Source organism: Vigna unguiculata, chromosome 9 (assembly GCF_004118075.2).
Source record: "Vigna unguiculata cultivar IT97K-499-35 chromosome 9, ASM411807v1, whole genome shotgun sequence".
Classification (NCBI taxonomy): domain Eukaryota; kingdom Viridiplantae; phylum Streptophyta; class Magnoliopsida; order Fabales; family Fabaceae; genus Vigna; species Vigna unguiculata.
This window is the reverse complement of record NC_040287.1, coordinates 13,882,576-13,954,664: the sequence shown is the minus strand read 5'-3', so window position 1 is coordinate 13,954,664 and position 72,089 is coordinate 13,882,576. Positions and strand designations below refer to the sequence as shown.

Sequence of the window (72,089 nt, the reverse complement as noted above, 5' to 3'; positions counted from 1 at the left end):
GGGTTTCCGAACCTAGTGAGAAACGATAATTCCCCACTAGAACGAGAGAGATTCACTTTTGAATCGTGATTTGCGAGTCTTCCACTGCATTTCAATGGTGTTCCGCGTGGATTAATCGGTGGAACACCGATTGGAGAGGACGTTAGGCAAATTCCGCGACATAGCGCCTTTATCAAATGGTATTTAGAGCTACTCATTTCCATCATCTAAAAAATTATGGGTACTTCCACCGTCGATGAGTATAGGCAAGGGTTTTTTTTCTTTAAGTAGCCCGTCACTCTCATGGTTGTATAGCTAGCTATACCCCTTTAAGCATTGACTGATATTTGAAGGTGCAATGAAACACTCTCCTCTTCTTGAGTGTCATCAATTTCATCCACCGGTTCCACCTTCGTATCATTCATGTCCACCACATGAATCTCAAGCTTCTTAGGTGTCAATGCATGTATAGGTGTGTATGGTTCATCACAAAAATAACAAAGTCCTTTAGATTTTCTCTTACTCATAAAGGTTGTGGTATTTTTTTTTTGTGGTTGTTTTTGGTTTGTGTTTAGGTGATAATGGGAATCAGGAGGTTTGTATATAGGTTTAGGTGTAGGTAAAATGGCTTTTGTAGGACTTTGTGGTTTTGGGAGTGTAAGAAAGGTTTTGGTAGGCATGTTTGTAGTAGAATTTGATTTATGCACTTTAGCCAATTAAAATTCCTTCCTTACATCTTCAGGTCGAAACATTCTAACAATCATTTGGATGTCCCATTTCAAACCTCTTAAAAAACAACTTAACAAGTGGGTCTCACTGAGGTTTAGTTTAGTAGTTATGGCATAAAGTGGGTCTGACATTGGATCATCACATATTTCCCCAAAACAATCTATTAAATTTTTTGTAAATTTAGTCCAAGTAGGAAGATTACCTCCTGGAAGATTTTGAACAAATGCGGCTTGTCATTGAAGTAGTGCTTGTAACGTCCCATTTAATAAATAACCTTAATTAAATGAGACATCACGGAGAATAATATAAAGAGCAAAGTCATGAGTATATGTGTCACTCCTTATAGTTATCCAAAAGTTACTAGTAAAGAAACCAAGGTACACCACGATGCCATAAACGGAAGAACAAGATTAAAATAGTTTACAGTTATTCAAAATACATGCTCAAAGAGCAAAGTAGTACATAGGCCACAATGCCTTAAAAGTGTACTCGGAGCAAGGGAATCCAACCCAAGAGTTAGCTATGTCGTGGAGTTTCCATTACCCTGATGACCACGAGGAGTTCCCACATTTTCACATTAATAAATTGATGATCATTGCAAAAGGAGAAAACCACACACAAAACACACGAACAAACAGAAAGGGTAAGCTAGAGTAAAAAGATTTTTATCATACAACTAAAACATGCAATTCAAAGTCAAGAATACATATTAGTCATCCAAACATGTAAAGCAGACAATGCAAGACTCTAAGACTCAAGTATCCGGATACATATAATCAATCGGATTCATTGGATGCTTGCACTTGTGGTGGCCTCTACTACTTTGCAGAGCCATTGCCAATGGGTTTCACCCTACCACACACAAGGTTAGCCTTCAAACATCTAAGGCCATTATCCTACCAAAGACTAGGGCCTCATGCTACTCTCACCACTTAAGTCAGTACGTTCTACATGAGACTAACTGACTCTTTAGAGTTTCAAGATGCAATCCTTACTTGAATCCTTACTTAATTATATCATGAGACACCACCACGAAATCTTACCAAGAGAGTCATGAAATTATGTCCTAACCATGAGTCATCACCATGAGATCTCACCAAGAGATTCATGGAATTACGTCCTAAACCATACCATAATCATGTCTCACCAACCAAACATAGGATTATCATGCATACCAATCTAATGCCAATATACAACCAACCATCCAACCATGTTTCATATGCATATCATGCCAAGCTCATCAATTTCAATCCCATTGTGTCATATAGAATACTTACTATGCAGCATACGTAACTATTTAAAGTAACCAACCAATCAATCATTTGAAACACACACTTATCAAGTCACCACTATCAATCTCGCTCAGGCTAAGAAACTCTCGCTCAAGCGAGGAGAACCTCTCGCTAAAGCTACCAGATCTCGCCTGGGTGAGATTGTAAACAGTGGGCACGTCGAGGTCTCGTTCAAGCTAGCCCATCTCGCTCAGGCGAGACTACTCTCGCTGAAGCGAGTGGTCTTCGCTTAGGCGAGCCCTCGAAACAGAGAGAGTGATGGGTTGCAGCTGTTCTCACTCAGGCGGGAGCTCCTCGCTTAAGCGAGAGTTTTATGTTTTAAGCAATCACCCAGCTTGCCTGGGCGAGTTCAGCAGAACCCACCTGCTCTCTTGCGTGCAAAACCTGATTTGAACCATAATAGCAGTATATACAACATGTTATCACACAATCAACAACATATATCAAGCACCCAAACGTGAAACAAACCAAACAGACAGCTTAATAAAAAAAACAGTAAAGCCCTAGCTTCCCTTACCTTATCAAAAGCTACTGTGAGGGATTTGGCATAAGCAAAAAAGACACCCCAGCTCCTAGAACAGATTTGTGAGGTGGAAGAGAAATGGGTTTGAGCTAGCTTCACCAAGGTTGGGACCAAACTCTAGCAGAGTTCGTTGTTGCAGCTCTAAGAGGGGGAGGAGAAGCGTTTTCTAAAAAGTAGAAAAATGAGAGTGTTAGGGCTGGTTTAGGGGTTTAGGGCACCCTATGGGCTAACCTTAGGCCCAAGAGATGAGGCTAGGTGTCAACACCCAATTTCGTCCAAGTAAATGCATTTGTTTGATTAAAATAATAATAATAATAATAATAATAATGTATAATATAATAATAATAAAATAAAATAAAAAATATTTTTTGATTGATGTTAGGTTTTTTTAACTTTAATTCTACCATAGGAGAAAAGAAAAAAAGAAACAAACCAAGAGAAGGAGAATCTAATTTATTTTTAATTATCACACTCTTTTCATGAGTCCAAATGCTTTACAAATTTTTCAACCCACTATTTGCTATTTACACTCTCCACATGACATGTCAGAAATGGACGTTTCATAATTTCTATTTTTAGAGAAGGGTATAATATTAGGAGCAATATTTTTTTATAATAATTTGAATAAATATCTTGCATTTATACTTATGTGTCTCTTTGTGTTGTCAGTCTGGGAAGGTATTATTTTATATAGAAGCAAATATTCCCGATAATAATGCTTTTAGAGAATGATACGATTTTAATATTTAGAAGAAAATATTCATGGTAATAATTAGAATCAATTATATGAATAATATGTTATGATTTGATCACGATCTTTATGTGACAGAAAATATGATTCTAGTAATTACATGCAATATTTCGTTAACAATTATAATCAATACTGTGGATATTATGCAACAATTTAATTGCTATAATATGTTTCATCAAGACCAATTCCTTTCTCGTATATTTTATTATAATTAAAGACTAGGATCTCAGTGGTATCTCAAGGTGCCTATATAAGCACAAGAACTTCTCCAATGCAGTGGACAAAAAAAAATCGAAAAACTCCTCTCTTTTTTATTATAGAGCACACACAAAAGGGGGTCACTTAAGGTAAATTTTCTTTGCTCCTAATGCTTTTCATGATTCTTTTATAACATCAAATATATGATCGTTTGAATTATTGTATGATTAAATATGTTTGGGGTTCTCATGTTAGATGATTTTGGGTTTGTCATTGATGTGCTCAACCTTTCTCTTTTGCTTTATTTTTATCTTGGTAATTAAAAAGGTTTTTTTTTGTAGGCTTTAATTCTCTAAAACAAATAATAAATAAATAAAATTAAAAATTTATGTTTTCTTTATATAAGTTTTGAATGTCATGTCAAGTCTCGGACTTGCTTGATAATCAAAACACTCTTTCATAGGCTTTTCATTCTTTTTTTTTTAAATTAGTAATAATAAAAAATAAAAGAAATTATAAAATCACTTTAAATATCATGTCAAATCTCGAGTTCTCTTGATATTAATAATGTATAAATAAATAAATAAATAAATATATATATATATATATATCTAAAATTTAATAATAATATCAAACAACGTTTTTCGAAAGAACTACGTTATCCCTGATTTTACAAATGAAAATACGTAAGAGCGAGGTACAATCCTTATGGGGCCAAAAAAAATAAAAAAATAAATTTATTTTTAATCTTTATTATTTTATATGTGTTTTTATTTTGTTTGATTTTTGGGGAACAACAATATTTTAAACATCAAATTCTATCTTGCACACTTAAATAAATAAGGAACCATCTTAAGACGGGCATTGTGGGGTGCTAATACCTTCCCCACATGTAACCGACTCTCAAACCAAAATTTCGTTTCGAAGACCATTTTTTTAAGGTTTTTCTATAGTTTCCCATAATAAACTATGGTGGCGACTCCTCTATTTTTTTTTTAATTATTTTCGTCGTCTCGTCGCGATCTCGGTTGCGACAGATGGCGACTCCACTGGGGACATGTTTGAGAGTCAATCCTATTAGTTGAGTGTGCAAAAGGTATGTTGTTCTAATATATTTGTTTTCCCTTTGTTTTTGTTTTACTTGATGTATATTTATCTATCTTTATTTTTGTTGATGTCATCTTTTCTTGCTTTGATGTCCTCATATGACTATATTGTTGAAACTATTGAACCATGGGGTAGAAGACAATTGTTATATCTGTTTGGGAATTTTCTGGTTATTATGCAGTTGTGGGTTTGGGTAGTCTTAGGTTGCTCCCTTCACAAACTACACATGGTAGGCTAGTACATTCAGTTTAATTTGAGGTCCTATACCCGGACCTGAGTTAGCTATAAGAAGTGGAGGTCCAACGATTGTTATGATAGATCTCGGATCTACTTGATTATTGGAAACACTTCATCAAGAGTTTGCTTCATCCTGACATGCCACATCTATTAGGTCGCCTATTGTTGTGGATTATGTCTTGAGGTTGACTTCAGCTCTAGAGGCCTGTGAGAATATTTAGAACTATCCTTGGAATTATCATGTTAAAGCCCATAGACCAGAAAATAGGTTTTCTCTACACCTTCTAGGACACAAAGGGAGAGTGCATTATTTCTTTATTTTTTTTAATCTTTTCATTTTTATAGAATTAAGTAGTTAATTTCCAACTGTGTCATATTTGCATCATCGTATAAATAAGGGTCTCTCGAGACGCATACATGCATTACATTCACATCTTGTCTTCATTCATGCATGATACTATGCACATAGTTTTAAGGTAAATAACATCTTTACATTCACTTGAAACGTAGCATGGATCCACTTTGGATTCATGTCACAATGTATGATGCATAATATTCATCCCTTTGTTTTTTCATGCCACCTTGCAAAGCACATACCATACATACACTCACATGCATGTGAATAGGTAGTTTCCAAATTTGTAGCATCTTGCATATTCATAACACGTTGCATAACACATAACATGCATCAACACCACATCTTAAAAATATTTTTAGTATAACAAATTCAAAATTAATTGTTCACCATTTTTTTGTTAATAAATTCATGGAATCTTGCGGAAGGTGTAAAAAAATAAGAGTAGAAAATAAATTATTCTTTGGTCAAATCAGTTAGTTGAATAAATAGATTTTTTTATGAAAAGTGGCATGCTTTTGAAACATTGCTCTAATATGTGTACATGGAATTGCTCAAATTCATTTCCTTTCCCATCCCATTTCCCATCACCTTGCCCTAATAAATCTTTCTTTTGTATTTCATGGAGATCATCATAAAGGGGATGTGCTCTAGAATGAATTGAAGGGAGTCTTTGAACCAAAAAAAAAATAAGGAAAACAAAAAAAAATGAAGAAAAGTCTGCTAGACTGAAAACCCAAGAGGGCGATCTAGGCAAAAATTAAGACAAAAAAAAGAGAAGAAAATAATACAGAAAAAATTAAGGGCAAACAAGAGGCAATCTCTAATGTGATTGAATTTTTTTCCCCTTTGGATTAAAGCTTTTGAAAGTAAATCAATCATGAGTTGAAATGATGTGTGGCCATGTTTCTTTATCAAGAAAAAAAATTATATTCCTTTGTTACCCATTTTGAGCCTATAAAAAATCAAAATTTCTTTCTAATTACCCTGAACAAGGGTCAGCTTCCCACTGAAGTTAACATAATGTTTGCATCTATTTCATTTGACTTGTAATTCACCAATAATAAAAAAAAAGTTGGAAAGACAAAAAATAAAATTGGTTGTGCAAAAAAAAAAAGGAGAAATAAGAGTTTGAAAGTAAAAAAAAATGGTGAACAAAGGTAGTCAAATATAAATTTTAGGTGCAACGTTAGATAAAGACCCTTGTTTTAAATAACCTTTATACCATTTATTTTGAGCCTTCATTATCCATATTTTTTATATCCCTTAACCTTGGCCACAATACAAGCCTAATAAAGTCTACACAAATCAATTATTGGTTGTTGTTTTTTGAAAACTTTAATTTAGAGGAAAATATTTTGTCATGTTAAGAGGTTTGTCCAAAAAAAAAGATTGTAAAAGTGTTCAAAGTTTTGCTTTCAAACACTAGGGCATTTTATTTTTTGTTGACATGTTTCCATAGAGATAAAAAATATCACGAGTAGTCAAGTTAAATCAGGATCGTGCCCTCTTATTCTTTCATTCTTCATGTGTTTCCTATCATATTTCCTACTTTGAGCCTAAACTTTGATCTATATTTCTCTTACCATTACTCATTATTCTCACCTTGAAATTAATTGTGGAGACGTTTCACTTGTTGTTCCTACGTTATAGTCAAATATCTTGAATTTAGGCAATTATTGATTTTGATTGTGAGACTTACATTGGGGCAACTAGTATGAAGTCTCCAATGATTTTCAACATTCTCATGCTATCAACAACTAGGGAAAGCTCAAACACATTTTGCACCCTGAGACCAATCTATACCCTCAAAATGGGGCAAATTTTGAAGTCTCCATCTTTTTTTTATCAATAACTGGACAAGCCCAAACACACCTCATGTCTTGAAGTTAACTCTTAACTATCAAATTGGGGCAACTCCTTAGTCAATTACCTCATCTAATCCCTTCCAAGACCTTTCGCAATTTCATGTATATCACTAAAATAATGTCCAAAAAGCAATGATACATGAAAGAGTTTCTCAATAAAGTGATTAGACCAAAGAATATTTTTTAAAGAAAAAATCAAAACAGAAGGATTCCATACACTACAACAATTTATAGTTTAGACCACACTAAAATAGACAACGGCTAAATAAATGTAGCCTAAACATATAATAAACAACATTTTTATAAATGATGTATAAATATCATGAAAGTCCATGATTATATAATTGTTGCTTTAAACTATGTGGGCAAAACTAGTAAAAATATGGTCTAAAAACATAGGTAAGGTATAAAATCAACATGTAAAATTGTTGTTTATTGTGAGAATTTTAAGCAACGGTTTTAAAAATATTGTCATACTAAAAACCGTTGTCTATTACCTATAGCTACACTCACCTATACCACGCCTAAAAAATTGTGGTCTAATCTTTAGACCACGGTTTTTATAATTTATATCATAATTTTATGTTGTTGTCTAAAGTGATTTTTGTTGTAGTGATAAATTTAAAAATAGCAACAAATTGGGGATCAATTGAAATAAGTTTCATACAATGTAAAAGGTGAAAAAATACACAAGGGCATGCTTCATGCAGAGATTCATATCTAATCATACATACATCATTCATTTTTGTGAAAAGAAAAAATTTAACAAACAAAGGAACTTTCATCATGCATTCATACATTAATTCATGTAAAAAAAATATCACAACATATGCATCATACACTAATATTATAATAGTGTTCAAAAAGAAAATCCATTAATCATGTCAACATTATCATTCACTATGCATGATCGAAATAAACATAACAACATTATCACACATCATAATCAATGTTAAAAAAAATACATAGCATGCGTCAACATTTTTATGCATATATCATGTAAAAAAAAGTCATAACAAGCGTTAACATATTCATGCACTCATAAAAAGAAAATTCATAACATGTGTTAGCATCTGTATGCATTCATACACATATCACATCAATCATCAAACAGAAAATATCCAAACACATGTGAGCAAAAATAGGCTCTATGTAGTATTTGGTTCAAAAAGAAAACAAAGCATATACATGCGAACATATTCATGCACATTTCATGTTAGCATAGTCATGTACATTTCATGTTAGCATATTCATGCATATATCATAGCATATTCATGCATGCACACTCATATAAATGCTCAAAAAGAAAAATTCATAACATGTCTTAATCATCATGCATCATATACATGCATCATAGTTCTTTTTATGAAATGAAATTTTTTTCTTTCACTTTTGGGATCAAAACCCTCTTCATTCACATGAACGGTTGTCGAATCCTTCTGTTTCAAAACGAAGAAAATAAGAAAGATACAAAATTTTGCTTCTTTAATATTTCTCGGATTGATGATCTTCTTCATTCATATATCCTCAAGCCCAGATTTATCCCTCAAGCCTAGTTTAGTCTGGCCCTTCAAGCCCAGTTTATCTGGCCACCTCAAGCCTACCTTTGTCTAGCCCTCAAGCCTAGTTTCGCACTGGCCCCTAAGCCTAGCTTTGTCTAGCCCATAAGCCCAGTTTTCACACTGACCACTCAATACCATATTAGTCTAGCCCAAGCCCAGTTTCGCACTGGCCCCTAAAGCCCAGGTTAGTCTGGCAAAAGCCTAGTTTCGTCTAGCCCCTAAGCCCAGTTTCGCACCGGCCCCTAGGCCTAGCTTTGTCTAACCCTCAAGCCAAGTTTTATTTGGCCCCTCAAGCCCAATTTAGTCTGGCCCAAGCCCAGTTTCGCATTGGCCCCTCAATTCCAGTTTTATCTGGCCACCTCAAGCCTAGCTTTTTCTAGCCCTCAAGCCCATATTTATCTGGCCTCTCAAGCACAGTTTAGTTTGGCCCAAGCCTAGTTTCGCATTGGCCCCTCAAATCCAATTTTATCTAGCCCTTCAAGCGAAGTTTAGTCTAGGCCAATCCCAATTTCGCATTGGCCCCTAAGCCTAGCTTTGTCTAGCCCATAACCCAGTTTTCACACTCACCACTCAAGCCCATATTAGTCTAGCCCAAGCCCAGTTTCGCACTGGCCCCTAAAGCCCAGGTTAGTCTGGTCAAAGCCTAGTTTCGTCTAGCCCCTAAGCCCAGTTTCGCACCGGCCCCTAAGCCTAGCTTTGTCTAACCCTCAAGCCTAGTTTTATTTAGCCCTTCAAGCCTAGTTTAGTCTGGCCCAAACCTAGTTTCGCATTGGCCCCTCAAGTTCAGTTTTATCTGGCCACCTCAAGCCTAGCATTGTCTAGCCCTCAAGCCCATATTTATCTGGCCCAAGCCTAGTTTCGCACTGGCCCCTCAAGTCCAATTTTATCTGGCCCTTCAAGCCAAGTTTAGTCTGGCCCAAGCCCAGTTTCGTACTGGCCCCTAAGCCTAGCTTTGTCTAGCCCATAACCCTGTTTTCACACTGACCACTTAAGACCATATTAGTCTAGCCCAAGCCCAGTTTCGCATTGGCCCCTAAAGCCCAAGTTAGTCTGGCCAAAGCCTAGTTTCGTCTAGCCCCTAAACCCAGTTTTGCACCGGCCCCTAAGCCCAGTTTCGCACCGGCCCCTAAGCCTAGCTTTGTCTAACCCTCAAACCCAATTTTATTTGGTCCCTCAAGCCCAGTTTAGTCTAGCCCAAGCCCAGTTTCACATTTGCTCCTCAAGTCCAGTTTTATCTGGCCACCTCAAGCCTAGCTTTGTCTAGTCCTCAAGCCCATATTTATTTGGCCCCTCAAGCCCAATTTAGTCTGGCCCAAGCCTAGTTTCACACTGGCCCCTCAAGTCCAATTTTATCTGGCCCTTCAAGCCAAGTTTAGTCTGGCCCAAGCCCAGTTTCGCACTGGCCCCTTAAGCTCAATTTTATCTGGCCACCTAAAGCCCAGTTTCGCAATGGCCCCCTAAAGCCCAGTTTCACATTGGCCCTTTAAAGCCCAGTTTCATCTGGCCACCTCAAGCCTAGCTTTGTCTAGCCCCTAAGCCCAGTTTCACATTGGCCCCTCAAGCCCAGTTTAGTTTGGCCTAAGCCTAGTTTCGCACTGGCCCCTAAACCTAGCTTTGTCTAGCCCCCAAGCCTAGCTTTGTTTAGCACACAAGCCCAGATTATCTGGCCCAAGCCCAGTTTTGAATTGGCCCCTAAGCCTAGCTTTGTCTAGCCCTTAAGCCCAATTTCGCATTGGCCCCTCAAGCCTAGTTTCATCTAGCCCCCTCAAGCCTAGATTTATCTGGCCCCTTTAAGCCCAGTTTAGTCTGGCCCAAGCCTAGTTTTATATGGCCACCTGAAGGCCAGTTTTATTTGGCCACCTGAAGCCTAGCTTTGTCTAGCCCTCAAGCCCAGATTTATCTGGCCCCTCAAGCCCAGTTCACACTGGCCCCTCAAGCCTAGTTTTATCTGGCCCCCTCAAGTCTAACTTTGTCTAGCCCCCAAGCCTAGTGTCGCACTGGCCCATTCAAGCCCAGTTTAGTTTGGCCCAAGCCCAGTTTCGCATTGGCCCCTTTAGCCAAGTTTCATCTGGCCACCCCAAGCCTACCTTTGTCTAGCCCGCAAGCCCAGCTTTGTCTTGCCCAAGCCTAGTTTATCTGGCCACCAAGCTTAGTTTTGTATAACTCTCAAGTCTAGTTTTGTCTAGCCCTCAAGCCCAACATTATCTTGTTTTTGGTATTAGTCAAGGTTTCTAAGCCTTTCTATGTTGTCAAGGTTTCCACACCTTGTTTTTGTGTTAGTCAAGGTTTCTACACCTTGTCAAGGTTTCCACGCCATGTTTCTGTATTGGTAAGGTTTTTTCACTTTGTTGATGTGTTAATCATGGTTCCCACACAAATCCATTTGAGTCATATCTTGTTCTTCATGTTTCTAACCTGGGGCAACTTTTTGGGTTTCATTTTTGTCCCATCTAGAGTTTTAGCATACAGTGTTCACATAATCTATCAAGAACCAAATGATTCTCTTTCCTTCATGCGTTTTGTTTCTCACAAAATTCAATTCGACTTTCATATGTTGATTTCATATTAGAACCATCTTCATAGAGTGGTAACAAACTATTGTTTCTATATCGACCCTCTGCGAGGCAATGGTTGAACCCAGGTTTTCTTTTGTTATATCGGCCCTCTGCGAGGCAATGGTCTAATTCAGTTTCTTTTGGTATCTCAACCCTCTACGAGGCAATGGTCGAGCCCAGGTTTTCTTTTGTTATATCGGTCCTTTGCGAGGCAATGGTCGAGTTTAGGTTTTCTTTTGGCATATCAGCTCTCTACGAGGCAATGGTCGAGGTCAGGTTTTCTTTTGTTATATCGGCCCTCTGCGAGGCAATGGTCGAGTTTGGGTTTCTTTTGGTATCTTGTCCCGCTGCGAGGCAATGGTCGAGCCCAGGTTTTCTTTTGTTATATCGGCCCTCTGCGAGGCAATGGTCGAGTTTAGGTTTTCTTTTGGCATATTAGTCTTCTGCGAGGCAATGGTCGAGGTCAGGTTTTCTTTTGATATATCGGCCCTCTGCGAGGCAATGGTCGAGTTCAGGTTTTCTGTTTGTATCTCGGCCCTCTTCGAGGCAATTGTCGAGTGCAGGTTTTCTTTTGATATATCTGTAAGACCCGTGAAAATTAAATAATTAATAAATAAATGCGGGTAGTGGGAGCTTTTAAAGCATTAATTATTGATTTATATGATGTGGAAAAGTACTAGCTCATATGGTTAAGAGGTTGTGTGAGAGGACTTGGGTTTGAGTCCTAAGTATGTCATTTGTGTGTTATTTAATTTATTGTTATTTTTAATAATATGTTTGATCATGTTGGGTGATAATATAATCATAAAATTATATTAAATATCACGAAACATGAATTGGTTGAATGCTTATGCATGGAATTAACATTGGTGTGGGTATGGGTTTGAACCTTGATAGATACAAATTTAATTTCTTTTTGCTAAAATTAGTTTAGCATGAAGGTGAAAGGGTAGAGAAACCCTAGTTGACAATGGAGGTTGGAAAACAGCCACTAAATGGACCTTGAATGGTAATTAAACTCTAGTTAATGGCAATTTTCGTTTTAGTGCATTAATCTACCATTAAGGTGTCATTAAAAGACAAATTTTGGGTGAGAAGAAGGGTTTTTGTGCTTGTCTTTGTGTCATACTCAAAGGAATACGAAATTGGAGAGTGATCAAAGAGGAACTCCCAAGAATCTCTTTCTTTTAGCTAAGGAATCCAGGTTATAGGAGCTTTACGCGTTAACTTTATTTTAAATTTGAATGGCATGCTAAATAGGGTATTTTTATGCGTTGATTAATTTAATTCTAATTGGTATGCTGAATTTGGTATAATCATGATTGATATGTTATTTCCTTTTAATTTATTGTTTCTGGAAATTTCCAGAAATAATCTGGTCGGCGATGAACAGCCGCTAGACGATACTTTCTAGTTTAGGCCTTTTAGGGTTCCTACAGAGGAACCACCTGCCAGATATAGCGTAAAATAGACAACTTGACCACTGTTGAATGCCCTTGTTCAGAGTTGACTGGTTGACTAGTCTTGACTTTTGACAGCCCATTGAGAGACTGCCACTTGTCAGGGAAGTCTCTCTCCATTAGGGTTTCCCCATGAGTTCTTCCATGGTTGATGGTTTTGGCGATGGTGGCGGCTGCCGTAGGTGGTTTGTGATAACTCCGAACTGCACTTCCGAGGAGGCTCACACACAGTGGTGATTCAGTCTGAATCGAAAGGTTCAGATGCGCGAAAATGATGCCAGCTCCATGGTTAATAGCGGCTGCTGCAAGACGGTAGTCACTGGATCGTACTGCTGTAATTGTGTTGCTGCTTGAAGGTTTCGCATTTTCCTCGCTATTCGTGGTCGCGTAGATGCGTCTCAGGTACACGAATCGCAGGTTTGAACTGGTGTAGATCAGTGAAGATCAAAACTCGCGTGCGCAATAGCAGCGCGAAAGTGAGGAGAAAAATAAATGGTGGTTGCGACGAGAGGTACTGCGATGGCAGATGCTGGCAGCGGGACGACGCGGAGAGGAGTCGAGATGCAACAGAGACGGTGGTTGGAGGTGGTAGGCGCGGTGGTTCTATGAATCATGAAGATTGGTTCGCACGATGGAGGCACGATGGAGGTGCGATAAAGGCACGACGGAGGCCAGTGGAGGCGCGCGAGTTGTAGAAGATGGTGGTCGTCGTCCATGCCAATGTAGTCACGGCGCGATGGTGGCTGCGGGACGCGCGAGAAGACGATGCAGTCGTGGACCACCGGTGCAGCAGCGGTGACGGTGTTTTCCGGGGATAGCGCGTCACAGTGGCTGCGTTCTGGTGTGAGCAGCAGTGGCCAGACTGGTTCATGGCGGCGATGGGGGATGCCAGCGGCGGAAGAGTGATGGAGAGGGAGAAGGAGATTAGGGTTAGGGTTTTGGTTATGTGAAGGAGAGAGAGATTGATGAGGTGGCATGTTTTGATTAGTGATTTGAGTTAGTGGAGGACTGATGATGTGGCAAACTGTGAGTGGTTATTTTAGTGAGTGGGGGATTGAAGACGTGACAAGCTTTAATTGGTTAATTTAGTAAGTGGAGGATTGCCATGTGGCGCAATCTGGTGGTGGATGGGAGTTTATGTGATATTAGGGGTGTAAATTAGTAAAAAGAAGGGGTGCAGAAAAGAAATAGAAAGTCCAATTGCAGAAGGGGGTGTAAACCTGAAAACAGGGGGTGCAGTTAGCTCCAGAAATGTCTTTTTTTTTCAGAAATAGATAATCCAATTGGAAAAAGGGGGTGTAAACATGAGAATGGGGGGTGCATTTAGTACCAGAATTATTCCTCTCCAAAATTCTTATTTTGGGACTTAATTTATGAATTAAAATATTCATTATTTACACTCTTAAGGACCTAAATTAAATTACAGTTGCATTATTAAACTCAAGAATATTCAATAATATAGTATGCAACTAAATACAATTTTTAAGCGCAAAAATAATATTAAATTTCTAAAATTTAATTATTGAATGTGAACCAAGGTTTGACTTATCATACCTTCCAGGCGGTTTGGAAGCGGGTAGAGCCTAGCGGTACGTGTCCCCCGCCAGGCGATTTTACTGCAGCAATATTGGTGTTCCTGATTCTGTGGGTGTGATCTACAAGGCTTATGGTGATGCTTCAAAGGTGGGATTGTTGGTGTTCCTTGAGTTGTGGCTCGAAACGTATCCCTTGAGTTGTGGCTCGGGATAGGGGTTAAAGCACATGGTATTCCTTGAGTTGTGGCTCGGAATAGCATCTCTTAAGTTGTGGCTCGGGATGGCGGATGAACACGAGGAACTCTTGAGTTGTTGCTCGGGTTGGCGAGTGTTGCCGATGTGAGTGTGCTGGTTGTGGCCAGTACGAATGGGTCCAAATAGATTGCCCTCCTCAGTAGTTGATTGATGAGTTTGGTAGTCTTGGGACGTTGCGAACTATGTTCGTTTTTGGGAACTTCACCTGGTGTTACGGTGTATGATCCGTAACATGGTTTCCAGCACGTGCTTTATCGGTTGTGGCCGATAGGTATGGCAGCAAGCCACCTCGAAGTTAAGCTCACCCTATCTGCTTGTGTTTGGCGATGATCGTGTACGCGGTACACGTGAGCAGATGATGTTGATGCAGGTGGTCCTGGTGAGACTTAGCTACGGAGTGAGGATAGCATGGGAGCTATAGATATATTTTATGTTTGGAAATAAATTGTAAACTCTTATGAGAGGTCTTTGTATCATTTTCAGTTTTATAGACTATGGATTTTGGAATTTTATTTGGAAGTAATAAAGTTTTAAATTTCTCGCGCTTTATGGGAAATGAAGTATTATTAATTGCGATGTAATTATTGTTTTATCTATTTTATTTAATTAAATCTATAATATCCTGACGGGATGTTACAATATCCGCCCTTTTCTAGGCCATGGTCGAGTGTAAGTTTTCTTTTGTTATTTTGGCCCTCCGCGAGGCAATGGTCGAATTCTCTTTTTTTTTTCATATTTGAAACCCGGACGAAATTAGTGTTTTTATCTCTACTTGTCTTTTACTATGATAATATGAAAAATTCTCTTTCATATTATCTAGTCAAATCGAAGTAAAGAGGGGCAGCTATCAACACCCAATTTCGTCCGGGTAAATGCATTTGTTTGGTTAAAATAATAATAATAATAATATATAATAGGGTTAATTATGTTTTTCGTCCCTCAAGTATTATGCGATTTTGTTTTTAGTCCCCCAACTAACGTTTGCTCCAATTTGGTCCCTCATATTTTGAAACGATTGGAAATAGTCCTCCTTTTTGGACGCCGTTAGTTTTATTTGACACCTGGCAAACGGACTGCCACGTATGGATCCCGTTTTAAGCTGTGTAAGTGGAGTGTGTTTCTGCACGTGCTAATTAAAGAGAAGCTTTAATTAAATAAGACGAAAATGTTATTTCTTCAATGGAAGAGTTATTTTGTCTGAATTAAGTGGGTTGTGTTATTTAATGAAGTTCTCCGAATTAAATGAGAATGTCGCATCTTGAGTGGGAGAGTTATTTTGAGTGGGAGAGTTATTTTGTCTGAACGAAAGCGTTGCACAGACCAATCCAGGGCTTGAGGGAAAGGATTAAACCCTTACACAGCAATCAGGAGGTTGAGGATAGGGATTAAAGCATGGAATAGTAGAATCGGGAGTAGAATCAGGAGGTTGATGTAAGGGATTCAAGTATTGAAGAGTAGAATCGCGACCTAAGGTAAGTTCGGTCCTTCATGTTTTTTTTTTTATACTTGGTCTGGTTTGGTTTCATATTTTGGTTCGTGTATGGTTGTGTATTGATTAGAGTAAGGTTTTTTACGATAAATCGCGACCTAAGTAAGTTCGTTCCTTGTATGGTTGTCTATTGTAGGGCTGGAAATGGGGTTTGCAGTTGCTTTTCATCATATGGGACGATTCGAAAGGAATAAGGGATTAAAATACGTTGGGGGTGAGATTCATGTAGTTAAAGGGATCGACCCCGATTTTTAGTCTTATTTTGAAGCATTGGGCATCCTAAAAGAGTTTAAATACGGGGGTGATGTTAAACTATGGTGGAAGGGTTCAAAAGAGAAGCTATTAAACAATCTACGCACGTTGAATGATGACAAGGACGCAATGGCTTTGGCTTTCTTTGCAGAGGAGACTAAGCAAGAGGTTGATATATACGTTCAACATGTACCTAGTCAACCTGAAGTCGTACACTTTATTTGTGATGGTGTAGCAGAGGAGGTAGTGGGTGAAGAGAATGTTATACACCAAGAGGAAGTACTGGTTGAAGAAAGTGTGGTAGGAGAAGAGGAAGAACTGGCTGCAGCTAATGTGGTAATTGAAGAGGAGGGAGTGGCTGCAGCTAATGTGGTAATTGAAGAGGAGGGAGTGGTTGCAGCTAATGTGGTAATTGAAGAGGAGGGAATGGGTGTACATAATGTGGTTGTAGAAGAAGAACAAGTGGCTGTAGATAATGTGGTAGTTCAAGAGGAAGGAGTGGCTGTAGAAAATGTGACTCAACAGAATGTGGTAGCAGAAGAGGAAGTAGTGGCTAAAGATGTAAATTGTGAAGATAAAGAAGGTTTAGGTGGAGAGAAATTAGATGACAGTGAAGAAGAGAGGGTGGCAGACGATGATGATGGGTTTGGGATGGATATTGATCCACCTGGGAGGAAGTTTGGGCCTGTTTTAGATAGGTGGAAATCATTCAAACGGAATTCAAGCAGAGTGAAGAGGAAAAGAGATATTGGTGAAGGGGCATTTGTGACAAATGAAGATGTTGGAGTGCATGACATTAATGAGGACTACGAATCAGATGAATTAGATTCTGATGTTGACAGTGATGAGGGTGCTGCCACAGTTGGTCCCAAATTTAGTAAGTTCAGACATGAAGATATGAATAAAGACTTCAAATTTAAATTGGGAATGGAGTTTGGATCTTTGAAGGACTTTAAACAAGCTTTAATGGAGCATAGTGTTCTTAATGGAAAAGAAGTAAAGTTTGTTAAAAATGATCAGAAGCGAGTGAGGGCAATTTGCAAGAAGAAATGTGGTTTTCTAATCATGGCTAGCAGGGTTGGAGGAAGGGAAACCTACAGAGTCAAGACACTTATTGGGCGTCATAAATGTGGAAGGGTATTTGGAAATAAAAATGCAAATAAGGACTGGATTGCTCAGGTCCTTATAGACAGGTTTATGAATGTTGGTATTATGACTGTGGCTCAAATTATTGATGAGGTGAAGAAGACATATACTGTAGGTATAACACCATGGAGGGCTGGGAAAGCAAAACAGATTGCCATGGACTGTTTGGTTGGGGATGGTCAGCAACAATATGCTCGTTTATATGACTATGTGGCTGAATTATTGAGAGTGAAAGCTGGAACTTTCAAGATTAAGATAAATCACCCTCAACCAACTCTACCACCTAGGTTTGGCTGTTTTTACATGTGTTTAGATGGATGTAAGCAAGGGTTTTTGGCTGGATGCAGATCCTTTATAGGTGTGGATGGTTGCCACTTGAAGACAGCATATGGTGGTCAATTGTTGGTTGTAGTGGGTAGGGACCCGAATGATCAATATTATCCGCTGGCTTTTGCAGTAGTAGAAAACGAGTGCAAGGACACTTGGAGGTGGTTCTTGACATTGCTGTTAGAAGATATTGGGGACATTGGAAATCATAGATGGGTATTTATTTCAGATCAACAAAAGGTAACTATCATAGTGGAATGTAAACTCTGATTTAAATTAATCTGGAATGTCAAATTGATATCTAATTCTACCTCTGAATTAAATTTGTGCAGGGCCTAATGACGATCTTTGAGGAAATCTTGAATGGAGTGGAGCATCGTTTCTGTTTGGTGGTGGTGTTGTGATCAGGGACTTGATGATGGGAGCAGCAAAGGCAACATACTATGCAGGATGGGAAAAAAAGATGGGTGAGTTGAGAAACATCAACCCTGATGCTTTTAATTGGTTAGTTGCCATTCCTAGGGAGTCTTGGTGTAAACATGCATTCAGCATGTATCCAAGATGTGATGTCTTGATGAATAATCTGTCAGAGTCATTTAATAATACTATTTTACTGGCTGGGGATAAACCTATAATTCCTATGATGGAATGGATTAGATCATATATAATGAGTAGGTTTGCAACCCTTAGAGAGAAAGTGAATGCATATACAGGAACTGTGATGCCTAAACCACAGAAAAGGCTGGACAGGGAAATAGAAAAAAGTGGGAATTGGCTTCCTGTATGGGCAGGGGATTCTAAGTTTGAAGTGACGCAGGGGTTCACTATGGAAAAATTTGTTGTTGATTTAAGTAACCATAGCTGTAGTTGTTATTTTTGGAATTTAGTTGGTATACCTTGTAGGCATGTTGTGGCAACCATTAATTACAAGGTTGAAAACCCAGAGGATTATGTTCATGCTTATTACAAAAGGGATGCCTACCAGGCTTCGTATGGCCCTCAAATTACCCCAATCAATGGACAACAACTTTGGCCAAAAACTAATGAACCTGAACTACTGCCACCTATTTACAAGACTCCACCTGGGAGACCAAAAAAGCTAAGAAGAAGGGAAGCTGATGAACATGTCAGCCATTCCAAACTATCAAAGAAGAATACCATCATCAAATGTAGCAAGTGCAAACAGTTAGGCCATAATATAAGAAGCTGTAGAAGGGGAATCAGAAACAGAAAGGTAAACACAAATCTGTACTACTTACAATTTCTTTCATTCCTAAATACAACTTCTGAATCTTTAATTCAAACCAAATTGGCAGGGACAGATGCAAACAACTGGTAGTGCAGCAAGCAACACTGCAGGAACATCAAACCTTAGCTCCACCAGTAGAACCAAGGAGAAAGACCAAATCACGGGTTGCAGCATCCACCAACCAAGGAGAAAGACCTCGAACCACCATAAGGAGAAGAAGAATGGGAACAAGGGTTTTAGGGTCTCAAGCAAGTACTACAACTTCAGCATGGCCCACGTGAATGTGAAAAAATGAAGTTTTTTTGTTGATTTTTTTGTATGGTGGACCACTTTTCTGTAATGTAGTGCATTATAATAGTGGACCACTATTTTAGAATATTGGGCATAGTGAAAGTTACCCACTTTTTTGATTGCAGAACTATTGCATTATTGTATTAACAATTTGGGACCACTTGTCTGCTAGACTTAATTGACAGCTACTGTTTGTTGGATTACGTTTTATTGTTTATGAATGAAAACTATTTATCAGTAAATCATGATGTAATTATTTCATTGCAGTGAGTTTTGTTTCAATTCCCTGAATGTGGTATTAAGGAAAATTTTCAGAATCTGAGATTGATGATAACAGTAAACGCATAATAATCACAGCTACAAGTTCCATTTTCATTGCAAATACTAAGACATAACAGTAACCAAAAGTTTGAAATTCCATTACAATTCCAATAATATCATAATCACAACTACAAAAAACTTCCCACTACAGTAATCTCAAACATTGCAATTAACTTTGAACAACAGCATGAACACCATTACAATTGTTGAGACCCACGATATCACAAATAAAAAAAATAGGAATGTCCCAATTTTTTTCTCTTGTTGCAATTTCATCTTCAACTTCTTATTTTTCTTCATCAAATCAAGCATAATTTTCTCCCTTTTCAAAGAAACTTCATCTTCTTCACCTTTTTTCCCACCATCAACTCTTTTTCCACCACTGGCTCCACTTTCTTTTTCTTTCCCTTGAAAATCAGATTCCTCGTCGTCAACCCATTCAAAGTAATTACAATGTGAATTGGTCTGCGAAAGAAAAAGATGAAACCATTACCACAAATACAAAAGCAACATCCAATAAGTCACGGGATTTGAAACTTACAGCCCAATTTCGACATCTCCAAAATAATCTCCCTTTGTTTTTCACAGTAGATGCCTTTAGGAGCAACAATCTTTCCCCACACCCACTGACTTTGGATGACATTTCAGCAGATGACGCACAACTTTGCGACATTTTCGAACCTGTATTTCGCGGCGTACATGGAAACCCTTTGCTACTACTCTTCATCAGTCAAGAACGCAATAACTATGCCAAACTTTGCCTGCCCAGTGACGATATGCATCAATTCCTCACTATCTCGAAGCCCCAATTCACAAATTTCAATTTTAGGGTTTCTAAATTTCCCAACCCCTCTTTTATTTGGATGAGCTTCTCTTTAATTAGCACGTGCAGAAACACACTCTACTAACACAGCTTAAAATGGGATCCATACGTGGCAGTCCGTTTGCCAGGTGTCAAATAAAACTAACGGCGTCCAAAAAGGAGGACTATTTCCAATCGTTTCAAAACATGAGGGACCAAATTGGAGCAAACGTTAGTTGGGGGACTAAAAACAAAATCGCATAATACTTGAGGGATGAAAAACATAATTAACCCTATATAATATAATAATAATAATAATAATAAATAATAAAATAAAATAAAATAAAAAATATGTTTTGATTGATGGTAGGTTTTTTTAACTTTAATTCTACCATGGGAGAAAAGAAAAAGAAAAAAACCAAGAGAAGGAGAATCTAATTTATTTTTAATTATCACACTCTTTTCATGAGTCCAAATGCTTTACATATTTTTCACCCCACTGTTTGCTATTTACACTCTCCACATGACATGTCAGAAACGGACATTTCATAATTTCTGTTTTTAGAGAAGAGTATAATATTAGGAGCAATATTTTTTTATAATAATTTGAATAAATATCTTGCATTTACACTTATGTGTCTCTTTGCATTGTGAGTCTGGGAATGTATTATTTTAATTAGAAGCAAATATTCCGATAATAATTCTTTTAGAGAATGGTACGCTTTTAATATTTAGAAGAAAATATTCCTGGTAATAATTAGAATCAATTATATGAATAATATGTTATGATTTGATCACGATCTTTATGTGACAGAAAATATGATTCTAGTAATTACATGCAATATTTCGTTAATAATTATAATCAATACCGTGGATATTATGCAACAATTTAATTGCTATAATATGTTTCATCCAGACCAATTCCTTCCCCGTATAGTTTCTTATAATTAAAGACTAGGATCTTAGTGGTACCCCCAAGTGCCTATATAAGCACAAGAACTTCTCCAATGCAGGGGACAGAAAAAAAATTAGAAAAACTCCTCTCTCTTTTTTATTACAGAGCACACACACAAAAGGGGGTCACTTAAGGTAAATTTTCTTTACTCCTAATGCTTTTCATGATTCTCTTATAACATCAAATATAAGATCGTTTGAATTGTTGTATGATTAAATATGTTCGGGGTTCTCATGTAATATGATTTTGTGTTTGTCATTGATGTGCTCAACCTTTCTCTTTTGCTTTATTTTTATCTTGGTAATTAAAAAGGTATTTTTTTTGTAGGCTTTAATTCTCTAAAAATAATAATAAATAAATAAAATAAAAAATTTATATTTTCTTTCTATAAGTTTTGAATGTCATGTCAAGTCTCGAACTTGCTTAATAATCAAAACACTCTTTCATAGGCTTTTAATTCTTTTTTTAAAAAAAAATAGTAATAATAATAAAAATTATAAAATCATTTTAAATATTATGTCAAATCTCATATTTGTTTGATAACTTAAATATTTATCATGTAGAATCTCAAGTTCTCTTCATATTAATAATGTATGTATATATATATATATATATATATATATATATATATATAAATCTAAAACTTAAAAAAAAAATAATAATATCAAACATCATTTTTTGAAAGAAGTACGTTATCCCTGATTTTACAAATGGAAATACGTAGGATCAAGGGTCCAATCCTTGTTGGGCAAAAAAAATAAAAAAATTAATTTTGTTTTTAATCTTTATTATTTTATATGTGTTTTTATTTTGTTTGATTTTTGGGGAACAACAATATTTTAAATATCAAATTCTATCTTGCACACTTAATTAAATAAGGAATTATGTTAAGACGGGTGTTGTGGGGTGCTAATACCTTCCCCACACGTAATCGACTCCCGAACCCAAATTTGGTTTCGAAGACCATTTTTTTTAAGGTTTTTCTATAGTTTCCCATAATAAACTATGGTGGCGACTCCTTTATTTTTTTTTTAAATTATTTTTGCCGTCCCGCTGCGATCTCGGTTGCGACACTAAGCCCATTAACAAAATTTTTCGACCTCGAAAATTAAGACTTACCAGGAAACAGGTGTGGTTGTGACTTCCTTATATCCTCCTCTAGTTTCCAAGTAGAGTCACCTGTCCTCTGATCCTAGTTGACTTTGACAAGACTAACTGGTTTTCCCCAGCGTTCCTTAACTCGACTATCCTCCAGAGCAATGGGTGGTACCTCCATCGTAAGATCTTCCCTGATCTGTACATCCTCGACTTCCAATACATGAGATGGGTCAAACACATACTTCCTCAACTGTGAGACATGAAATATCGGACGAAGATTGGCCAACTGAGGTGGCAAAGAAATCTCATAAGCCATAGGCCCAATTCTCCTTGAGATCTGATAAAGGCCAAGGAACTTAGAAGAAAGCTTCCATGAGCGGAGAGCCCTTCCCACACCAGTGGTTCGGGTCACCATCAAGAACACATGATCTTCAGTCGCAAATTCCAAGGGTCTCCTTCTTCGGTCCACATAGGCCTTTTGTCTACTTTGAGAGGTTTGTAACCTATCCCTCACCATTCTCAACTTCTTTGTAGTCTGTTCCAATAACTTTGACCCAACTAGCACTACTTCCCCATCTTGGTACCAACATAGAGGGGTCTTACACTTCTTGCCATAAAGAGCTTCATATGGCGTCATGTCAATGCTTGTTGTATGTGAACTCTATCAAAGGTAAGACTTCATCCCATGCACCCAAATGATCCAGCACGCATGTCCTCAATAGATCCTCAAGCGATTGAATCGTTCTCTCTGTTTAGCCATTAGTCTGGGGATGATAGATTGAACTCATAGTCAACTTGCTACTCAAAGCACTCTGCAAAGTCTGTCAAAAACGAGAAGTAAATCGCGGATCTCTATCTAAAACTATACTTGATGGTACCCCATGCAATCTTACTATTTCCTTAATGTACAGCTGGGCCAACTTGGCCATAGGTATCCTCAGGTTCATTGCTAAGAAATGGGCACTCTTGGTCAATCGGTCCACTATAACCCAAATCGTATCGTGACCCCTAAAGGTTTGTGGCAAATGGGTCACAAAGTTCATAGCTATGCTATCCCATTTCCACATCGGTATATCCAAAGGTTGTAGAATTCCACTGGGCCTATGATGCTCTACCTTTGCCTTTTGACATGTCAAACAGGCTTATACAAACTGAGCTACATCCTTCTTCATACCTTGCCATCAGAAGGTCTCCTTGAGATCTTGATACAATCTTAGTCATGCCAGGATGCAAACTAAGAAGACTCTTATATCCTTCCTCAAGGATCAACCTTTTTACCTCAAAATTATCAGGTACACACACCCTACCTTGGAATCTCTGTACACCATCACTACCCAAGGCAAATTCCTTTGCTTCATGTATTCCAAGCAATTCTCTCACTCCTACCAGACTAGTATCCGCCAACTGCCTTTCCTTGACTAAGTTCAAGAAGTCACTAGATATAGTCAGAGTACTACACCTAATGAACTCGAATCTCAATTCCACCTACATCTTCATATCTCTGAATCTCTTTAGCAACTCCATCTCCTTGATCATTAGATGCGCCGAATGTACCGTCTTCCTACTCAAAGCATTTGCCACCATATTCTCCTTCCCCGGATGATATAACATTTGAAATCATAATCCTTCCAGAACTTCATCCACCTTCTATGCCTTATGTTCAGCTCGTTCTGATCAAACAAATACTTGAGGCGCTCTTGTGATCACTGAACACACAAAATTGTGCACCATATAGATAGTGCCTCCAGATCTTCAAGGCAAATACTACAACCGCCAACTCCAAGTCATGAGTGGAGTAGGTTTTCTCATGCACCTTAAGTTGCCTCGAAGCATATGCCACCGCCTTCTTCTCTTGCATCAACACACAACCAAGAGCTAGATGCGAGGCATCACAGTGTAAACCTCAAAGGGTTTACCAACATCAGGGATGACTAACACTGAAGCACTCGTCAACTTCTACTTAAGCTCTTGGAAGCTTTCCTCACACCTATATGTCCGAGAAAAATGTTGGTCTTTCCTGGTAAGCTGTGTCAGAGGCGCCACTATTTTGGAGAATCCTTTTATGAATCTCCTGTAGTAGCCAGTTAAACCCACGAAGCTTCTGATCTCTGTTGCTGACTTGGGACTTTACCATTTTACCACTACCTCAACTTTTGTTGGATCCATCGCTATGCCCTGTGCAGATATTACATGCCCCAAGAATTGTACTTCTCCCATCCAAAACTCACACTTGGACAACTTAGCATACAATTGCTTCTCCCTCAAGAAACTAAGCAGTAACCTTAAGTGCTCTGCATTTTCCTCCTAAGTCTTGGAGTAGATGAGTATGTTGTCTATGAAGACTACAACAAACTTATCTAAGAATTGCCTGAAGATCCTGTTCATGTAGTCCATAAATACAGCTGGAGCATTGATCACACCAAAAGGCATCACCACGTACTCGTAATGCCCATATCTGGATCTAAAGGCTATCTTCTGTACATCATCCACATTCACCAAGATCTGGTGATACCCTGATCGCATATCTATCTTGGAGAACATTGATGCCCCATGCAACTGATCCATCAGATTATCTATCCTCAGAAGGGGGTATTTATTCTTAATGGTCATCTTATTCAACTGCTAGTGGTCCACACACAAGCGTGAGCTCCCATCTTTCTTCTTCGCCAACAAAATCGGTGCTCCAAATGGTGACATACTGGGTCGTATAAATTGTTTCCCCAATAATTCTTCAATCTGACTCTTGAGTTCTACCAACTCAGCCAGAGCCATACGATAAGGAGCCATTAATATTAGACTGATTTCTGGTAACCAGATCAATATAGAACTCAACTTCTCTACTGGGAGGCAACCCTGGTACTTCCTCCGGGAACACATCCTCAAATTCATGCACCACCGGTATAACAAACATCCCTTCCTCTTTCTCCACCTCTAGATGCATGAAGATTATGAAGCATTGTGCACCACCTTGGATCTCCTTAATAACTCCTTGAGAAGATAACAACTCAGGCTCCATTGAGTTGGAGAACAACAACTTTTTCTCTCGACAATCTATAAGAACGCGATTGGCAGAGAGCCAATCCATCCCCAAGATCACCTCCAAATCCTGAAGAGGTAGGCATATCAAATTCACTTTGTATATGTGCCCCTCTACCTCCATTGGACATTTAGCACACAAGGACGATATCCTGACCAAACCCAACGCTAGAGTAGATTCCACAAGGTCACATTGCAGCTCACAAATTGGCAGACCTAATCTTTGCACACAAGTTTTTGACACAAAAGAGTGTGTCGCTCCATAATCATACAATACACACAAAGATTCACTAGCAATCATACAACTACCCATGACAAGGTTACCCGAGTCTGCTGCCTCTGCTCCAATCACAGCATATACTCGGCCTGCTACCTGAGGCCTGTTGCCTCCTCTCCTCTGGTGGTTCTGAGATAGGGCCTGAACTGAAGTTTATGCCACTGTAGAAGTGGCCTTCCTTGCCACAATTGTTGCACCTCTTGAAGCATACCAGTTGAGGGAAAAAAACTCCTCACGTGCGTTCCTCCACACGGGAAGCACTATACTATGCTCGGTTGGGAAGAAGAACCTCTAGGCCCTTGGGACTGAGGGTGAGGCCTAGCATATGGTTTCCTCCTCTCTTCATGCCTAGGTTTGGACCCAGACGGTCCACCAATTCTCTACTGCTGGGGGTGTTAAGCTTTCACCTCAACCTTCATCTTTTCCATAAGCCTAGCCTTTTCCACCAAGGCTACAAAATCCTTGATGGATAGTGAGGCCACCATCAGATGGATGTCTCCCTTGAGACCGTTCTCAAATTTTCTACATCTCCATTCTTCATCTAAGGGCATGGTATAAAAAAGTCTGAGGTGTTTAAACCTCTCTGCATACTCAGTCACAGATTTGTTTCCCTGGGTCAGCTAGAGGAACTCCACCTCCTTAGCGTATCTCACGCTATCCAGGAAGTACTCCGAGAGAAACTTCCTCCTAAAGACTTCCCATGTGACTAGTTCTTGCCTCTCCTCCATGATGGACTTCATTTTGATCCACCAATGTTCTGCTTCTCCCGTGAGTATGTACACTGCGAAGGCCAACCTGCTCTCCTCTGGGTACATCTTTGCATCAAAGATCCTTTCCATATCCTTTAACCATTGATTTGCAGCATTAGGACTGGTCTTGCCGTTAAACTTGACTGGGTGGTGCTTCAAAAAGTCCTCCAAACTCCATTCTCGGGGTGGAGGTAGTGGTTCAGGGCCGTAGACAAGGGCAGTGGTCCTGTTCTCCTCCAACTATCGTAGGGCCTCCAGGTGTTGCCAATGAGCAGCCTCAACAGCCACCCTTGTAGCCTCCATTTTCTGAATCACCAACTACTGCTACTCCATAAATACTTTCTGACGTTGCATAGAAGCATCGTGTTGTTGCATCATAGCATTACTCTGCTGAGTTAGGGCTGCCACCATGGCCTCTATCGCTCTTGTGATATCTGGTACATCGCCCCTAGGAGGTTGAGGATTTGTACGAGGAGGTGACATGTCACTAGGCACATAGGAAAAACCATTAGACAAACTTGATTAGACAAGAAACTTAGCTAACAACACTAGGAAGACACAGACTCTAAGGAACGACTGCTCTAATACCATAAATGTAACGTCCCATTTAATAAATAAGCTTAATTAAATGAGACATCACGAAGAATAATATAAAGAGAAAAATCATGGAGTATATGTGTCACTCCTTACAGTTATCCAAAAGATACTAGGAAAGAAACCAAGGCACACTACGATGCCATAAACGAAAAAACAAGATTAGAACAATTGACAGTTATTCAAAATACATGCTCAAAGAGCAAAGTAGTACATAAGCTACAATGCCTTAAAAGTGTACTCGGAGCGAGGGAATCCAACCCAAGATTTAGCTATGCTGCAGAGTTTCCATTACCCTGATGACCATGAGGAGTTCCCACATCTGCTCACATCAATAAATTGATGATCATCGCAAAAGGAGAAAACCTCACACAAAACACATGAACAAACAAAAAGGGTAAGTTAGAGTAAAAGTATTTTTATCATACAACTAAAACATGTAATTCAAAGTCAAGAATACATATCAGTCATCCAAACATGTGATAGCAGACAATGCAAGACTCTAAGACGCAATTATCCAGATACATATAATCAGTCGGATTCACTAGATGTTTGCACTTGTAGTGGTCTCTACTACTCTACAGAGCCATTGCCAATGGGTTTTGAGCGATCACCTAGCTCGCCTGAGCGATTTCAGCAGAACGCACCTGCTCTCTTGAGTGCAAAACCCAATTTGAACCATAATAGCAGTACATACAACATGTTGTCACACAACCAGCAACATATATCAAGCACCCAAACGTAAAACAAACCAAACAGGCAGCTTAATTAAAAAAATAGTAAAGCCCTAGCTTCCCTTACCTTATCAAAAGCTACTGTGAGGGGTTTGGCACGAGCAGAAAAGACACCCCAGCTCCTAGAACAGATTTGCGAGGTGAAAGAGAAATGGGTTTGAGCTAGCTTGACCAAGTTGGGACCAAACCCTAGTAGAGTTCGTTGTTGTAGCTCTAAGAGGGGGAGGAGAAGAGTTTTCTGAAAAGTGGAAAAATGAAAGTGTTAGGGCTGGTTTAGGGGTTTTAGGCACCCTATGGTCCAGCCTTAGGCCCAACAGATGAGGCTAGGCCCTTTAACTTTTAGGGCATAAAAAATAGGGTCTTATAGTTCCTTCCCTTCAAAGAGGATTATAGCTAATTTTACATGCACATCCTCAGGGATGCCATCAATTGCGAAATATTTTTCACATTGATATATCCACTACTAAATTGCATCACCACCAAAACACGAAAAATCAATTCACGCCAACTGTGTTCTGCAAGAATAATTGAAATTCGCAGGACGATTTTTGCTCTGTAATGTCTCTGATATTCGGTGATCAATCAAAGAAACAATAGCTTGTCAAATGGATGTTGTAATTTCAATGAGGCGTGCTTTGAGTTTCGACGTGATTTGATTCTCCAAACGTTCCTCTTACTCATGCATGGCTGTTTGAGTACAAGTTGTCTTTGTCATTAATGTCGATGGAAGCTCCAAGCTGATAGCACTGATGTAGGTAGAACTAGAAATAAAACTATTCAAAAAATTACAAAACTATTGAGGTTCCAATGAATGAATAGAATCTATAAGATGTATTGAATTGAGGAAGAATTACAATATCATTATTCAAAATTGATGTGCCTCCACTCTATTTAGAGTTGGATTATTTATAGAAATATAGAAATACAATACCATAAATAAAAATACTAATGGAATAATCAAAATTAATTTTAATTATCAATCAAAATTAAATTGATGAGTTGTGATGCAACTTCCTTATTAATATGTAGTTTTCTTATTAATATTACTGTATCATCGTCAAAGGAAGAAAAATAGAGGTTATGCATGACTTAGTAGTGGCTGCAATGATTTCGGAGACGTGTCTGAACGACGGCACCTCTAGTGGTCGACGGTGGCTGCCACATGTCGTGTTCATGATGTGGAAGGGAAGAAGGGAAACCCTCACGCGAAAAGATAGGAGTTCAGCGTCGATGATATCGATGAGGTCATCAGCTTCAATAAGGTGAATAGGTGTGGGATTCAGGTAGGTTTTCAAAATGAGGCATTAAGATGAGAAACTGGAAAAACAACTATTTTTTTCAACTGAAGTGTGAGTTATTCGAATTGGCAGCAAAAAACTAATCTTTCGAATTAGCAGCAAAAAGCTAATCTTGATTATATCAGAAAGTCTCAAGACATATGAATAATAAATTATTATTTTTATTTTTAAGAGGTAATGAATACCCACATCATAACAAACTCATCTTGTTAATAAGTGGGTACTAAAATATCTATTATCTATTACTACATGTAGTAACTATATGCAAGATTTTATATGTAAATACATGTAGGACGGTTTTTTTTTTTTTTTCATATCTAATATTAACGACTACGCGGCAATAAGCTAGTGGCAAAGACGTGAATAAGAAAAATGGACAAAAAGTTCCATGAACTACGATAGTAAACATGACAAAGACAACAACATAAAAACGAATGGAGTACAATTTACAAAGAGAAGTACAGGGAAAAAAACGAATGAAAAGGAAAAGGACTTATATCTTACAATATAAAAATTTTAAAATCCTTTTAACCTCAACCATAAACTGAAGCGACGTTGAAAAATCATGTAGTAATTAAAAATAATCGTTAGCTCTCTTCGCCTGTCATCACTTTTTACTCCACAAATATCTTTATACGAAGATAATTACTGGGAAAACCCTAACCAGGACCATAAAAAGGGCCATGGAGATAACATTATTGTGCATTAAATATAAGCTCTTTTTTTCAAACAATAATTTAAATATTGGTTTGTGTAACCGGTAATTACCTCTTTTCAACTCTGTTTCACTTTATTTTTTTTGTGTATTCTGAATTTCTGGTACTCTCTGTTTAATTTTTCTTCTTCTTTCCGTTTTATTTTAATTTATTTCATTTTAATTTCAATTTTTTTTCTTTGTTTCCTTCTTTCAGCTCTATTTTCTAATTCTCAGCATTTTTCATATATTTAATTTTGTTTTCTTTATCCCAACTTCATTTTTCTATCCTTATATATCATATGGGTCGTTTTCTTCATTCAATCAAAAGTTTACTTTATAATAATTATCGTCCCATAATATGTTAAGTTTGTGAAACATAATTGATTTTAACTTCGGTTTTATCCAATCGTTCCTTTCGGTCTTCTCTCACCTGTTCTTATCAAATGTCCTTTTTTCATGACGTTAATATACAATTTTCCATTTAATTTCTGCATATTTCGAACATTAAATTATTTTAACTTTTGACTAGCTTATACTTTTATTTTACTTTATAAAATCAAATATCATTAAAAGCAAATTATCAATTAAATTTGTGATTTAATAACGTTTTTTATTTTTATATTTATTACGATCATTTTCGGTTTATTTATTTATTTATTTTATATATTTTTTAAAAAATTAATATAATTTTTTCTTTAAACTAACATTAACATACAACGTTACTATTAGTTCAGTAAAACTGACTGTATTAATTAAAACAATATATATAAAAACACATTAAATTAAAAATACAAAAATATTATATTATGGTTTTAATCTCTTAATTTTTAGTAAATATTGGAATTAGTTCCTTCAATATAGTCTCCTAACTTTAGAAATGTAGGGTTTAGTCATTTTAATCAGATTTTCTTAAATTTATTTGACATTTCAAACGCATTTCATCATAATACTTAAATTGTTTACCCTGTCTGTAACATCTAAAACTATTAAATAAAACATTAAAAATTGATAAAGCAAACAAATAGTTATAGGGCTTATATAAAATATTAAGGCTTAATTATGTTTTGAATCTTAATAATTTTGGAAACTTTCTAATGGAATTCCTAATAAACTTGTGTGGTCTATTGATTGCATCAAAATTCAAAAGCTTTCAAGTGAGTCCCTATAGTTAAATGTTATAATAAATTTTGTAATGTGACATAGTTATTTTGTATTCTTACCTTCATCGAATGTCGTCACATAATATTTTGTTACTAGAAATTGTCATGATGAGTTCTTTTTCAAATATTGAAGTACTTAAAGCAAATTGTTTTTAAATTTAAGTCAAATTATAAAAATATAAAATATGTAATTATAAAATTATGAAATTATGAAATACAAAATTATAAAATAAAAACCTAAAAATATAAAATTACAAAAATTAACAAATTAAAAAATTATAAAAATAAATAATTTCATAATTACGAAATTATAAAATATATAAATAAAAAAGTATAAAATTATATAATTATAAAATTATAAAATTATAAAATTACAAAATTATGAAATTATGAAATTATGAAAATACAAATTTATGAAATTATGAATTAAAATTATCAAATTGTAAATTTTTTAATTTTAATTTTTTGTAATTTTATATTTTATAACTCATAATTTTATAGTTATATATATTTAATATTTTTATAATTTATATTTTTTTTATTTTGAAATTTATAATTTAAATTAAAGTTAAAACCAATTTTCGTTAAATACAGTAAATATTTGAGAAATATCTCATCATCACAATCTCTTATAACAAGATATAAGATATTATATGGCCTTATGTGGATATGTGGCGACATTTAAGGAGAGTGACAATGCAAAATAACTCTCACATCACACAATAAACAGAAACATTTAACTGTAGGGACTCAATTAAAAATTGCTAAAATATTCAGAATTCAATAGACTACAAAAATTTATTAGGAACTTAATTGAAAATTCTCAAATTTATTAGGGACTCAAAACATAATTAAGTCAAATATTAATACAGTTCTCCAAAATAATAACTATAATAATATGAAATATACAAACCACTATAGATATCTACAAGTTTTTCAAAAAGAGAGACAACTCATATACTACTATAGGAAGCCAAAGTACAACTCCAAAGTCTCACTGCTTTCCACCAAGGGAGTATCCTCATATGTGTCCTCATTTGCTCACACAGTGAAGTGATCATTACAAACAGAACTTGAACAAAAATTTTAGGGGGGGCAAATTATATTTGTTATATATAAATTATTTTTTAATTAAAAAATTCATTTCTTTACATCATTTTCTCTATTCAAAACAAGCACTCATGACAATAGAATCCAAACAATATGACAATAATATATATGAAAGAGTAACATAAAGTTTATCATCAACAATAATATATTAAAAGAAAAACAGCGTTTAGTCAAAGTGTTCCTCTACACTCTTCCAATGACTTAAAATTTTCAATAATTGAATTAGAACTGAATCTAGTTGCAATATCCCTTTCAATATAGATTATCATAGTGTTTGCTAAAAATCCAACCTCCATCTTATTTCTCAACCTGTTCTTGATTATTTTCATTGCAGAAAAAGATCTTTCAATTGTAGTTGCAGAAACTAGAAGAGTCATGGTAAGACAAAGTAATATATCAATTAAGTAGTAAACTTCAGACTTTTTTGTTGTTGTCAAACATGTACATAACTCTTGCATTGTTGATAAATTCTTCAAATTTCAATCTTGACGAGCATCAATAATGAAATGTTGAAGTTGAAAATTCAAATTAATCTTCTCCTGCTCATTGAAATCCATGGGATAATATTTGTCTACAAGAGTGCAAATTTTATCAATATTAAACGCTTTATAACTCCATTGCTTGGTCATTAAATCTACAATTTAACTCTTGTAACTACTTATCAATGGTAATAAAGAATATTTCAACTCTCAAATAATGCTCCATTGTAATATGATCTTTTTGGTGACGAGAGCGTCCTTGCCTTGCTACATAAGAAGCCCCAAAATTAGACACCTCAATTGCATGTTTTTCACAAAAAGAAGTCACATTTTTTAATAACTTATCCCAACCATTTTCTCTCAAGTTTTGAATAAGTCCTTTTGTAGAACAAACTAGATGCATAATATTAACTTTATCCTAAGATTGTTGTTGTAATGCTTGACAAAGAACATTTGTTATTCCCATAATTTATCTCATCAAATACAAGATCAGTATAAACTCAAATGAGATCAAGCTTTTGTAAGCATTATCAGTATCACCACGTTATGAATAAGTAGATCCATCAACATTATTTTTTTCTAGAACTAAACAAGTTGCATCATACATATTCATCAATCTACAAATAGAAGAGAAATGGGAGCTCCAACGGGTATCCCCAACTCGTTTTATAGTACCAATTTGATTTACCCCTTTACCATTTTCAAGCTCATCAATTTCTAACAAATATGCAATTTCATCTAACTTGGCAGCCTGTAACTCATCATCACGTTTACTAGAAGAGCAAACAATATTGACAATAAAAGTCAATTTTGAAAAAGAATTGATGAATTGAAATAACTTCTCTTGATGCAGCAACGAAGGCAAGTTGTAACCAATGAGCAAAACAATGAACATAATATGCATAAGGACAATCAGTCAAAAATAATGCTTGTAATCCATTCCATTATCCTCTCATATTGCTAGCACCATCATACCCTTGACCATGGATATTAGAAACATTAAGATTATTTCGAGATAGTACAACACATAATTCATTCTTCAAAGTTAATGTTGTAGAGTCTTTAACATGCACAATATAAAAAAATCGATCTTGAACAAAATCATTTTTATCAACGAATCTCAAAACAAGAGCAATTTGGTCTTTTTTTGATTCATCACGAGATTCATTGACAACTATACAAAACTTGGAATCCCTAATTTCCTCACGAATATGATTTTTCACTTTACTAGAAAGAATATTCAATAACTCCTTTTGAATTTTATGTGAAGTATATTTGGAATTGTATGGAGCATTTTCCAACATAACTTTTGCAACTTCATCATTTTATGATGCTATGAGTTTTATCATCTCAAGAAAATTACCTTGGTTCCTCGATTCAGTACTTCATCATGACCTCTAAAAGTACAAGCTTGAAGTGATAAAAAATGAATTGTGTCAATTGAAGTCTTGAGACGTAACCAATTCTCCATAATTTGATCCGAGCTTTGCACTTCCAAAACATTCCTAATGTGGCAATTTTGATTTAACAAGTCTTAACAAGCAGACACTACAATATTGTGTGGTGAACAAGGATCCTTCCCTATGTGTTTAAGGAAAGCACAATTTTTTCCATTGTTAACTTTTCTCCAAATTTTAAAACCTATAAAAAAACATTCAAAAAGTTAAAACGTGTTGATGACAATCAACTCATTGCCAATTAGAATTCAATGAAAATCAACTCAATTACCTATAACAATGAAAACATCTGAGTCAGGTCGTCCGCTTGGTTTTTTACTAAAAAGATAGCATGGTGAGTAATATACAACATCTTTTAATGGCGAATACTCTAAGCGTGAAGGAAATAAGCTAAACCATGTGTACTGAAATCTTCTTGGATGATCATCTTTACCAAACAACGGATAATTTTCTGGGTGCATTTGATATGAACCCAATTTTAGATAAGCCTTTCGTACCTCATCAATTTGATTTGGTGCGTATTGCCAAATTTGAAGATGCTTCCCCAGATCACATTCTAAAGCATTTTCAAATTCATTATATGTAACTTTAGGAACCTTAGAGAGTTGTTTTTCATTTTCTTCAATTTTTGGATTCTCATGAAGTTTCTCAATTTTAGATGACGTAGATGCATTTTTTTCATCTTCATCACAAGCCTTCCTCTTGAAAAACGAATTGATTCTTTTACTCTTTACTATAATTTTTCTAATATAAATTTGTCACCTCTCACCTATTTACGAAAAGATAAATTTATGAATACCCGAAATTAAATCTTAAAAGTAAGACTCAATATTTTTAAGAGAACTAATAACTTCCAAATGATTAGTTTCCCTTATCTTAGAGTAGATTCATAATCTTGTTCTTCCCTTACACAACTTTAAAGCCTAAAATAACTCTATCTACACAAAGAAGAGTTTGATTAACAATTAGAGCATGATTTTATGATCTCTAATAGATAGAGATATGACTAGAGCGTAGAAAAGCCACATACAAGAGGAAAACATATTGCTCCCAAAAAAAGGGGTAAAAAATGAATTTACTGAAAAGAAGAAATTGTTTGATCCAAAATGTTCCTTAACTCCTCAATTTTGTCGTAGTGTAGTTTGATTTTGAAAATAATAAGAAATTGGTGGTGAAAATTGAGATGGAAATAAGAGGAGAGAAAGAGATGGAGGCATAGAAGAGATAGAAACCAAATAAAGAAGTATAAAAAATTATAATAGAGAGGAAAAACGTAATTTTTAAATTTTAAAAAAGCTTTTTCAAACTAAATTAATATAAATAAAGTAATAATATACAAATATTTTTTTAAAATATATAGAAAATAAAATAAAATAAAAATCGTTGAGATTAATATAAATAAAGTAATAATATATAAATATTTTTTTAAATATATAAAAAATAAAATAAAATAAAAAAATCGTTTGGGGAGTCGTGGCTCCCCCCTTCAAGCCTATGGTCCACCTCTAATTGCAAAAGAGACAAATAAAACACAATCAACATGAAACACATAATGAAGTAAGCTGCTGTACAAAAGAAATATTCATATATCATTAAATCATGCTAATACTTATACAATGGTATAAAACATATCTATGTCTATAGTCACACAAGGAGTTGATACTAAATTCAATTATCGAGATACATCACTTGATATCAGACTCACTAGTGGTATGCACTTGTTGTGCTTCCCAAGCTCTACAAAGCTTGGCCTCAAGGGTTATCACCCAACCACACACATGGTAAATCCCCTTCGTGCCTAGGACCAAATAAGTATAATGACTATGACCTCCAACAACTTTCACCACATAACCTATTCTACTCTACCTAAGTGTGAACACTACATGATACCTCCATATTGAAACGGTATGTCAATGCATACACTACAGTTGTCACCACAAAATATCTCTCCTTGAAATTCCTTCAGTACCATCATTATACATACTCACCACAATAACATCATATCAAATATTAACCATTATACCAATAAGATAAGTTTAGCCAAACAGAACCATTCACAACATAAGAAGAGTAAACAAAAACCATTAGAGAAGACCAACCCTTAGTGGCAACACTCAGTGTCATTCTCCTAGTAATAAGTGGCATTCAACGTCACATTTGGCACCGCTCAACGTCTAACCATTCGCGAAAATTGGTGCTTAGCGGTATAACCTATCGCTTGGCGCCAGGAGCAACAAATGCTCCTAGACATGCAGTGCAGTTGACGCTTAACACCACCTGGAGACCGCTCAATGCCCATAAACTTGCAAAAGGTTGCGCTCAATGGTCAAATCCACCGCTCAACTCCTTAAAGAAAAATGCTCCCAAGACTGTAGAGGACACTATGCTCAACGCCACTAAGATGGCCCTCAACGTTGCATCAGTTGATAGCAAAAGCATTTTATGTTTTTAGGTGATCTTAGGCCTAATTAGTTACTCAAATTGGCACTTTTTTCCTAGTACTTTGGTTCAATACAGTTTTAGCATATAAAAGGAAGTACCAATTCATTCAATTGAGATTTCAAATCTCCTTAATCAACACATAATCAACCATATCATTCATTCACATATATCTCCATTAAAATTAAGGAACTAAAACATATTTAAGTCTTAAATTATTATTATAAAATATTAATTAAAAGTATTTTTCAAGCTAAATTAAATTCACCTTTTCTATAAGATTGGTTAATTTTATCTTATCACTTTATTAGTAAACCTTATCATTCGTTATTAAATCAATTTGAACTATTTATAAATATTTAATTTTATCAAGAAAATGTTATCTAAATTAATTATTTAATCTCTAAAATGAAAAAATATTAATTAAAGAGAAACAACGTTGCAACTTGGCATGAGGCTAATTTCATCGGAGCGTGATATCTGAAAAGAACCCAATAAATTTCAAAATCAACTTAAAATGATTGGAGAGAATCCCAAAAAGAGCAACTGTGAGCATTAGTTGCTGAAAAGAGCTTCAGCACAACTTCAAATTTGTGTAGTTCTATAACAATTGTTTACTCAAAAAGTAAGTGCTTATGAAAAGAAAACTCAAAAAGTAAGTGTATCCACGATCATAAAATATTAAATTTACGAAAATTATGTGGGTGATATTTCCGAAAAAGATAATAAAAGACATTAAAAGACGTGCCATAATTTAATGAGCAATTGATGATATAAGTTTACCCTTTAATAAATGATTAATAAGATCACTCACAAAGTTAGTAAAAGGAAGAGCCATGGAGAGAAATCTAATTTCTCGGAGACGAGAAATTGCACTTGAAAAAGATATTATATAATAAATCAATTTGACGATGCATAGCAACTCGGCCATTTAAATGGAAACCCTTCGGATCATTTTAGGATCACCGTCAACTAAAACCGTTAAAATGGGTTATAAATGGATTATAATCGCAAGTTAATTCGGCTCATCACGGGTTTAAGTTGGATTGGATTGAAAAAAAATTACCAATTTTATTATGAATTAAAAATGAACATGAGTTATAAATGGATTATAACGGCAAGCCAACTTGACTCATCACGGTTTAAGTCGAGTTAGATTGAAAAAAAATTACCAATTTTAGTATGAATTAAAAATGAACTTAACCTGCCAATAAATTTTAAATATTAAATTAATATATATATATATATATATATATATATATATATAATATTAAAAAAATAAGTGACAAGAATGATTTGATGTTAGATAGTAATTTATATTTTTGTGATTTTGTTTTGTATTTGGAGTTTAACATAATTTGGAATTTTATTTGGATTGTATTGAAGTTTATTTAGATTTTAATCAAAATTATAATTTAGTTTTTTTTTTAGATTGAAGAAAAAAAAATTGTGTTTTTTTAATTAAGTGAGTCAGTGACTCAACCCGTTTAACTTGCCAACCCGTGGTGGGTCGGGTCGGGTTCTAATTTTGTTGGCTCGCTAATAAGTGAGTTGGGTTGGGTTGACCCACTAAGTGGCCAACCCGTCGCGGGCCGAGTCGGGTTGGGTCGGGTGCCCGTTTTGACAACTATACCATCAACCCATCTTCCAATGTCTAATCTAGGGATGACAACGGGTCGGGTCGGGCACAGATAGTGTCTACCCGCAACCCGACCCGCAAAAAAAAAATTCGTCTGCTACCCGCCCGTTTACCCGCCGGATATCCGCTTAAAAAATATTCGCGAATATTTTTAAAACCCGCGGGTATCCGTTGATACCCGATACCCGTAATTATTTTAAAAAATATATATATATTATAAAATTTTTAATATAAAATTATAAAAATAAAATATAAATTAAATTAAATTTTAATTATAATTATAATTAAATTTGACATAATAAAATATACTGTTAATTTTAATTTTAATTAAATTTAACTTAATAAAATATAAATTAAATTTTAATTTTAATTTTTTGTGGGTAACGGGTACCCATAGGTACGGATAGTATGATACCCGTACCCGATCCGTTTATAAGCGGGTATTATAATACCCGTTACCCGCTACCTGCGGGTAATAAATACCCATGGGTAGTAATTATCCGCTGCGGATTTTATCCGCGGATATCCGCGGGCGCGGGTATTTTTGCCATCCCTAGTCTAATCCGGTTCATTTCTCACCTTTTAAGAACTTATGATCTATAATGGGATTCAATCGTAAGTGAACCTGATTTATGAATTTGAGTCGAATTGAGAAAATCCAGTTTTTTAATTATAGACAAAAAATTATTTATAGGTTAAACATGTTAAATTAGATCGAAGATGATTGACCTATAATTCATAAATGACAATAATTTATTTGTAGTTTATTATTTTTAATTAGATAAGTTGACAATTTAATTGTTTTAAATATTGTAATATCTTTGTACTACACCTAGGCGGCCTAACTTGACTACAATCATGAGATCCGCCTATATAGCCCCTTACGGACGCAAACTATGATAATGTATGTCGAACAATCAATAGTAAGCGGCCTAAGCCGCCAACTTGAGCAAATGGAACGAGAACTTGATAAACCTAAAACATGACCAACCAGGATCCTAGGGCCCTCAATAACCAAATTGTGGGACCTGGGCTTGGCCTACGCCCAACTATGGCCCAATCAAAAGCCCAACTCATGACGTGGCCAAACATAATTAATAATCTATAAATACGCATGAACCCCTACAAATTAAAGGTATGCATTCATTAATCCCTTAATCACAAGATTTGACTTTCTGAGAATTCTTAGCTGACTTGAGCGTCGGAGTCTCCTCCGCAGGTAACCCCTCCCGGGTCCAAATCGGTCCAAACCGAGACACCAGCAGATAGCACATACATGTCGGAAGAAAGCTTACTAGGGAGATTGCAAATTGAGGTAAGGTGATACTCGTGTCTGACATCTCTTATTTGTTCTCCGCAGGAACAATCTCATTTAACAATCTAAATTATTAGACAAAATATTGCATAATTAATAAAATTAAAGCATAGAACTTCAAAATATCATATTACAGTTACTCCAAAATAGATAACCTGAAATATAGATACTATACGTAACATTTAATATTTAAGAGTTCTAAAAAGAAATGAAAGGCTACATATACCAAAAATCTACACACAACTAGACAACTGCATCCCCTCCTCCTTGCATTGACTGGCCACAAAATCTTCAACTGCTCACACCAAATTGGGTGATCATTGCAAAAAGAAACAAACACCAGAAAATGAGACACATAAGAAAAGGGTAAGCTATCATAATTAAAAGATTAAATCAATTCACAATGCAATTACTTAAGTCATACACCATCAATCAATTCATTTCATATAGGTGTCTAAAGCTAAGACTCAATTAATCCGGATACAAGCATTGATATCGAACCCTTGTGTGCACTTGTGGTGCAGAGCAATAGACATTACCACACACAAGGTTAGTCCATTAATACCTTTAGTCAAGATAAAACCCCTAGGTTAGGACCTCCTGTTCCTCTTACCACATACCACATTCCTCTCTACTTAAGAATTTGAATGACTATTAGAGCGTCATGATAACTTCAAACTGGGCCCCTACATCAATACTACACTACACAATCCAATACTAATTCTCCCTAAATTAATATCAACAAATTTTGATTCATCAATCATAACTACTAAGTTATTAAAGTAAATCAGTCAACATTTTCTTAGTTTTGATCCACTCGCTTAGCGAACATGTCTTCTCGTTGGATGAAAAATACCTTTTCGAACAACGACAAATTTCTCGCCCAATGAGTGTATCATTGAGACTCTAGAGGAGAAAATATCCCTCAGTAATTTTCCTAGCGAGTAATTGCTCGTCTAGTGAATCTCAAGTCAGTGAGCCCCTAACTTAGAGTTCGTCCAACGAGTAAATGCTCGCCCAACGACTTTCAAGATAGTGATTCCTTAACTTAAAATTTGCCCAGCGAGTAATTGCTCGCCCAACGAGTCTCAAGTCTTTGAGTCTCAAGTCTCTGTGCCTAACCTCTGACTTAGAGTTTGCCCAACGAGTATGGATAATTCTGTAGAATCTGATTTCTGCAAAATTTGATTTTTGTATAATTATGCATTCTCAAAGCTAGTCTAGACAACCTAAAAACCTTTATAGATGCTAGGCACAAATCAAACTTAAGTTTATCAAAAACATCAATACCAATTGACCTCAATTGTAATACTAAACCTCAACATTTCTATATGAACATAATTTAAACACTGAGATTCCATAACTTTCACATATCACAAACCATTCTACATCTCAGATACAAAAGCCAATCATAGTATAATCATACAATCTATAATTCTAACATGTTTATAACTTAAAAAATAATGAAATTAGCTTTCATTACTTGTGAGACAATTGATATAACTCAAAAAGAGTACCAAAACCTCCTTCAAAGTTATAGAGCTCACAACTCAACCTAGGAACAACATAAACATGATTAGGAACATCATTAGAACCACTGATCGGTGAAAAACACAGAGGAAGCTCAAATGACACATGCGAACTAAAATTTTCCACATGCATAGAATTCAAAACTAAACAAGAGAAAATGGTAGAAAATCAACTTACTCAATTTGAGAAATTGATCAAACAGAATTAAAGAGCTCGCACTATAAGAAAACTCCTAAATAGTAATCAATTTTAGTGACCAATAATTGTTAGTAACTATAGTGACTAATTTAAATATCAATTTACAAAACTAAAAATTATTGGTTACTAAAATAGTCACTATTATGAATAAAAAATTATAATTGATCACAAAATTGGTCTTTAAAATTAGCTATCAAGGTTTTGACTACCAAATGAATTAGTTTCTAAATTAGTCTCTAATTAATTAGTAACTAATTATTATTATTTATTCATAATAGAGACTATTTTAGTAATCAAATAATTTTTAGTTTTGTAAATTGATATCTAAATTGGCCGCTATAGTGACTAACTATTTTTTGTTTCTAAAATTGGTTTCTAATTGAGAATTTTCTTATAGTGTTACATTAGGGATCACCGTAACGGTCTCCGATCTTCAAATAGATGAATAAAGAAGTAAGAAATCTAGAGAAGAAAGACAGAGTTCTAGAGGAAATATTTTAAAGAGATAAGGTATTTATAACTAATGAAATTCGTTTATAAGATTTCTATTTATACTTTAATATTTTAATATTAAAATAATCAATTATTCACTCTTTTAAGCACTTTACAAATTCTAAATTACCTTTTTTCTTCTAAATTCTCACAATTACTATAATATTTTATAATAATATTTAAATATTTAATTTATTTATTTATCAAATTATATAAATTAATATTTTAATTTTTAACTACTATATTTATATAAATATTACATAGTTTATAGTGTTAAAAAAATAATAAATCAAATTAATCAACTTAGTAATATTATAATAAATAAAAAATAATATCTTTAAATTAGTTAACTTACTAACTCATCATTATCTGTAATGAATCAAATTAAATTATAAATTTTTTATTTAAAGAAACAAATCAAATTGATATGACTATTTTTATCATATGTAAATAGCTTTCCATACAGTAAAATTCAATCTAAATGTTAATTGTTATTGAATAAGTAGAGAGTAATAGTAAGTTTTTCCTTGGTGGTATACGCATCTACATCATCACCAAACACCCATTCTTCACGGGAAATGAGTCACATGCAAGAGCTTTTCATGGCCAAATACAGACATCCACTTCAATAATCTATTCTCTATATTTATGTTATATATAACCTTTACAATTTAATAATTAAAAAAAAAAACATAATGCAAATTTCATATTTCATATACATAGCTCTGTTCTCAAGATGAGATGAAGAGAGAGAAATTCCAAAGCAGTAGATGACAGATGTAGATAGACGTGGACGCATGCAGAATTATTGGGCATGTGTCTCTGATTCAATCCCTTTTGTCCATTATGCACAATTCTTCATCCCCAGCTGTAACTAACTTCCCAAAACCTCTCTCTCTCTCTGGCCCCACCACCCTCTTCTCTCTCTCTCTCTTTCAAGTTTCAACTCTCACCATTTTTTCATCAACATTTCCATATACTCGCCATTTTTTCACTACTCAACCTTCCAAGCATATAGAAACAAACAAAACTCTGATGATTCGTTCACACTGAACCCCTCCAAGGATCCAGAGCTCCCCGTTTGAGTCGATAATGGTGTGGATGTTGACGACAACGATAACGGTGGCGAAGATGATGACACAGACATGGTCGACATGGACGATAAAACAGGCTTAAAAATGAACAAAGCGTGTTTCAAACCAGGACTAAAGAGCCAATCGTGCACATCCCAATACACTTCCACTCTCATCTTCTTCAGATGAATCGATTCGTTCCCTCTGAACTTCCACTGCAAGTGCTTCACGTGGATCATCACGTGCCCGTCCAATCTTATCTCCATCTCCGGCTGAACTTGAACCCCACTTGACGCCGATTCCCCTCCAATGTTGCTTTTGTTCTTGCACTCGATTGAGATCTCATGCCACCTACCCTTCTCCTCAAACTTCGCTCTTGTTGAGAACTTTCTCTTCCCAAATATGTGCTCTTTTTTCGAAACCAGAATCGGGTCGATCAGTGCCGGTCTGCACCCGGTTCTTCTGTACGCTTCTTTCCTCAAATCACCCACCAGGAGCACCACCTCTTGCTCGCACACCACCGCAACGTAGTACTCCGAGCTTGGCTCCGTCTCGCCGTTGAATTTCGCAGCCTTAAGGTCCCAGAAAACGTCAACGGCTTTGTTACCGTGTACGAGGAAGCGCTTGGAACCTTGTTTTCTCCAAAAGTACCATGGTTTGAGCTCCACCTTGCAGCTGTACTGTGCCTCCCCCTCTGGTCCTTCCACCGAGACTGAGAGGCCGTGGAGCATCAGGTTTTTGCACCATGTGATGGTGATCAAGCGGCAGTGGTCAGCAATCTTTGTTCTGTACACGGACATGTGCACGCTCTGGCCTGAACGCGTCACGGTTGTGTGATCATCGCTTGATTTCAAAGCAGAAGAGAAGCAAGCTGGAATCCCAATTGCGTCTTGCATTGTTGTTGGCGATCAACTCTTCTGATGAAACAATCTTGATGAATGAACTTTGAGAACACAATGTGAACGCTGAGTGATTCTTACATGGAAAAGTTGAAAAAGTGAAGGCAGGTAGGTATTTGGTGTGTGAAGGAGAGATCTGAGTGAGAAGAAGGTGTGTGAAAGGAAGATGGTGGCAGAAAGTGTTTTAATGGAGTTTGGAAAGAAAAATATATATTTCTGAACTGGCTGGCATATGCACTGGCAGTGAGTGAGAGTTAAAGGGAACAACCCTTTTAATATTATGCACAACTCTCAATAATCTCTCTTACCTGTTTCCTCTTCAAATTTTATTTTGCTTCCAACCTCCATAATAGTTAATTAAGAAAGAAAGAAAGAAAGAATAAACTATGGATAATAATTTTCTGGTTTTTAGTGATTTATAAAGTTTTCACATTTCATCCCAAACAATTCAAAGGAATATTACCTTTTTTAAAAGAAAATAGTGTGCGTGGGTGGTACCTATGTATTAATGTAGCTGAAATTTGTAGTTTTCGGTGATTATAGTAAATTTTTACATCATATTAATTCAATGCCATCAAATTTTCCTCAAATATTTATTTTATTTTGGAGGAGGAAGTGTTGGTAAACCGATTTCAGCGGCGTTGAACAAATTTTAAAATCAATATAGGAAAATAAAAAGATCAAGGACAAATTAAGTATATAGTTTCAAAGAGTTCACCAGCAAATTAATTTAACTTTTTGTTTAACCTAAGTGATTTTTATTAATTAGGTATATTAAAAGCGTGTACTTCTAGCTGAGTTAGAAGCAAAAATGTCGTTTTTCATCATATTAAGGACATGGCTGTTGAATTGTAATCAATTATCCTCTCTATTCATGAAAAAAGGATTTTTTTTTTCTTTTACTGTTTAAATTGAATTCTTTCCGAAGTTATCATTTTCGACTCTCATTTTCATTTTTTTTTTCTTTTTAGAATCTGATCACATTCTTCAATAGTGAAAATGTTATGATAACTTTTAATCAAGTCAAACTTTAAACATAATAAGTTTTTATTCACGTAAAACTTTTTATTATTATTTTGTCATCTCAACTTATTAACCATTTACTACAATTTTGTTATATTTTTGCTTTATGTCTCTGGATTTTGAGTAAATTCATGTTTAAAGTAAGATTTTCTTTGGAATAAAAGATATTACAAGCAAGGGAAAATATTTGTCTTATACAAAAATCTTAGGATAGATGATTGAATAAGGTGGTGTGGTCACAATGTTTATAAAATATTTATAAAAGCATGTGCATTGTCTGAACTTGTTTTTAATTTTTGAGTTCAAGATGAAATTTGCATAGTTTGAAGGAATAAAATGTGTTGTTTCTTGTCACTCTTGTGTTAGATTATTTACATTTGAGATAACTTAATTCAAGTTGTTATGAAGCAAAATAACACTACAAAAAAATCTTCGATTAATGACCAATTTTAGTGATAAAAAATAATTAGTCACTATAGTGACCAATTTAGACACCGATTTATAAACTAAAAATTATTGGTAACTAAAATAGTTTCAAAAAATTATAATTTGTCTCTAAACTGATAACTAAAATAGTTTGTATTATGAATTGATCTCAAAATTGGTCACTAACATTAGCTACCTAGGTTTTCACTACTAAAAGATTTGGTCTCTAAATTAGTCTCTAATTAAGAAATTAGTTTTTTAATTGGTCTCTAAAATATTTTTCATTTATAAAATTGATCATTATTTGATAGTTTTCTTGTAATGTATTCAATTTTAATTCATGAGCCCGCAAAAAGAAATACATGTTTGAGAAATACATGTTTGCAAAAAGAAATATAATGTTATTTATGCATGACCTTAGATTTTCCCTCAAGCAAAGATTTTCACTAAAACTAAAATAGAATAGAGATCCAAACATTACTCTCAATTATATTTTCTCTCAAGCGAAGAAAAAATAAAGCTCAAAAATCAACCTTTGTTTTCAGTCCTATTTTTACTCATGCAAAGAGTTGTACACTTAAGTAAAAATAGCATTGTAACTGAATTCCTGTTTTTCCCATATTTTTGCTCAAGCAAAAATTATTTTTCTCAAATGAGTCAATTTTTGCTTAAACTAGTTTTTTTTTTCTTTTTTTCTCTTCTTGTCTCTTTAATTAATTATATTTGAACATTTATTATAAATATAAAATGAATGTTAGTTTGCATATTTAATTAATTTGTACATTTATTTAAAGGGATTATATTATATGGAATGATTATTGAGAATTATAAGACTTGAATGAATGTGAGGTAACATCACAAATATGCGACATTATTTATTTTTTGTATTAAGTGTTGACACTTATCTGGTTATAACAAAGATCATCATCATGTATTATTGATGATCTAAGTCATACTAAAGTCTTGTTTGTTTCTACCTATTTAATATAGCAGAAGATGGAATGCATGTGAGTCTTGTGTTTGTATCAACTGATTGGGAGGATTTGCAGAGATGAATTTGAGGAGTGTGGGAGAGAGAGAGTGAGGACAATTGGGTGGAAAGTCAACTCACTCCCAACATAATTACCATGTTGTCCTTATGCTTTGTCACTTTTTCACTTTTTGAGGATTCTTTATTTAAATTAATTCCCAAACTTTTACTTCATCTTAATATCTAAAAATCATAGTTTAATTTAATATATTTGTATCAATATTATATTTTTCAGTTTAAATATATTTCATAATAATATAATTTACACTATTTACAATTGAATTTAAATTATTTTTATATACAAGCGTAAAATGGTAATCTTTCCTTTTAGTTTCAATTAAATTATTTTTTAATCTATCACACTTATCACATTACTCACTAATTTTCATAAACTTTCCTTTCATTTTCTTTCAAATCTCACAATATTTTCCTTAATCCAAACATATATTATGTTTAGTTGTAAATTTAGGTATTGGCTTAAATAAAATGTTAGTATTTGCTGGGACATGCTTAGTATGAGTCTTCTAGAATTTGTAAGTTGATATTTCGCTTCTTGAATATGTTTTATGTATAAATTCATGTGTGGTATTTGTTTAATAATTTTTTCTTTATCATATATGTTTTTTAATTGAAAAATTTATTTTAGTAACTTATCCTTGTATGTGTTGTGTCTTACTATAATTGTACTAACATAAACAAGTATAGGTAAAACTGTAGGAGTAAGGGATTAAAATATATTTGAAGTATTTTTTTCAACATTTGTATTTACATACATATAGTTTATGTATGATTAATTTGTATATTAAAAGGCCATATAGTTTAGTTTTGTTAGGGTGTTACCAACTTAAACAAATATTTTATTTTTCATACTTTAAAAACATTTTGTAAAGCTGAAATTCTTATAACTACGATTGTTGGAATCCATAATCAAGGACAAAAGGCTGTGAAGGAAAGAAAGAAGAAAAGTAGTGGAACCACATTAGAGAAAGAAGATAATACAAGATAATATGAAGGAGAGGGAAGAGAAATATTATTATATATTAACCACACATTAAGCCATTAACGTACATAGGTATAGATCGAACAATTTGTTCTATAACAAAAAAGGAAGTACATCAATAGAAAAACAACAAGTAGAGGAAAAAGGCTAAGTGAAAAAGAAGGGCGCCGTAGCAAGAGAAGGTAGAAAGACAAAGAAAATAGCAAGACAAGTTGGGAATAAATATTTCACATTCACAGCTTAGAGTGGAGATTTTGAAAGGATTGAGGAGGTAGAGACTTGGTAAGTATATTTGTTTCTTAGTTGTTGGACATAATGGGAAGAAGCTTGAGAAGGCCAACATTAAGCTTTTTCTCAAACTATGTGGTAATTGATCTCGATATGCTTGGTACATTGGTGGAAGACTTTATTTAAGGCTATTTGGATGGCAAAATTATTGTCGCAATAGAGAAGCACCAGACTATGGAAAGAGATCTTGAAGTCTTGGAGAAGATATGTGAGCCACTAAAGCTCAAATGTGGTGGAGGTGAGGGCACAACATTCTACTTTAGAAGAACTTCTGGAAATAATTTGCTACTTCTTCGACTTCCAAGAGACAAGGGAATTTCCAAGGTAGATGGAGAAGCCAATGATGCTTTTTCTGGTTTGTGGAGATGTAGCCCAATCTGAATCGTTATATGCTTTGAGTTGTAAACTATTGTTGTTGTGGAAAAAACACCATTCCCAAGGGAAACTTTGAGATACTGAAGAATATGATTCATTATTTGTTAATGTAGATCAATAGGATGTGAGACAAATTGACTAAGGTAGTTGACAAAGAAAGTGATGCCAGAATGTGTGTTGGTCAAATAAATGAGTCTTCCAATGAGATGACAATAGAAGGAAGAATCATGAATATTCAAAGATTAAGCAGTGCCAAGGTTTTTCGTGTGGAATGAAGGATCCATAGGAGTATATGTTGGGGCACAATTAAGTATGCCAACTTCTTGTAACCAATCAAGTGTATATTTTCTTTGGCTGAGGTGAATGCCCGTTTTGATGCATGTAACTTCGAGGCCAAGGAAGTAAGTGAGATCACCTAATATTTTGATGCAAAAGTGTTGATGCAAGAGTAGAATAATAAAGTGATTATTTTCATGTTTCAAGAACAAGGAACGATCATTAGAAGGGTACTTAGTTTGTAAAAATTTCAAAACGTTCATTAGACGGGTGTCCCAATCTTGAGTGTCAAATGTTGATGTTATTAACAATACAATTGGAAGTAGGGTTGTCATGAAATTTAACATCATCCAAGACATATGAACCAAATTTCAATCTAGCTAAACCAATCTTCCTTTTGGTCTTGGTATCCTATATGACACATTTGTCAAGGGAAAAAGTTAGATTGCATAGCAATGATAAAATCAGTAAGATTATAGATGTTACAGGTCCAAGTAGAGGGAAAAACTTTAGGAAGAGAGATAAAGTGGATGTTACAAGTAGGATTATGGTGTGACATGATTGAGCCATCTTGGTTTATTTATGCATGAGAGTTGTTGATGTTTGAGTGTTTAAAAAGACCAGCTAGAATATGATATTTTTGTGGATAGATTTTGATATCTATGGCTTCACCAAGGGTATGATCTTTTGTAACCAATGTGAAACTTGTGGCCTGGCGAATATCCATGCTTTTTATAGCAGATATCTATGGTGTGTCCTATTTGTCCATTAAAATTTTTTGGTGTTTTGTCCTTTAGATCCTTTTCTTTCTAAGTTGGGATAACCATGTTTTCGGTAGCATACTGATTTGGTATGCCTAAGTCTACCACAATATGTGCAGTTGTTCAAAGCAGTGGCATTAATTATAGGAGCCATAAAACCTGAACTAATAGAAATGGTATAGATATCTTGATTGTTGCTTCTGACATTGGCAGTGAGGTGATTGCTTGAAAGTTGTCTCTCCATCTGAACCACGAGAGAGAATATTTTGTTGATCGATGATATGGGTCCATGAGTAAGACATGAGACTTGATATTGCTAAATTGATTGTTTAGGCCACGTAAGAACTGCATGGCTTGGTCTTCTCTCTTTCTTTGGTTGATGGTGGATGAAACATTGGAAGAACACTTAGTCTTGTAAACACATGTAGGTTATAGTCTGAAGTTGTCAAACTTATCCCATATTATCCTCAATCTTGTGAAGTACTATGAGATAATAAGGTCTCTTTGACTCAAAGTAGCAGCCTTCATCTATAGATCAAAAATTTGAGAACAACTGCTTTAAGAAAAATGACTCTTTAAATCATTCTAAATGTCAAGAGCATTTTCCATCCAAATCATGCTTTAGCGGATAGAAGTGGAAACCAAATGGACCAACCAAGATGTAACCATGTTGTTGCATCTTTTCTATGAAGAAAGGTAAGATTTTTCTTGTTAGGTAGAGGAGTAGTTCCTAGAATGAATTCAATCTTGTTCTTGGTGTTTTCATTAAAAATAGGCGAGACTAGAGGGATGGTTGGGTTTTCATTAGGGTGTAAGTACAAGAAGTTGTGCATGGTTTGTTCCTCGACCATCCTGAAAAGAAGAAAAAGAAAGACAAAAGCTAAGCAAGAAAAGGAATGAGAGTGAGAGTAGCGCAATAGAGCTCTTAAAAAATGAGTTCTATATAGGAAAGAGTTGTATAGGAAAGAAAGAAGAAAATTAGTAAGCCACAATAGAGAAAGAAGATAATACAATATAATGTGAAGGAAAAGGGAAGAGAAATATTGTTGGCACAAGCAAGCTTGAAGCAAAGAATTGATAAAGCTTTGTGCATGAAGATTATAAGTGTTTGATGAAGATTGATGAAGATCCACTTGAAGATTAAGTTTTAGTGTGTTAAATCTAAAAATAGAATGTTAAATGTAATGTTTTGTTGTTATATCATGTTGGTAGGTTATATGACATAGGTTAGATGTCTTGTGTGCCTTAGTGTGTCTCTTTTAATCTGTTAAAATGGGTTTTAATAGGTTAAAATGCTTGTAGTATATAATTTCTGGTATGAATGCATTCAGTCAATTAAATTATTTTTCAATCGACTGATTTCACTTAACTTAAGTGAAATTAGTTGGCTGTACAGAAAATTATATCGACTGTTTTCACTTAAACAAAACTATATATGTTGTGTTTTCGAGAGCAAAGGTGCGAATATGAGTTTTTGAGCACGAAACTATCATTCTTCTCAAGAAAACTCTCTCTCTGCAATACACAAATTCAACTCGTGGTTTGAAGATCTTGGTTGATCTTGGAGGCATTTTAGCTTGTAAGTAGTTTGAAGAACACATGTATGGTTGGCTAGGGATAACCACCATCAAGTTTGGAAGTTCTTGTGCCTCTGGTTGGTTTGCCTGATGTGATTTCAGGTCTGTAAGTGTGATTCTTGCAGGGTGTGTGTCTAGATTTTTGTGTGAGTCAAAAATCTTATGTGTTTCTTTGTTCAAAAGTGTAATCTTGGTGTGTGATTTGTAAAACTTTTGAATATAGTGGAACTAGGCTCAAGTTGTCCTGGTAAACTGAATGTAGCTCTATGATTGAGTGAATCAGTATAAAAACAACTGTGCAATTCTCTCTCTCATCTCACTCACTTTGAATCTCTTTAAAAACTCAAGAAAATCAAGCAATTCGTTCTTTGGTGTGATTTAATGCGTTCTTGTGTAATATGAGGTTGTATACTTGTTAAAAATATTGATTGGAACAAGTCTTGTATGTAAAAAATTGTTGTTTGAGTTGAATTTGCTAATTCTGCATTCTACATAAATCTCCAGTATTTTAGCCAACTGATTTGTCTTTTTAATCAATTGTTTCATAGCTAAAGAACAAATTAGTCTGCTATTTTATTGTTTTAATTGATTGAAAGTGTAATGGTTTGTTGCTTTTACATCCTAACTTTCCAGTCTATTTGATTCAATTGAAAAGAGGTTTAAGCTTTCCAAAAAATTTTACAAAACCAATTCAAACCCTCCCCCTTCTTGACTTAAATCACCATTTCAAAACTAACATATTATTATTAACCACACATTAAGCCACTAATACAAGGGTATATATAGAACATTTTGTTTTATAGCAAAAAAAAAAAGGAAGTACATCAACAGAAAAGCAGAAAAGCAGAAAAGCAACAAATAGAGGAGAAAGGCTAAGCGAAAAAAGAGAGGCATCACAACGAGAAAAGGCAAAAAGACAAAGAAGAGAACATGATCGACAACTTTATCATTTCTATATCGTTAACTCAAATTCAATTTTCTTTTCTTTTCAAATATTTTAGCGGAAAGAAAACTTAACTTGCAACTTATTTTCCTTTTCTTTTAGCTCAATTTAAATAATTAAACATTTTGTTCATTCTATTTTTATCTCTTTATTTCTTTATATTTTACTTATTATCTTCTAACATAAATGGTATGTGGTTGACTTTCCAAAATATTTCCATTTTTTCATTTGAAAATATTTAAACTATTTACCTTTTTGTTTATTGGGAAATTGTTCAAATCATTTTTTCACATTGTACTAGCGAATTTTTAATGTTTATATTATATTTTAAATTAATTATTCACATATATTGACATATTTAATGATTTAAAATATATTTTTATATGTTTAAAAACAAACAAAGAAATACTTAATATATAAGAAGTGATATTTTTATATCTATTCTTTTTATTTATTCAAACCTCCTTATGTTAAAAGTAAATATTTATACACAGTACCATCTTCCTCTAAACTTTTGACAAGAGTTTCCCATCTAATAATATCACACATTTGGTTAGAAATAAAATTAAGAAAATAATCTACATGTGAAATTCGTGAGAAAGATTTTACAATAAAAAATAGTTCTAAAACAATAAGAGATCCGAGTGTTATGACATTATTCATAATTTCTTTCAAAAGAATATAAAGAAAATTTAAATGTAATTTTCAATAAAATATTCTTAACTGTTTATGTACTATTATTGTAACTTTAGTAAACCGGTATCTTAACTTATTTTAGAATATTATTTATTTTGTCATTATAAATATTGAAAACCAGTGATGGTAAAGACCCTCCAATAATGTAATTAGTTGAATAATTTCATGATGATTTCCATCACATAAATCTTAATCATGAGAATCAATCATACGTCATTTCTTGTCTCTCCTTTATAATGAATAATACACATGAATTTTATAACATCCAAAACCTATAATTTGGATGTCTTAATTACATTATTTTTGTAAAATAATATTTTTATATATTTCTATTATATTTTATAAGCATAAAATATTAAACTCTTAATTAAAAGAATTAAAAAATTAAAAAAAAAGGAAAAAGATAAGTCTTCATAACCTGAAGGACTCGTACTTTTTTTTTACAAACAAACAATTTCAATTGAGGACTAAATTGTAAATTAAAGTTTAAATGGAAAGAAGAGAAAAAAGAACTGTAAATGGGTGAAGAGTATTCATTTTCTAGAAGTTAATTTGATGATGTCTGTGACAAAGATAACACAATTATACATAAAGAGATAATCAGGTTGCATGAAGTTCTTTCTAGTATGGTGTTAGATAGGAATCCAATGTTCATTTCTAGATTCTGACAGACCCTATAAGATGCTTTGAGTAGCAAGTTGATGATGAGTTTTACTTATCATCCTAAAAAAAGATGGACAATCTAAGAGAACGATTCAGTCATTAGAGACATGCTTAGAACATGTGTGTTGGATCACCTTGGAGGTTGGGATGATGTGTTGCCTTTGGTGGAGTTCACATAACTACCAGGTAAGTATTAATATGACACCCTACGAGACTTTGTATGGCAGGAGATGTAGAACCACTTTGTCCTGGTACCAAGATGGAGAGATAGGAGTCTGAGTTGTTCCAGTATATCACAAAAAAGGTGAAGAGGATACATGAAAGGATGAAGGCTTCGTAGAGTCAACGAAAATCTTATGATAATCAAAGAAGAAGGCATTTTTGCTAGTTTTGATTATTTTAATTGTTGATATTATTGATTTTCCAAAGACTGTAGTTATACTTTTGGATAATTGTAATAACATTTTATTAGATTATTGATTATCTGTCTTGATTATTAATTCTGTGATATATTATTTTTGTAGTATTATTCTATTAAAATTGGATGTTACACATAACTTTCATCTAAAATCCCTTCATTCCTTATCATCTTTCCCTTAATTCAAACAACCTCACCTCGATCTCGTTTTTCCCTCAAATCCACTCCCCTAAATCCATCTTCAAATCCAAACTCACCCTAATTATGTGTTTGCCTAGGGTGAAATATTGTTTATGTAGAAAAATTTACAAGTGTTGAGCTTGTTTGTTTTGAGAGAAGTGTAGAAAAATGGGAGTGGAAATTTACAAGTAACCTTATCCTCTTTCACCCGCAAATGTGAGGAGATCACAAAGGAAATCCACGTCACATTTATGGTCTTACTTATATATTATTATTATTATTTAACCTATTCATGAATTTACTTTTTCACTTTTAGAGCCTCATGCATGTAGGGTTGATTTCCTAAAGTTTGAATGAATGAGAAAGTAATTAAGGGGGAAGAATCGATCTGGTGAAGGATAAGTGATTTGTCTCCTTTTGAATGGATAAAATCTATTCTTGTAGACATGGAAGGTTATTCTCACACTTTTTTAGCCTACCAATTACCATTTCATTTTATTTTATTTTATTGCTTCTGTAGTTTGTAATTGAAGTTTTTTGTTATGATGATACTTTCAATAATAATAATAAAATTTTCATTTTAATATAATCAATACTAATTATATTTTATTTTAAATTATTTTTATGATTAAGGGCAAAATACTAATATTTTATTTTTATCAATTAAAATATATTTTTTAATCTATCAAACTTATCACATCCCTTAGTAACTTTCATCTAAAATTTTTTCATTTCTTACCATCTTTTTCTTATTCCAAACAACTTCACATTCACCTCCTTTACTTCCCAAATCCACTTGAATCCGTTCCTCCAAATCCAAACACACCTTAAATCTGATCCTCCAAATCCAAACAAACCCTAAGTGTAAATTTTAGTTAAAGAAAGTAAAACTTGTGACACATAATTTTTTCAAAGAAGAAGATGCAATGAACTCAACTAAAATAAAAGTAGTTATACAAGGAAAGGTCTTGTAATACCTTAAATCCGTAATATTTTTTTTATTCAACTTAATAATGTGAATGATTCATTAAAAAACTTTCTAAAAATATTCATGTATTTAACTCCAACTCACTGTGTATAAGAAAGATCATATGAATAAAAAAAATATGAAAATATTTTTTCTAAGAAGAAAAAATTAATTACTTTTCTATGTTAGCATTATCCAATCCTACCCCCACACTTTGTTTTTTAGGTTTTGCAAGCGTATTTAATTTTTTATACTTCATCATCTCAAATTTTTCCTTAACTTTCAACATACTAAATCCTAGCACGCATATTGTAGTTATTGTCTCCTTGTCAAAGTTATGCTTTATTGTAATCCGTCCTTATAATTTTCACAATGATACTTGTTTATGTCCTTAAAAAGTAATTCTTACCTTTAGTATTTTTTTTTGATGTGATTGGTCATGAAATTTCAAAGAACATTTTATTTGTTTTGTTGAAATCCTCTTCCCCTAACTTTTATTTTTTTCTTGGTCTTGTTTAGCTTATATCGCAACCGAAATCACAACGAGACGATGAACCAAAAATAAAATTTGTAAAAACAGAGTTTGGAGTTGTCACCATAGTTTATTCTGGAAAACTACAAAAAAAAAAACTAAAAAGATAAGACAAGGTATGCTAAAAAACCAGATTTTTGGTTCAGAATTCGGTTACACATGAGGAAAATATTTGCACCCCACAAAATTTTTCCTATGACGGTACCTTTAATTAAATGTAAAAAAGTTATGTGGTTTTTTCAAAATATTTATTTTCCCCGAAAATAAATGAATTTACAAAAGAAACCAAAATATGTTTTTAGCTTTTTGGGCTCGACGAGGATTAATCCTCGCTCCTACGTATTTCCATGTGAATGAAGAATCAGGGTTACACAGTTCTTTATGAAAAACTATTTGAGAAACTTTTTGATTTGATTTTTTATAATTTTGAAAACCTTTTTTATATTTGTTTTTGGAAATTTGAATTTTTTGGAAATAGTTGTCATGTGTCGCGAACGGCCAGACAGACACAAAAATTAAACAAAAAAAACTATCTTTTTTTATCTTTAGTTCTTTATATTTTTTTATTTTTTAGAAAAATAAATTTTAAAAATTGGTGTCACGCAGCGCAAGCGGCCAAACAGACACTAAAAGAGATGAAAAAAATATTTGTTTATGATTAAAAAATATATAATGAAAAATGAAAAAAATAAATCAAAAGAATTAGAAATTGACAATGACGTACCTTTAAAACTTTTCGATATATGTTCTATTCTATATCAATCTCACCCTCTCCTTTTCCCAAAAAGGTAAAAAAGAGGTGTGTCTATGTGGGTGGTAATGGTAGAGAAGAGGAAATGTAGCGAATATTTTCTTTCGATTTTCTACCTCCTTCAATATGTATTTTTTTTTTTATAGAGAGATAAAAAATGAGGTGTGTATGTGGAAGTGGTGATGGGAAAGAATTAGAGAAGTTTAGAGAATATTTTTTTTTCCGATCCTTTTTCATGTGACTAACTGTCTATTTATATCCAAAAATTATTGCAATATCAATGCAATCCTAGCCTTAATGTAATGAACAATACAAGGAATAAATTGGTCATAATATCAACACATTATGGGTATCAAAATCGCAATAAATCAGAGCACAAAATCGATCATGATAAGTAATATTAATTCTAACCATTAACAAATCAGAACACAAAATCAAACCCAATTAGTAATATTGATTATAACCATTTGAAGAAATATTTCTTCTAATTATCAGAACCATATCACTAATTTCTCTTTTAGGAACAAAGGGTAGAAAGTATGTTGAGTTGTTGGGCTCCTGAGGAATGCGATCATTAATAACAAAATGGATTCTTCCTTTTTATTTTCTTTTTTCTAAAATTAAAGTTTAAAAATCTTTGAAGAAAATTTTGTTCCACCTTATTTTTTACCACTAACTAAAAACATTTTTTTTTTAAATAAATTTATTTGTCTGCATGAAATTGGATGTTGAGAGCTTGCTTTCAATTGTTGCATTAGTTACATTTGACATGCAACCTATGACAAGTTATAGAATGAAGGCACAACTAAAAAATGAAAGACTTTATCGAAAAAATTGATTTACTTAAGTTGCCTTCTTTGAGTTTTTGTGATAATGATCGTTATATTTCTAAATCTATTAGAAGTCTTGCAAGTATTATAAGAGAAGCAATACAAAATATAAAAATAAAAACAATTAATTAATATTTTAACAAAGAGAAAGGAAGATATCAAATCCATATTCACACCTATAGATTGATTATTAATGTAAAAATGATGTTAATTAATAATTATTGTGAAGCCTGCTTTCAAATATATTGACTTGCTAGCTAATCGTAAGACAAAGGCACCTCATAGTTATAGTGAGATTTGTTGATGTTGCGCCTCAAATATGCAACGTTTGTGTCATATAATGTCTTAATCAATTGTGCGATTAATATATTATAATAATTCGATTATGATATAGTTTAGAAGTATTTCTTCAAACGTGGAATTATAATCGTTTGACTTCTAGAATTTTGCAAATTAAAGAACTGGTGTTTATCTTTGATAGACATATGGCATCTAACCATTGTTTTGAAAGCATAATTGAATGAACTTAAAACATAATTCTAATTTATTCTTTAATTCCTTGTTCTATGTTGCTTTAATATATAAACATGCATATAGTGGGCATGAAATCTTGATATGCCACATCCTCATTTCCCTCTCAAATATGTTCCAATTAATTAACCCTTCTACTAATTAACTACAACATTTTTCCTTACCAACTTCCTTTACATGACATAATTTTATATTATGACGCAATAATCCTAGAATTAATCAAAGTGAAGTTGGAAAAGTTGTTAAAAATTATGACAAAGTTAGATACTTGATCCCTCTTTCTTTCTTTCTTTATTTATATATATATATATATATATATATATATATATATATATATATATATATATATATATATATACACACACACACACGGAGCTTTAAAACAAAAGGCATACTGAAATAAACAATATTACCTCTTCAAATATGTAAATGAAACTAATGAGTTAGTGAAAACTAAACATTAAGAAACAAAATGGTAAAAAAGCACAACTTAAATTTAATTGAAAAAAAAAGAAAATAAGAAAAACAACACAAGATTAATTATAAACAAAATTTGTATTGTGATGTGAATTAATTGTGAGAAAACATTTTTACTCATTGCATACAACAACTAAGAGGTAATTAAAGTTCAACACACGTGGTAAAAGTAAAATTATAACATAATGATAAAATTATGCATTTTTTAAGTCTTTTTGGCTGTGTTGCAAGTGTAAGGTATCCATTGATTTTATTAATATCTAATATCTATTAAATAAAATTCTAACTCACTTTTAGTACAATATTGTAAATTCAACATTGATTAAGAAATTACCTAAAAATATGATTATAAATATATTTGAATGGACGCTTTATTGATATATAATTATAGGTTATTATATAGTCATTTTGAAAATATTATAATTATTTTTATTTTTTAATGATAAAAAAATTAGTTATTTAGATTAATTACATTATATATGAGATAATAAACTTAACATGATTATTGAACTAAGATGGAAGAAGTACTAGATGTATAATATAAAAAATATATATATCAATGGAGATATCTTATGGTGTATAATGAATGGTATGATAGGAAAATAATTATAAAATGTAATAATATAACTTACTTTAAAAATTAAAGCGTAATTGAATGATCCCTCACTTAGTTGATATATATTTCTTTTTTTGGGTGAAATGGCTATGAAAAGGTAATGCAATTATATATGAAATGTGTTACTGGCAACAGCCCAATAAGTAAGAGGTCAGAACTGCTCCTGCTGCTGCTCCAGGCCCACCAAATTCAGAAACAGAAAATGGGTTCCAGCCAAATTAGGATCTCCCCAAAGATAAAAGGCCATGTTTGGGACCACTGTTATGGGCCACATCTCAGAAGATTCTTTTCACGCCCCACACTTCTCAGTCTTCCACCAATATATGCCTTTTCGCTAAGGGACAAGTGATGCTTCAATCAATTTTTCATAATAGTACTACTTCAACAAACTTCTCCTTTCCACTAATTCTCTCAATTACAATTCCACCCACACATCCATTGATTACCAACCATAACACTGTCAAATCTTAACTAATAATTAGTTATTTAGCCAAAATAATAATTTGAATGTTTAATTCTTATATTTTGAGAATGTTTTATTGAGGTTTGTTTTTTTTTATGTTCGGTTGTATAACTTTTTGTTAGAAATTCAAGTGTGAGTTTATTTAAATCTCACGTTGCATAAAAATTATAAAGTTAAACATCATATAATGTAGAAGACTCATAAACCAATGACCTTAAGATTTTGGGTTAGAAGCGGTGGCCAGCCCGACCCGTTTTGGCCCAGTCCGTATATGGCCCGTCAAACAACCTGCCAAACAAAAACAGGCCAATAATCATAACTCGTCCCGTATAGGATGGACTAACGAGTCGAGCTTGGCTAGTCTGTCCAATTTTTTTTCTTTTTTTTTTAATTTTTTAAAAGTTTTTTAATTTGTTTTCAAATTTTTCAGATTTTTTATTTTTAAATTTGTTTATATGTACATATAAATTATTATTAAAGTCATATTTAATCAAATGAAATGTTTTTTACACTTTTGACCAAAAAATTATTAGGAATCCAAGTGTCCCCTATATTAAATGGGCTTAAGTATCAATGTTATTCTATCACTATAGTGAATCTTCCTTCTCAAAAGACCCATCAATTTTCCAAAATAAAGGCATTATTTGGTGTACCCAATTAAACATATAAACATATGGAAACTACTAGAACAATAGGATCAAATTGGAACATTTTAATTGATATACTTTTAAGTATTAATACTTATGTTATTGAATATATTTTTAATCTAATAGTAAATTCTTATTTCTTAAATTAGTATTGAGATCAATATTAAGTTTGATTTTTCAATGTGACAATCATACAAAACAATGAAAGTTTTAGGACTTTCATGATCTTGACTGTAAGTTATATCAATTCTATAATAAATAAAATGTTACATTACATTTGAATAATGATGTTTAATTATTAAACTTTTAACTAATAATATTCAAATAATAATATTTACGCTCTTAAACTATTAACTATTAGTATCTATTTCCTGATTATTAATTACAAATTTTAATCTATGACCATAGATCTTTCAAATAAAAATTGAATTATTCATACCCTCATTTAGTGATGAAGCTCTTTGCGTCAAAATGGAGAAGAGGAGCTCCATGGATGGCAGCGGATGCATCTAGATGAAGGAGATGGAGACAAGCTTGAAGGCTCTTGTAGCTATGGAGTAATATGGTGAAGATGAAGTCTAGGAAAAAAGACTATCTTAAGGAAGGGGGCTAGAGGAGCTAAGGTAGGAAGCTAATGTAGCATTTGACTCTTGAGGTAATAGTGTGGACTGCTCTAAACATCAAGTCTATTACCAAGCAAAAGTAACCCAATACAAGTGGAAGGAGGCCCAATTTATAGTAGGATGGCCGACCTTAATGGAATGCATATACAAAACCAAATGAAATGGAAATGTAGGTTGGAGAGAAAGCTTAATCTATGGTCGTGTGATGCAAAGGAGTGAGGGATCAAGAGCCATGTGGCAAGTCATACTCTCCATGCTTGCACCATGAGGAAAAGACGCGCTCGAAGCTTGCCTCTCAAGTAACTCTCGACCAAGCTTCTAATTGAGCTTGAATTAGCCCAATTTGAAGGTTAAACAACAATGTAGTTTGACATTTTATTCTACAAAGCATGATGTAACATCTCAAAATTTATGCCACAATGTTTTCAGTATGAAAAAAAAATGGTTAAATAGTTATAATAATTTTTTTTCCAATCATAAATATATATATATATATATATATAAAATTGTACGTATATATATATATATATATGTACGTAATATTTAAACATATATATATATATATATTATGTAATATCATAATATTATAAATGTTATATATATATATATTATTTAATATCATAATATTATAAATGTTATAAATAAGAATATATGTACGTAACATATGTACGTAATATATTTGATTATGAATACGTAATCTTCAAACGTGTATATATATATATATATATATATATTTCTTACGGGACCAAAGGTTGTAATTCACAAATCATTTGAGGACTTCGGACGGCTGATCTCAGTTGTTCTTCTGTTGCTTCAAAGGGATTCCAGGGGCGGAGCAGGGGACCTGCAAAAGACACTCCGATGCCTAAGTCAACACTGGTGATGTCAGAGTATCAGAATAATTTAATGCGTAATCAATGCATGGAACAGTGTGCTATTTATACATTTTTACCTGTGGGTCCTACCTGGAATGGGCTTTTCTGGCCCAACATTCCCCTTTTTGGCTATTCTTGGATCCAGTGTTTAGAAGGGAAATTACTAAGGGATCCTTCAGGGGTTGACGGTATTTGGTACTTGGTCATGAGGATCTCTGTGGATGGGTGGTTTCATGTTGTTGGCCGGAATGGTTACGTTACAAATCTGGGCTGTCTCGTGGAAGGGTACTTGCAATGTGGGGTAGGCGGTCAGTAACGCGGGGTAGGCGGCCACCAGGGTGCCGCCAAGGACCACGTAGTTTGTGAGATTGCCTTCTATGAGTATGCGGTCCCCGATCTTGCTGAGGGTCGTGCTCCTTAGGGAGGGTGTTTGGTGTGACGTATGCGACTGGTGGGACCTGGGTCGAATAAGCGGCTGAGACTTTGCTGGGGGCCGCATACCAGGGGTTGGGATCTATCATAGCGGACGGTGATGTGGGTGGTTATCAGCCTTGTTGGGTGCTTTATGAACCCGGGGGGGGGGGGGGGGCTCTGTTAAGATAAGCGGTTGGCGGGTGTGTCTGGTGTCGCTTACCTAGGTATGGTTGGGACATCAGTCTCCCAGTCTTGAGGAGATAGCGACGTAAAGACTTATCGGGGTTGTCTTTATTTGCAATTTTCATTTGCGGGTTAAGGTCGCGTACCCTATGTGTATACCAGCCTCCCAGTCTTGAGGAAACGAAGTGATGTAAAAACTTATTGGATGGCGGTGCGGGGTGCTTGTTGTGGATGGGCCGCTATGTATGTGCTGGCTTTGGTGAATTTTAAGGTTAAGTATGAGTTCGTAGGTGGCTGTCAGAAGGTGCTACTGGGGTGTCAGGATGCATTGAATTGATGTGACGTTTGGGTTGCACTGTTCTGCGTCAGGGTGCGTTTTTCGAAGGGGTTTGGGCCTTGGGCTTGCACTGTTTCGCGTGGGATGTGAAAGGGTGCAAGGTTGGTATTTAAGGCTCGTGGTTGGTGGTTGGTTCATACTTGCGTTGTGTGCCTTGAATTCGCTAAGAGAGATAGCGACTAGGGATTAAGGATATTCGTGTGCAGTGACCGTGTTGTTTCTTGTGAAGGTATGTCGTCCTCTTCTCATGGTTCTAATTCCGGGGAGTCTGACGCGAGTTGTGGAGAATTAAGGTTGGAGTTTACCAATAGTTCGTCTGAGTCGCTGCGCGTTGTGGTGGAAAGGGAAGTGCGTAAGGATCCGCCTGGTGAGCACGCCGAGTCCTTATGGCCGAAGCGGGACGGGTACGGTTGGGTGGCCGAAGGTCTGAGGAATTGTTATTCGAAGTATAGGTGGTCTCGGCTGCTTAGATCTTGGTTGAATAACATATATCTTTTGAGAGGGGTTTTGATCTGGACACGATGAGGGTGGAGCGGGTGAGTGCCGTGGAGTGTGTATGTCATGGCAGAGAGGGGCGACTGCTGACTTCTTTTACGTGTACTCATGCATTTTTGTGAAGTTGCACGTTCAGCTTCCGTTTGAAAACTTCACGATGGGTGTCCTCAGGTTATTGAACGTGGCGCCTACCCAGTTGCATCTGAATAACTGGGGTAGTTTGCAAGCGTTCAGATTGCTGTATAGGGCACTTTTGTTGGAGCCGACTGCCAAGAGCTTTTTGTACTTTTATGTGACGAGGCTGAGGGATCCGTGTAGTTGGGTGTCACTTGTGGGTAGACCGAAGAGTTGCGTGTTGGATGGGTTCAAGGAATCTTTCAAGAATTTTAAAGATGGGTTCTTCCGTGTGAGTATGGAGGCGGGGAATCAGCCGTGGTATTTGGATGAGGGGGGTGCGGCGAGGTTCCCGTTGTATTGGACAAATTCGCCCACCAAGTGGGAGTTGATGTCTAAGGATACGTTGGATGTAGCAAGTAGGCGGGTTGTAGAAGCTTTGGAGAGATTGCCGCCTAGGGCCCCTGGGAAGTGGATAGTTTGTTGCTATTTGACTGATGATCCGGGGCGGGATGTTTGTGGTATGTTTTCTTGTAGCTGTACGGGTTCGCGTGTTGGACTAATCTGAATGTGTTGCTTTTTTGCAGGTTGGATGGCTCATTATGCTAAGAAAGTGGGGGCTTCAGAAGATCTGTTTGCTAAAATCAGGGATCAGCTGGCGGCTTCTTCGAAGGGGGAGGGTTCTTCAAAGGCGCCCGCTTTGGATGGTCCCGTGGTGGAGATGGTTCGTCCTGCTGCGAAAAGGCTGGCTGTGTCGAAGCTGAAGGGGGTTGGAAAGGATAGGAAAAGGTTGAGGGCTCTTGCCAAGACTGGGGGAGTTGCGCCTGGTGGATCTAACAACCCGGACTTGGGTGGTTTTGAGAAGGCAAAGGTTCAGATGAGGAAGGGGGTGGAGATTAAGTTGACAGATCCGAAGGTTCAATTGTTGAGGCCGCCGATCCTGGATTGATTATGAGGGCCTGAAATGAGTATATGTCACGTGGACTTGTATTGGGGCACCGATTGTCGGCGATGATGCAGGAAGAGATCGCTGCTGGTGACAGGAAGAAACTGGCTGATGAGCTGGCTACGTTGAAGGTGCAGGTAGAGCGTGATCAGCGCAACTGGGATGACGAGAAGAAAAAGTTGGAGGCCGAAGTGAAGAAGTTGAAGGTTGGGGTGTTGGTTGCGGAGAAGAAATTGAAGTTAAAGCAAGTGGAGGTGGGCGAGTTGCAGGCGAGGAGGAAAGCAGAGTCTGAGGAGGCAGCTGATGAGATTAGCGGTTTATAGCAGGCTGTGTACACGGAATATGTGAAGGGTTTTGAGAAGGCATTGAGGCAGGCTGAGTTTTTGTATAAAGAGGTCTTTGTCACTGACTGCCGCTTCAACATGAATTTGGATATCTATGATAATAAGATGTTGGACGTGGCGGAGATTAGCAAGTTGAAAGTGCTGGTCGAGGAGGGGGAGGCCGCAAGGGATGAGGAGGGGACTTTGGTGACGACTCCAATGAACGTTGGTGATGACCGTGTATCTAACGAGGAAGGTGTGGAGGAAGAGGCCGAGGCCGAGGCTGTTGATGGGGAGAACGACGTAGCTGAGGAGTAGGTAGTTAGCGTAGTTTCTTTGGGGCGAGGACGCTGAGATCTTTATGTTTAATGTTTGTAATGTGGTTGTGGGAGTTTGTGGTCAAGAGAACCTTTATTTTGATTTGTTGTTGACTGGGTACTTTTTTGTTGTGTAAATTCGAGAGGGTCGTTATGTATTAGCTTGTATGGTGGTAACTTGATTTGGAAATGAATATTAAAAGCTTGTTTGTTCATATTTGCTTTCATTCGTTATATCGCGATATTTTTTTCTCAGTTGAGGTTTATTCATTCGCGTATGCGTGTGGTTGGTTTCAACGTGCCGTGATTTGTTTAATTGTGTTGTGTGATGTGCCTAAGTTAACATATCTCGTTTTGGTGTTGTTATACGGTTTCTTGTAGTGTATTGTCATTCAGCGTTTTTAGAGTAGTGGTTGAGGATACTTATTTTGGTTTCACCAGCGACACTTAGAGTAATGGCTGGGAATGTAGATTTTAGTTTCGACTAGCGACACTTAGGTTAGTGGCTAGGAATTTAATTGATTTCGACCAGCGGCACTTAGAGTAGTGGCTGGGAGTGTTAGTCTTAATTTTGACCAGCGGCACTTAGAGTAGTGGCTGGGAGTGTTAGTCTTAATTTCGACCAGCGGCTCTTAGAGTAGTGGCTGGGTGGGAGTTGCGATAGACGAGATTTTGAGTAATGGATTCCTTGTAATATATTGGTGGGTGGATGCCTCATTAAAACCTTCCTGGCCAAAACCCTCCTTAGGGAAAAAATGCCAGGGTAGGAAAGAGTACATCCATTTACAAGTAATGTTTAGCTAAAATAAAATTTTAGATGGGAAATGTTCCAAGTGTTGGGCAGCGACTCCCCAGAAAGCTTCTCCAGACGATATGCTCCCTTGCTGACGTCTTTTAGTATACGGAATGGGCCCTCCCAGTTTGGTGAAAATTTGCCTTCGTGTTTCCGTGCTTTACTGGCCATCCTTCAGACTAGGTCTCCCTTGTGGAGAGAGCGCGGCTTGAGCTTGGAGTTGTATCTTCTGGCGGCTCTTAGTTTGGTCGCAAGGTCTTGGATGCGTGCTTTTTCTCGTGCTTCGTATAGGAGGTCGAGATGGGTATTCATGTAGTCGTCGTTTGATTGTGGGTTGTGGTGCCGCTGACGTAGGGATGGTTGTCTGATTTCTACGGGAATCACGACATCGGTTCCGTAGACAAGGGTGTATGGTGCATCGTGGGTTGACGATTGGGGCGTGCATCTATATGCCCAAAATATTTCGAGAAGCTCGTTTGGCCATTTCCCCTTTGCTCCGTCTAGTCGTTTCTTGAGTTGGTCGAGGAGGACTTTGTTTGCAGCTTCTGCTTGACCGTTTGTTTGCGGGTGCTCGACGGAACTGGTGATGTGCGTGATTTTCAAGTTGCGGTAGAATTCGGTGAGGCCTTTGTCTATGAACTGGCGGCCGTTGTCAGTTATGATAGTGTGAGGGATACCGTAACGACAGATGATGTTCTTCCAGACGAAGCGCTGCACTTGGTTGGCTGTTATAGTGGCAAGGGGTTCTGCCTCGATCCACTTGGAGAAGTAATCTACTACGACGAGTAGGAATTTTACTTGACCTTTTCTTGGTGCGAAGGGGCCGATTATGTCCATCCCCCATTTGGAAAATGGCCACGGTGATGACACATGGTGGAGTTCTTCTTGGGGTACGTGCGTTACGGGACCGTATTTTGACATTAAACGCATTTTCTGACGTGTGTGGTGCAATCTCCCTCCATTGTTGGCCAGAAGTATCTGGCGCGTAGTATCCTGGCAGCCATGGTTTTGGGGCCCGAGTGATAGCCACAGATCCCTTGGTGTATCTCTTGCATGACATATTCGGCTTGTTCGCGTGTGATGAACTTGAGCAAGGGTCTGCTGAAGCCTCTTCTGAACAGTTCTCCCTCAATTAAAGTATAGCGTGCCGCTTTTTGAGCCCATCCTTTGTCTTCGTTTGCTGGAGTGGTTCCTTCTTCTAGGTACTTGACAAAGGGTTCCATCCAGGTGCCGGTTGTGGTAATGCTGAGGCATTGATTATTTTGTTCGATGGAGGGTACGCTCAGGGTGTGTTGCAAAAGTGACTTGTATCGCCCCCTCTTCTTAGTGCTAGCGAGCTTGGAGAGGATAACGGCTCTAGTATTGTTACTTCTAGGGACATGTTCGATTTTGAAGGCCTCGAAGTGTTCGATGAGGGCGGTTACCGTGTGGTAGTATTGCGAGAGCATGGTGTCCTTGACCTGGTATTCGCCGTTGAGGTGTCCCATTGTGAGCTTGGAGTCTGTTTTGCAGAGTAGTTTCTTGGCACCGACGTCTCGTGCTAGATTGAGGCCAATTATTATAGCTTCGTACTCTGCTTGATTGTTGGAAGTTTTGAAATTGAAGCGGAGGTATTGTTCAACAAGGATGTCGTCGGGGCCTTCCAGTACTATTCCTGCACCGACGCCTTGAGGGTTCGAGGAGCCATCTACATGTATTGTCCACCAAGTGTCTTGGGTGGGGGGTTGGTTTTGAAGGTCGTTGGCGAAGTCTGCTAAGCATTGCGCTTTGATGGGTCCGTGTGGTTCATATCGGATATTGAACTCCGACAATTCGATGGCCCAAGAAGATAGCCGTCCTGCCAAATCTGGTTTCTGGAGGATTTTTTGTACAGGGTGGTCTGTTCTAACGATGACTGTGTAGGATTAAAAGTATGGGCGTAATCGGCGTGTTGCAGTTATCAGTGCAAGGGCTACCTTTTCAATCATATGGTATCGTGTTTCCGGGTCTTGGAAGATTCGGCTTGTGAAATATATGGGCTGTTGGGTGTTGTCTTTCTCTTGGAAGAGTGCGGAGCTAACGGCGTTCGTAGATGCCGCGATGTACATCACTAGGGGAAGGTGGAGATCTGGTTTGGTGAGAATCGAGGGGGTGGTGAGTTACTGTTTCAAAGTGTTGAAGTTTTGTTCGCAGGTCTCGTCCCAGACGAACTTGGCAGATTTCTTTAGTAGCTTGATCATTGGTTTGGTTTTGTCTGCGAACTTGGGGAGAAAGCGTGAGATGGTGGTTAATCTGCCTACTAGTCGTTGCACTTCTTTGACATTTGTTGGACTTCTCATGTCGATTATTGCTTGGCATTTTTCAGGGTTTGTCTCGATCCCGCGTTGCGTGAGCATGAAACCGAGGAATTTGCCGCCGTCGACCCCGAAGGTACATTTTTCGGGGTTGAGTTTGATGTTATACGTTCGCAGGGCCTGAAAGACTTCGGCCAAATCTGCTGAGTGCTGCTTGGGGTTGGGGGACTTGACGATGATATCGTCAACGTAAACCTCCACCGTTCTGCCGAGGAGTGGTTGAAAGACTCTATCCATCAGGTGCTGGTACGTCGAGCCAGCGTTCTTGAGGCCAAAGGGCATGACCTTATAGAAAAGGTTGGCCTCCTCTGTGATAAAAGCGGTTTTAAGCTTGTCTTCATCGGCCATGGGTATCTGATTGTAGCCGGAATAGGCATCAAGGAAACTTAGTACCCCGTGTCCTGCAGCCCCATCGACTAGTCTGTGGATGTTGGGGAGTGGGTAGGCATCCCATGGACAAGCTTTATTTAGGTCTGTGTAATCTACGCACATGCGCCATTTGCCGCTGGGTTTCTTTACTAGCACCACGTTTGCTGCTTGTCTTCTGCTTTCTCCGAGTTTCCTCTTCTTTTGGGAGACAGGTTTGGCGTTGAGGAAGACAGATAACTTGTGGGAGGCTACGTTGGGGTGTACGCCAGGGAGATCTGCTGCGGACCAGGCGAAAAGATCGGCGTTCCGTTTAAGGATTTGTTCGATGTGGTGCTCCTCTCCCTCGGGGAGGGTGGTGCCAATTTGGAGGAATCGATTCTGCTGTGCTAGGGGGAGTTGTCTTATGTCCCCAACGGGCTCGACCCTGGCTTCAGAGTTTATTCTAGGGTCGAGGTCGTCTCCTGCCAAGGCTGTTCTTGCCTGGGAGTGTTCGATGTTGTGGGTTGTCAAGGGTGGGTAGGGAAGTTTTATACTTGCTATATAGCATTCCCTGGCGGTGCGTTGATCGCCGTGTACCGTGATTATGTCGCCTTGCGGGGATGGGAATTTCATGGCGAGGTGTGGGGTGGATACGATGACTCCCAAGGCGTTGATGGATGGTCTTCCCAGAAGTATGTTGTAGGATGTGTGGGCCTCCACGACTAGGTAGCGGATGGGTATGGTCTTCGTTTGTCTACCCTCTCCAAAGGTTGTGTGGAGGTCGATGTATCCTTTTGTTGGGACTCTTTCGCCTGAGAATCCATATATGGGTTCATTATGGGGAGTGAGGTCGGCTAGGGGTATCTGTAGTTTGTTGAAAGTTTTTCAGTATAAGATATCTACAGAACTTCCTTAGTCGATGAGCACTTTCTTGATTGCGAAGTTTTCTACTTCTATGGTTATGACCATAGGGTCGTCTTGGTTGGGGTCGGTGCCTTGAAAGTCATTTTCTACTTTCTGTGTTAGGTCTCTTGATGTCGGCTCGCGCCGGGGGAGTCTGAGCGTTGCTTTGGTATCGCCTCATGTCCTCGACTCTAATAAACATGGATGCTCTTTTCCTAAGCTCCTGCATGCTTAGGGGGGGCACATTGCTAACTCATCAGCGAAGGGTCCTGGTCGGAGGGAGGTCATCATGTACATCAAAATGAGATTGGGGGTAAGGTCCTTGATTTTCATGGCGATGGCGCCAAATCTGTCGATAAAAACTCAGAGAGGTTCTCCCTCCTCCTGTCTGAGGGTGAGAAGGGCAATTGTGGTGAGGTCGTGGCGACGACTTGTGTCGAATTGGGTGGTAAAGGTGGTGGTAAGTGTGGTGAAGGAGTCAATGGTGTAGGGGGAAGGCTCATGAACCATTATAGAGCCGATCCTCTGAGGACCACTGAAAACGACTTACACAGAACGACATCGTCAGTGGAATATAACCCTACCTGGTTGGTATAAATAGATACGAACTCATCTGGATTCGTTGTGCCGTCGTACGTTACAGTGGGTGCCTTCCATTTATGGGGCAGAGGGGTTTCTGTGATCTCGTTTATGAAGGGGTGGCGGCGGTTCCTCTTCGAGGCGAAGGAGCTGTAGTTACCACCTATCGTTGGTCCGGTGGATCTGTATTCGCTTTCATCTTCGGTTGGGTTGATGTCAACTCTTGAAAGGGGAGGAGCATCGACCTTTGAGTGAGGGGGAATATCCACCCTTGATCGAGGTTGGTAGGGCTCCCTAGCGGCTTGGTCTGCTTCTATCTTTTGCCTAAGGCGGGAATTTTCCTCTCTCAACGCTTCCATCTCATCTGCGTTTCTTTTCTTGTATTCTGCAAACTCTTGCTGCATCCTGGCTTGGGCCTCCAGAATGCGGGAAATCTCTGATGTTGGTCTAGGGTCCCCAACTTCAGCAGTTGGGACCACGGGGGGACATCTATTGTCTTGCTTCTCGTGGAAACCATCTTGTCTTTCTGGGTGGTTGTTTTGGATCTGTGAAGTACTCTTCGGCCCCACGGTGGGCGCCAGATGTTCTTACGGGACCAAAGGTTGTAATTCACAAATCACTTGAGGACTTCAAACAGCTGATCTCGGCTGCTCTTCTGTTGCTTCAAAGGGATTCTAGGGGCGGAGTAGGGGACTTGCAAAAGACACTCCGATGCCTAAGTCAGCACTGGTGATGTCAGAGTATCAGAATAATTTAATGCGTAATCAATGCATGGAACAATGTGCTATTTATACCTTTTTACTTGTGGGTCCTACTTGGAATGGGCTTTTCTAGCCCAACATTCCCCTTTTTGGCTATTCTTGGATCCAGTGTTTAGAAGGGAAATTACCAAGGGATCCTTCAGGGGTTGACGGTATTCGGTACTCGGTCATGAGGATCTCTGTGGATGGGTGGTTTCATGTTGTTGGCCGGAATGGTTACGTTACAGATCTGGGCTGTCTTGTGGAAAGGTACTTGCAATGTGGGGTAGGCGGTCAGTAACGCGGGGTAGGCGACCACCAGGGTGCCGCCAAGGACCACATAGTTTGTGAGATTGCCTTCTATGAGTATGCGGTCCTCGATCTTGCTGAGGGCCGTGCTCCTCAGGGAGGGTGTTTGGTGTGACGTATGAGGCTGGTGGGACCTGGGTCGAATAAGCAGCTGAGACTTTGCTGGGGCCGCATACCAGGGGTTGGGATCTTTTATAGCGGACGGTGATGCGGGCGGTTATCAGCCATGTTGGGTGCTTCATGAACCCCGGGGGGGGGGGGGGGCTCTGTTAAGGTAAGCGGTTGGCGGGTGTGTCTGGTGCCGCGTACCTAGGTATGGTTGGGAAATATATATATATATATATATATATATATATATATATATATATATATATTATATATCAGATAAACATTATAATAGAATTATGTTTACAAATATAATACAAGTTTATCTTGGAATAAATGGTGCAAGTACATTGTTCAAAAAGAGATAAAGTTTCAGTTAATGATATTCTATTCTTTTGTACTGCAAATCTCTGCAAAGATTAGATGAATTTAATGTTCAAGCCTTTATATATATGGAGGTGGTTCATTGAAAGTCATATGAAGCAAAGGAAGGAGAAAAAAAAGAGAGATCTGAGAGTTAAAGAGAGGCAAATCAGAAAAAAAAGAAACGAAACAGTGAGACTCCAAGGAGAAATAAGAGTTGAATCATGCATTTATTCAGACCCTTTTTTCAATCCCTAAGGTAAGGGAAGGAGACATTTATCATTCTATCTTTTGACTTTTAATTTTTCTTATCTCCTCATAATTTTATTTTATTTTTACCTTTAAGTGAGGTGTCCCAAACCTTATTCTAATTTATATTTAGTTCTCGTTCCTATTTATTTATTTATATTCATCTCCAGTTGTGCACTAGTTCTATTTATTCAATTTATATTTACTCTCATTTACTTATTTATATTTATCTTCAGTTATGTACTGGACCTTTTTATTTATTTATATTCATTGATCCTATCTATTTAATTATTTATATAATTATATGGTTTAATATTAAAATGAAACTTATGATAAATAAAGATTTGATTATTGTAGTTGGAGGTATGACCTTAGGGATTTAAACGAGTTAGTATTACTCAAGATGAGATGTTCTTGAGTTACTTTGTTGGCCATGAGCTCATTTATCTTGACTAGTCACTGCAAAAGTAATCAATATCTTTATAAAGTATGATTAAATTTAGTTTCATGGATTTGGGAGAATTTTTATTTCATTTTATTTTATTATGATATGTTGTATTTTTTTTTGTGATATTTGTCTCACTTCCCCACTTTTGGTTGTGTGTGAAAAATAAAATTTTATAACCTTATCATAGATGACTGCTCCCAACATGCCTGATCCCTTCTTCGTTGACATTGTGGTTGTTTTCCCCGGGAAATGCATGGCAGACCAACGCAATAAATAATTCTGTAACATTTTAGGGAACGGAAAACTCTACCATTACTTTTCTCTTTGCTCTAAACGCGCCGATTGTCATCGAAGGACAAATCAGAGTTACCTTTTATTTACCCCCAATAGTCCAAGTGAATCCTATCCATAACCTTTTCCCTCCACTTGTTTGATAAACCGCATATGAGGGGGAAACTGTAAATCAATAACCCTTCTTCCTCTTCTAGTGTAGGAAATATAAAATGTACTAAACAATGTGGATATAGGATATATATAGTATTGTAAATATATTTATATATATATATATATAAATGTGAATATTTTAAATATAATCATATATTAGTGTATAAATTTTGCCTCTAAATTTTTATAAGTATATTGTAATAAAAAAATAAATAGATTTTTTTTTATCGCCACACATCACCTAACATTTGACCCAAAATAAAATCTACTCTAATGCTCCAACATGCATCCTCTCATATTTTGACATCTTCGTTAGCCCATGAAAATAAGATTTGAAGCCTATGATGATTTTGGCCATCTTGAGAGAAGCCCATTTGAATCTTTCTAAGCATGCATCTTGTTATTGGGCCTTTAATTGGGCTTGGGCCTTGAGTTGCATGTGGGCCTAGAGTTTGGCCCAGGATGGACTCATCATCTGCTCCCCTTTGGAAAGGATTTGTCCTCAAATCTTGATGTTCATCATTATCCACAGAACCTACAAAAGCAATCAAGTCAGATACATTAAATACGAATTGAACACCATAATCAACAAGAAGATCCAATTTATAAGCATTATCATTGATCTTTTTGATTATTTGGAATGGACAATCACTACAGGGACTAAGTTTGGATTTTCTTAAATATAGAAACCTTTCCTTTCTTAAATATAGCCAAACTAAGTCACCCTCATTAAAACTCCTAGCTTTCTTGCCCTTGTAGTGATATTTGACAAAGTTTCCAGTTTGAGCTTCAATTTGGTTTCTCACCTTTTCATGTAAATCCTTTATGAACTTAGATTTAGATACCCCTTCTTTATAGATGAAATC

General features: G+C 35.9%; 4 protein-coding genes across 4 annotated transcripts; 1 reads left to right on the top strand and 3 right to left on the bottom strand.

The window, feature by feature from the left end:
- Nucleotides 1-18,244: 18,244 nt before the first annotated feature.
- LOC114196170 lies at nucleotides 18,245-19,221 on the top strand. The gene is made up of 2 exons (XM_028086723.1): nucleotides 18,245-18,854; nucleotides 18,937-19,221. The coding sequence occupies exons 1-2, from the start codon at nucleotides 18,261-18,263 to the stop codon at nucleotides 19,162-19,164; spliced, it is 822 nt and encodes a 273-aa protein (XP_027942524.1). The 5' UTR covers nucleotides 18,245-18,260; the 3' UTR covers nucleotides 19,165-19,221.
- Nucleotides 19,222-25,094: 5,873 nt separating this feature from the next.
- Nucleotides 25,095-26,200, bottom strand: LOC114163481. Its single transcript, XM_028047791.1, has 2 exons — nucleotides 26,057-26,200; nucleotides 25,095-25,790 (listed from the first exon to the last, which is right to left on the bottom strand). The coding sequence occupies exons 1-2, from the start codon at nucleotides 26,198-26,200 to the stop codon at nucleotides 25,095-25,097; spliced, it is 840 nt and encodes a 279-aa protein (XP_027903592.1).
- Nucleotides 26,201-42,164: 15,964 nt separating this feature from the next.
- On the bottom strand, nucleotides 42,165-43,870 carry LOC114195956. Its single transcript, XM_028086410.1, has one exon. The coding sequence runs from the start codon at nucleotides 43,507-43,509 to the stop codon at nucleotides 42,535-42,537; it is 975 nt and encodes a 324-aa protein (XP_027942211.1). The 5' UTR covers nucleotides 43,510-43,870; the 3' UTR covers nucleotides 42,165-42,534.
- A 21,452-nt stretch (nucleotides 43,871-65,322) lies between these two features.
- LOC114163480 lies at nucleotides 65,323-66,489 on the bottom strand. Its single transcript, XM_028047790.1, has 2 exons — nucleotides 66,358-66,489; nucleotides 65,323-66,255 (listed from the first exon to the last, which is right to left on the bottom strand). Exons 1-2 carry the CDS (start codon nucleotides 66,487-66,489, stop codon nucleotides 65,323-65,325), a joined length of 1,065 nt encoding a protein of 354 aa, XP_027903591.1.
- Nucleotides 66,490-72,089: the final 5,600 nt, after the last annotated feature.

Bases quoted from the DNA above. Each gene is read 5' to 3' on its own strand.
- LOC114163480 (XM_028047790.1), bottom strand. From the start codon at position 66,489: ATGTACATCGCGGCATCTACGAACGCCGTTAGCTCCGCACTCTTCCAA. The intron at 66,256-66,357 runs GTAGCCCTTGCA...AAAATCCTCCAG, and splicing joins GATACCATATGATTGAAAAG to AAACCAGATTTGGCAGGACG.
- LOC114195956 (XM_028086410.1), bottom strand. From the start codon at position 43,509: ATGCAAGACGCAATTGGGATTCCAGCTTGCTTCTCTTCTGCTTTGAAA.
- LOC114196170 (XM_028086723.1), top strand. From the start codon at position 18,261: ATGATGGAATGGATTAGATCATATATAATGAGTAGGTTTGCAACCCTT. The intron at 18,855-18,936 runs GTAAACACAAAT...CCAAATTGGCAG, and splicing joins GGGGAATCAGAAACAGAAAG to GGACAGATGCAAACAACTGG.
- LOC114163481 (XM_028047791.1), bottom strand. From the start codon at position 26,200: ATGCCCTTAGATGAAGAATGGAGATGTAGAAAATTTGAGAACGGTCTC. The intron at 25,791-26,056 runs GTGAAAGCTTAA...ACTTCAGTTCAG, and splicing joins TGGAAAAGATGAAGGTTGAG to GCCCTATCTCAGAACCACCA.